This window comes from Schistocerca serialis, chromosome 7 (genome assembly GCF_023864345.2).
Source record: "Schistocerca serialis cubense isolate TAMUIC-IGC-003099 chromosome 7, iqSchSeri2.2, whole genome shotgun sequence".
Classification (NCBI taxonomy): Eukaryota; Metazoa; Arthropoda; class Insecta; order Orthoptera; family Acrididae; genus Schistocerca; species Schistocerca serialis.
Genome location: NC_064644.1, coordinates 20,230,566 through 20,302,654, shown reverse-complemented (window position 1 = coordinate 20,302,654; position 72,089 = coordinate 20,230,566).

Below are 72,089 nucleotides of genomic sequence, written 5' to 3'. Positions count from 1 at the left end.
GATATTGGGAGAGTAGAAACCATCATGAATACATTCCAAAAAGCGTCAGGCGCCCAAACCAACCCCAAAAAAACAGTGCTACTGCCGATAGGGAATCAACGACTCAAACCAGACAGCCAATGGTATAAAATAGCAGAAAGCCATAAAGTTCTTGGAATATATATACAGTCTTGTCCACTTAGAATGGCCGCATACAACTGGAGGGACGTGCTACACACCATAAGAGGTCTCTCCAGACAGCACGCGAACCGGAAGCTAACAATCCACCAGAAAACAGAACTGATAAACACGACGATCCTGTCGAAAGCTTGGTACCTGGCGCAAATCTTAAGCATCCCGACAGAAATTGCGCGAGCACTAACGAGCGCAGTGTACTACCTGTTGTGGCGTCGAAATATATTCAAAGTGGCGCAAGCAACGTGCTCGCTGCCAACAAAAGAAGGGGGACTAGGTCTAGTTGATATAAAGACTAAATGTGCAGCCCTTCTACTGAAACGAACGCTCGCCATCCAGGACAAAAACCCTGACAGCGTCACAGCCAAGATAATTGGAAGATACAAGCCCGCATCACAAGAAGCGCCGGTCGACACGAGACACATTCCCTGCAAAATGCGACACGTCAGGCTGCACTACGCCAACAAAAGTTACGTTCTGGACACCGTGGCGAATCCCAGCCACAGAACAGCCAAGAGAATATACTGGGCCCTCAGGGGGAAGCCGGAAAAAAACAAAATTGAACAAAAACTCCCGCAATACAATTGGAAACAAATATGGGGGAACGTCTCAGAAAACGTGTTACCTAAACATGCGAAGGAGACGTGGTACAAAATAATTAACAGAACGGTACCAACCAACCAAAGACTGGCGGAGATAAAACTCGTCGCAAGTGACAAGTGTGACGTATGTGGCATGACCGACACCCTCGAGCACCGATTCACGTGCGGGAATGCCATCAACATCTGGGAAGCGTGCCAGCAGATGGTGGCCCACATCAACAGAACGGCGCCGGGAAGCATCACAGTGGAAGCAATCACCGCCCCAGACTGCAACCCATTTCCACGACCCAAGCGACTGGCGACTCTCTGGATCCTCGCCATGACGGCACACGCCATCGTAGCGCGGAGGCAGACCGACCGGCTGGCCTTCCTGATGGACCTCTGGGAGGAGAACAAGACGGCCCAGCAGCACAGGCGATACCACGAGAACTTCAAAAACTTCCTGCAGATTCCACTGCAGACAGCAATCGCCAGAGTCCTCCCCAGCCTGTGACCCCCAGCACCGCCACCAGCCACCTCACCGCACTCACCACAAGAATAACGTGTGCAGTGATAGTGAACAAGTGCAACACAAAAGATAAAGAGCTTTCTCTTCTCGCATCAAATAGTGAAGTATAGTAGTATAAAGTGTTCCTTCCTAGTGGAATCAGTGACACAAAGTGCTCCCTAGTGGAAAGTGCCAACTACTCATTATTATTAGATATTTGATTTCCTTTACTTTGTGCCTACAAAATTCTATTGATTACTCACACTATCCTTTCTGCTTCTCTTATGTAATATGACAAAATTTTCTCCCTTCTTCAGTTAGGTATATTCTGTAGTATATGTAAAAAAAAAAAAAAAAAGTTTCTTCCACTTCTGCTCCATCTATCATGGTGACGCTCCTTCATACTGTCCCACTAAACAGTGTAACTAGAGGAAGAGATCAAACCAGAATACACATTGTGCCTATGTCATCACAAGTGCATCACATACAGAAACATAAACTCAAATCAATGCAACGATGCCAAATATAAACTGTTATGCCTGTCCTGCAATGTCTACCCCCCTTAAAAAAAAAAGACGACAAATGGCCATGTAAAAGGGTTTAAGGAACAAACAATAAGAGAAAAACGAAAAAGGAAAATATAAAAACGAAAACATATAAAATGACAATAATATTAACCATCACTAGGATAATAGATTAATAGAAAAATGTCTTTTTTTTTTTAAATGTATCGTTGTTAAAATATTTAAATAAATATATATGGTTACAAAAAAAAAAAACATACAAACCGAATTTTTTTAAAATTAGAATATTGTTTCAACCAATGTTGTGTATCCAATCGATTATTTGTTTGTCTGCGAAAACAATTTGTAATAAAAATAAGAAACAGTGATGAGTAATTTCGCCACAGCGTGCAGATTCAAATGGGTGTACGATTCGTGCATATTTCTGCATACGTCAGGAATGGAATTATCCTTAGTTCGCTTAAAACACACAACGGCAATTTACAATAAATTCAATATGACACACGTCAAAAACAAAGACTCCTTACACTTCATCTGACTTATTGACAAAGAAAAAAAAATCCGTCTATCTTCCACAGAACATTCGTTTCTAATCTAGTAGGCTTTCATGCTATTTCAGCAGTACAGTGCATAGTTAGCGCATGGATAGTACTCATCCTTCTTTTAACTGCATAAACGAAAGCAACTGGAGAACTTCCAATGAGGATGTGGTGCTACGATCGTTAGATTCCAGGACGTGTGTTCGATTCTATTTCGTTCTGGAGAACGGAATACTGTACCTAGCTTCTTAAAGTTCACTTTTTTACCCATCTTTACTTCATACGCTTACACAGAATGTGACAGAAAGTTGTTAATAGGAGTATTTATGCGAACTACGCCCCGCTATCTTTTCTCGAGAATCCACAGTTCAAAAACACAGTTTCAAGCATTTCAAAAAGAATTTGTGATAAACATCGTCACTGTTTACGTATTAATGTGTTTCCCAAACAAATTACTTTTTTCCGAAGGACGTATTTCGACATTGGGATTCTCTTTTTAACATCCATTAGATTTGTATTGTCGTCGGTTACTATCCTAAACATTTATTTTCTATTTAAACATGTATTCCCTATCTCAATGTCTGGTCTCTCCGCCTGTCCAATTTATCTGTCAGCATTGTTGTAGATTTATTTGTGTACAACTTTATTGCAAAGTTCCGCCAGGCATCAGTCTAATTTCCCATTATATACGCCATGTAGTTTCCTGAATCTGTGAACATTACCATCAGCAAACACAATGCCTTGGAAACAGAGAAAATATTCACTAATGGGGCCGCAAACAATGCAAGTAAAACGAAAACCCTGCTCCAACCAACACACGTGGCGGACAGGCGCGCTTTAATGCATTACTCTCCCGGTGACAAGGACAGAGAGAGCTCTCGAACGTAAACACCATTACTGAAATGTTTCCCGAGAGGGCTATCATTTCCCCAAGTCGAAATGGCGTTGCATTTGACGTACATTTACACGGCTGGCAGTATTCGTTAAATAAAAAGTGACTTTCTGTAATTTGCACAGACCACATGCTTGTAGTTTATGTCGAAACTCCCTGAAATTCACTCTGGGATTCGTAGCGGGGATAAGTATTGAACTGGTCGCTGACCAAGGCAGTAAAATGAAATTTCTCATAATTGGAGCTAAGAAGGAGCGATCTGTAATTGCTATGGAAAATATTAATACCTAAGATTGCACTCAGTTCCGGATGCGATCTTGGCTATTAAACTTTATCCATGGTAATAAAAGCGCGCCAACATTGTGGCGCTGGACTACAGAGGTATTATCTTCGCCTCTGGACATTCTGTCTGCACGATTTAGGTGGGATCGGGAGAAAAACTGGTGACTGACAGACCAAGCACCAATATCTACGTTAAAGGCTGCTGAACACTGGACGAAACAGATGATCATTTGAAATAGCAACATGCACACAGGCCGCCAACGGAAAAAAACGGAACGCAACTGTACGGAATGTCAACGTCTAGGTCAACGTTGGTCATGAAGGAAGGTACAGTGTCGACGTGTGTCATCGGCTGCTAAATCGGAAACCAAACTAACGTCGCAGCGCTCGCTCTACTTACAAGGGAACCTCCCCATCGCACCCCCCTCAGAATTAGTTATAAGTTGGTACAGTGGGTAGGCCTTGAAAAACTGAACACAGATCAATCGATAAAACAGGAAGAAGTTGTGTGGAACTGTGAAAAAATAAGCAAAATATACAAACTGATGAGTAGTCCATGTGGAAGATAGGCAACATCGAGGTAGGTGTAAATCCTTGAGCGCCGTGGTCCTGTGGTTAGCGTGTACAGCTGCGGAACGAACATATGTTGTGACAGAGCACAGACAAAACTGTGCGACTGTGAAACTGTTGCATTCATTTGTTGCAGTTTATGTGACAAAGTCTTTATGTTTTCACACTTTTTTGGGAGTGATTATCACTTCCACAAGAAAACCTAAATTGGGCAAGGTAGAAGAATCTTTTTACCCATTCACCAAGTGTACAAGTTAGGTGGGTCGACAACATATTCCTGTCATGTGACGCACATGCCGCCACCAGTGTCGTATAGAATATGTCAGACGTGTTTTCCTGTGGAGGAATCGGTTGACCTATGATCTTGCAATCAAATGTTTTCGGTTTCCATTGGACAGGCACGTCCTTTCGGCTACTAATCGCACGGTTTTGCGGTGCGGTCGCAAAACACAGACACTAAACTTATGACGCTGAACAGAGACGTCAATGAACGAACGGACAGATCATAACTTTGCAAAAACAAAAAAAGTAAACTTTTCACTCTAGGGAAGACTTGAACCAAGAACCTCTCGTTCCGCAGTTGCTCACGCTAACCACGGCACCACGGCGCTCCTAAACTCGGACTCTCCTAGATGTTGCCTATCTTGCACATGGACTACACAGTTTGTATATTTTGCTTAGTTTTCTCGTAGTTCCACACACTTCTTCCTGTTTTCTCGATTCATCTGTGTTCAGTTTTTCAATGCCTATCCACTGTGCCAACTTATAACTAAATCTGAGGGGGGTGCGATGGGGAGGTTCCCTTGTTAGAACAGCGGATTTCTTGCTTTCGCGTCTGCTACGTTTTCGTGACATCTTGTGAAGATTCCACGAGGACCTGGCTATGTTTCCAAGGAGAATTCTTCCACAAGGGAGACCAAATATCTGAAAGCGAAAACTGATTTACGTTTTAGAATACCTGAAGAATCGAAAAGCCTTTACTGGGCACAAATAAAAACAAACAGATGAAACAATTTTCATTACAAAATCTTTATTAGCAGTAAGAAAGTTAGGTCTGTTGCAGGAGAAAAATACAGTGGTTATCAGGTAAGTAGAAAGAAATGAAACACAATGGACTAAGTAGAACAACACTAGGTATTACTTTCTAAATATTGATTGATGGGTTTTATAGGCACTTATTTTATAGAGGAAATAGACACTGATGTTTTGAAATGTTTGGGCGACACTTCCTATTCTTTCACTTTCAGCAGTGTCGAAAATTTACGATACAGTCTTTCTCAATAACATCTGTTATGCTTTTTGCTTTGGGCATAAATGAACTCTGTTGTTGTTGCCTCCTTGATTCCAATCTCATTTTTAATCAAGGATATTACTTCGTAGCCTCACATTCACCGTTCCGTACTGGGCTAAGTGAAATTACATGGTGATAAAAGTTCCGTCTAGTGGGAGCTCACCTTCATTTAATGGTGATATTACCCTTAGTCCCGTTCCGTTCCGTTGACATTCATCGTGAATTGGCTTTTATAGAATGGCCGTCCGGGTAGAAACCTCGACTGCCATGTAAGCAAGGTACGTGAACGGGAGTATCGGGCCAGTAGTCTCCACAATGAACGACTCTCGCAGCAGGTCAGGTCAGTGTGTCTACACAGTTGCGACCGCAGGAAAGCCACACCGCTTCTCGCCCACGTACAGTACATGTTCAACACGAGCGTAGCAGACGATAACACTGCTGTAATATGTTTTCTAAGGGCAAAAAGGTAGAAGCTGATTACACTCCTAGCGTAATTTCTGGTCTATATGGACCCAACGTAAGTGGTGAAGGTGTGCGTCAGTGGTGTAGCACAGCGGACGACGGATTTCCACGACGTTGGCAGTAAGCTGTCGTCCGTCTGAAGCGAGCAACTATCTTGTACAGAAAATTTACGAAAAAATTCGTGAAAAATGGCGTTTGCAGTATTTCAACTGTGTAGTGAGTGAACAAATAAGGCACGATAAATTCTGTGCTTGTTGGGTTCCAAAAGTCGCAGGTGGCCTAGTTTTGTACAGAGGGAATTTGCGAATTCGTCAAGAGATGTGATAAATAATTAAATTTAAATGATCATGATACAGAGAAGAAATACAGAGACTTAGTAACAAATCTGCTTTAACTACTGCATTGTTTTATGTGTGAGTTAACGGAGGTTACTTTGCGCATAGCCCTCGTATTCCAAACGTCTGCGTACCGTCTTGTCGTGGGACTGGGCGAAACATTGCTCATGATCAGCATTCCAAACGCATGCGTGCATTACCTGAGTAAGCATAACGCGAAAAGTGACAGTTTGTGCCGCATCCGAATCAGAATCTGAATTTGCCGCTTTTCGCGAGCACTCGTCTGAATCAGTACGCTGCATGTGCACGCCTATCTGAGCTGACTCATGCTCTCAGAAGGGCTCCGCGCCTATTTGTCATCAATACCGATGTCGTCCAAGTTCGTGGTACGTGAAGGACTTGGCCAGAAACGAAAGTGACGGAAGTCGGAGCTCCAGATGGTCAAAAGTTTAGAAAAAACGCGGGTCGGCCGAAGCATGACGCGCCCACTTTAGCGTAGTTGCCAGGCAGCGGTTGGCGCAGCGGGAGAAGCACGAAACAGTAACCCAAGGTCTTGGGATCGAGTCCCTATGAGGAAGTTTTATTTTTTTTCCAATTCTTACGCTGCAAATAAACCGGGATAATGTTCACCACATTGTACGTGATGTGATGAAACCGCATGAGCAGGAGAAAAAAGTTGTTCTAATTACAGGACAAACAAATCCACGACGAGATTTTTTCCATGACGAGTAAGGATTGCCAACGTGCAGTATTTAAGTGATTCTCCCAAATGTATTCGACTAGTCCAACCACACGACATCTATTTTTATCGTCACCAAAAGAACTCGATTAAAAAGCTTCAAATCTACTCATAACTTGTCGGAACAGAAAAAAAATCACATCCCTAGTAGACTGCATCGAAATACATTCCATTGGCGGAATGGTGTGTAACGCGTGGTTTGCTGCCAAACTGAGCAATGCCAGAGAACATTTTATGAATGTTAACCATGTTTTTTTTTATGTAGGGACTTAAAACAACCGTGTAATTGTAAAAATGCAGTGTTTAATCCGTTTGCAAGATTCCGGGGAAATTTATGCTCTCTCCATTTTGACGATGAATATTAACGCAAGACGGGTAAATCAATAACTGTAAAATAATGAAAGTATATAATTTTATATTCGAAGTTCTCGTGTAGGCTTTACACTCCCTTCCTGTGTATTTACTTGCAATCCCCTTCGCCTTCCCTTGTCATGCCATTAATGAGAAGATTAAGCAATACAATATACCGAGAATTATTTCGGTTTATTTGCAGCATAAATCACGTAAAAAGTGAAAATAAAGCAAACCGTTCCCATGTAGATGCTCGATCCCACGACCCTTGGAGTACCCTTCTGTAGTCTTTTCAGTGTGCCAGCTGGTGCCTGGGGACTACGCTAAGTTCAGTCGTTCATTCCTTGCCCGACCAGCTCCAAAAATGCTATTTTTTCTAAACGCTTGGCCATCTGGAGGCCCCGGGTCTATCACTTTCATTTCTCACCAATCCCTGCGTACACTATAAACTTGGACGAAATCGGTCATGGCGAGCAGGCGTGGTGCCCTTGTAAATCAACTATGTTTCCTGCTAAGATTTCTGCACACTACGACTGCGAGGGGTTCTGCCATGGAGCAAGTGCTTCCAGCACCAATGGAGAAATGTATTTGGTGGATGAACGTGGGTTTTTTTTTTTTTTTTTTTTTTTTTTGCCGCATAAGCGTATATGAATCGATCTAAATTCATTTAAATGAATACAGTCAAACTGCATGAAATCAATGACACAGAATGGTATTATTGAAAACCGTTCAGAAATGATGATCTTGTGTTGTAATGGATACTTCAGGATATATTAAATATGCGCAGGGAAGTGAATCTTATCGCCCGCTTATCGAAAGCACTCACCTTGCCTGCAGGCCAAGCTCATGGTTTCGAGGTCACAGTGCTCTGAAGTAACACAACGTAAATATCCGCGTGAATGATAGTTTGAATCAGCCCTGGAAGCGTGCCCGGATAGCTTAATGGGTAAGGCGACTAATCGCCGAGAGGGAGAGAGCTGGGATCGATTCCAGGTCATGGCACAAATTTTCATTTGATACGATATTTCTGGCACGCTGCGACTTCAGCACACCTGAAAGATCACACTCAATTTTTATTGTCATCTCCTCCTCAGCTGCGTATATGATTAATTTCAAGTCATGACATCCTCCCTGATTTCACAGTCCTGCTGTTGAAAGACATTTCGTGAAGCCGTGTGTGTGTGTGTGTGTGTGTGTGTGTGTGTGTGTGTGTGTGTGTGTGTGTGTGTGAGAGAGAGAGAGAGAGAGAGAATTGCTAAGGGACCAAACTGCTGAGGTCATCGGTCCCTAGACTTACACACTACTTAAACTAACTTACGCTAAGGACAACATATACACACACCCATGCCCGAGGGAGGACTCGAACCTCCAGCGGGAGGGGCCGCGCAATTCGTGACATGGTGCGTGTGACGGTACATTGAATCAGCATTTTTATCGGTTGTTAACCGTAATAAAGTATTTTATGAATAAATTAGTGTAAAAGATATAGTTAATGTTATTGAAACAACAGATATACAGCGATAATTAAAGTGTAGCATCTTTATTTAATGTCTATGAAAATAAAAAAGGATCAAAACAGACGCGATTGTACGGCCGATGAGGAAGGACGTATTTTGTGGTACACACACTGTTTTGTTTCGCTATACGGAAGGCAGCCATTGAGAGGCTACACACATTTTATGTAAGTTATTCGTATTTATTGTTAAAATAAACTTGTTATTATTATTACAAAATGAATTTCTTTGTAATAGTTTTCACCTCAAATGTTCGCAGTGGCTAATTATTTGTAATAAGCATTTTTTCAGTAATTTGCGCTGCGAGGAGCTCATCTTCCGATGCAGCCTCTGGTCGGCCATTACGCGCCGAAGTATTAATTTATTTTTCAGTATTAACAGTAATTGTAAATGCGAGCGATTTCGTTATAAGAACATTTTTAAATTGCAACAGATAATTAATTTACGTTAAAGTTCATGTTTTTAAACTATACAGATTCCATGAGTTCGGTAAGTTTTATCTTGGCCGCTCCACGGCAACAATCGAAACTCTCTCAAGCCTTGCTTTGCAATCAATAAATAGAAATTAACAAAATTGCACTCAATTCAGTTAATGGCAACTATACTTTAGTCATCAAGTTCAAAATCTAAAGTTGGTACATGAATAACTGAGGCCCCTTAAGAACTCGTTTCATATTTACTTATGCACGTAGGTAAAAGTGATAAGAAAAGACAATATCCCTGAGACAAAGAAGCATGCTGATAAATTAAAAATAAAAATATATAAAATATATATGTAATTTTTTGTATATCACGTAACGAATGCCACCGACGTCACAGGCGGCTACTTCGCGCGGCGCCTTGTCTGTTAGTGTAACTTACAGTTCAGGAGCATTTTTGTCACTACTACACCGTCATTAGTCGTCCTATTTTATTCTTAAATCTTAGTCGATCGCGCTTCGGAGCTACAATTCCGCTCAGAAGGATTAAAAACGACATTTTATGGTTTCAGATCTGCAACAATTCATAACGTACAGTAGCAGTAAATGAACGACATAACTCACCAACTACCTAATTACTAACAACCTACTAGACGAATACCAGTCAGGCTTCCGTAAACATCGCAGCACAAAATCCGCTCTGATAAAGGTGACAGATGACCTGAAACTTGCCATGGACAGACAAGAAGCGACTATCATTTGCTTCTTAGATTTCAGCAAAGCATTTGATACTGTCGACTTTGACATCTTACTAGCGAAACTTAGCGATCTAAATTTCTCACCAAGTGCAGTACAATGGTTTCGCTCATACATGACGTCCCGTCAGCAACGCGTCCTGTCTGGGAATACAAAATCACAATGGCGGCAGGTAGTGTCAGGCGTTCCCCAAGGCTCGGTATTAGGTCCTATACTCTTCTCTCTATACGTCAATGATGTGTCATCGGTTCTGACCTATTGCAAATATCATATGTATGCTGATGACCTTCAGTTGTATCTAAGTGCGAAACCAAGCAATCTCAAGAAAGCTACTGAAAATTTCAATACTGACCTCGATGCACTGTCGAAATGGGCACAGGACATAGGTTTAAAACAAAACCCATCCAAAACCCAAGCGGTACTTGTTGGTCACCCTACGCTCATTAGCCCAAAACATCGGGAATCCGTACCACCTCTTATTCCTAAATGGAACAAATATTAACTTCTCTCCCTCAGCAAAGAGTTTGGGAGTAATAACAGACGAAAATCTAAATTGGACAGAGCACGTAACTGCAGTGTGCAAAAAAGCATCAGCATCCCTTCATGTCCTACAAAAATATAAAAAACTCTTCCCTTTCGATCTGAAAAAGAAGTTAGTACAAACGCTTATACTTCCAATCATTGACTACAGCGATATTATCCTACAAGGCCTCTCTCAGGAAAATTCCCGACGTCTAGAACTGGTCATGAATGCCTGCAACCGATATATCTGTGAAGTTCGACTTTTTGATCACATTTCACCAGCATATGCAAAATTGCCCTGGCTGCGTGCAGACAAACGCAGAGATTTCCATACACTCTGTCTCATCTACTGCCTCATAAATGTACACTGTCCCTCATATCTCTCCTCGTCCTTAACGCTCGTGTCGGAACAACATGACAGAAACACACGTTCCCATTATAATAAAATACTCTCCGGTCCACTGCATCGCTCAGTCACTTTCTCCAAGTCCTTTACAGTAGCGGGAACCCGACTCTGGAATAACCTCCCTCGTTATGTTAGAGAACTTAAAAACATGTCCGGCTTCAAAAAACAGTTAATGATGTACCTACTTAAGTAACAGTAATGCCTTCCTCTGTACATGAATGCGCTTCACCTCATTACTTCCCTCTTTCCACCTCCTTAAATCTCCCTTCCCCAAAACTCGCTATACTAGTAAACATCTACTTTATACACCAAGATATTAATGTGCATCTGCACAAACCCTCATTACTATTGCCAATCTTTCTCATGTTTTGTCATTATTATTTGATTTTTTTTACTGTTATTATTATTGCTTTCATCATAATCCGTAAATATAGCACCTGTTGTAAAAATACTGCCAGCATTTACTTTACTAGGTCTTAGTCACTACTCTTTATTCATACTGGCACTAGAGTAAGCTAATTTTCTCATTTAAACTATGGTCATGATATAACTCTGATGTGTGAAAGGCTGCATGTGTGGAACACTGGTCCGGTGCAAGAGAGGGCCTGATGGTCCTAATCTGATCAGGTTAAATAAATAAATAAATAAACAAAAATAAATAAATAACTGTAATCTGGGACAATGTAAACGAAATCAGTAATTATTAATGATTACCTTCGTTCGGGCACGAAACGTTCATCTTCTCCACCGCAGGAAAACCTGCACATCTGTACTTACAGTGCAAATAAGGTGACATATTTACTGCTGTGCTACGTTATTCAAACCACGCACATTAATTTGTGGAGTTAGAATATATTACGAAGGTCGTATAACTATTGTGTACATGAAAAACAGAATTATTCAGGGTAGTCGCAGTTAAAAGAATATTTTTACATTCTTGATGTAAACTATCTGACACCACTACGTAATGCAGAACTGACCACTAAATGTCAGGAGTATAAAAGGATGCGGGTAGTATTGTGACGTCAGTTGAAAGGAACTAATGCGGTATTGGTCGGTCAGGGGAGCTGAGAGGCAGCCAAGATGGACTGGTCAGTGGACGTCAGACGGGGCACTTCAACCCTCTGAAAGCTGCCAAAGTCGAGTGTTCGTGGAGTGAAGTGGAAACGCGAAGGAGCAACCAAGCGGCTAAAGCGAGACCGTGCAGGCCTCTTGTACTGATGGACAGGAGCCGTAGAGCAACGCGCAGAGTGGCCGTAAAGAAATCTCACGATGTCATCGGGAGGCCTCATTCGTGAATTCCAAAGTTCTAGCGGCAGCCCAGCTGCCACAAAAAAATGGTTCTGAGCACTATGGGACTTATCATCTGTGGTCATCAGTCCCCTAGAACTTAGAACTACTTAAACCTAACTAACCTGAGGACATCACACACATCCATGCCCGAGGTAGGATTCGAACCTGCCACCGTAGCAGTCGCGCGGTTCCGGACTGCGCGCCTAGAACCGCTAGACCACCGCGGCCGGCCAGCTGCCACAGTGGAAGTGAGTAGCGGGTTAAAAGGAATGGGCTACAATGGCCGAGTAGCCCCTCGTAAGCGAACACATTTCTGTAGTAAAGTGTTTGAGGTGCTGGAAAGACAGACGCCACTGGACAGTGGATGACTGGAAACGAGTGACGTCTACATCTACATACATACTCCGCGGAGGGTACCCTGTACCACAACTAGTCGCTTCCTTTCCTGTTCCACTCGGAGTTAGAGCGAAGGAAAAACGACTCTCTATATGCCTCCGTATGAGCCCTAATTTCTCGTGTCATATCTTCGTGGTACCTATGCGAAATGTATTTTGGCGGCAGTAGGATCGTTCTGCAGTCATCTTCAAATGCCGGTTCTCTAAAATTTCTCAGTAGTTTTCTTCGAAATTAATGTCCGCTTCCCTCCAGAGATACGAACTTGAGCTCCCGAAGCATATCTGTAACACTTGGATGCTGATCGAACCTATCGGTAACAAATCTAGGAGCTCGCCTCTAAATTGCTTAGATGTCTCCTTTTAATCCGACCTAGTGCGGATCCCGAACGCTTGAGCAGTACTCAAGAACAAGTCGAACTAGCGTCCAATATGCGGTCTCCCTTACTGGTGAACTACACGTTCCTAAAATTCCCCCCATAAACTGAAGTCGACCATTCACCTTCCCTACCACAGTCGTCACACGCTCCACTTCATATCGCTTCTCAACGTTACACCCAGACATTCAAGCGACGTGACTGCGTCAAGGAGGACACTACTAATGCTGTATCCGAACATTACGGGTTTCTTTGTTTACCTCATTAACTTACATATTGCTGCGTTAAGAGCCAGCAGCCATTCATCACACCAACTAGAAATTTTGTCTAGGTCATCTTGTATCAACCTACAGTCACTTGAAACTTCCTGGCAGATTAAAACTGTGTGTCGGACCGAGACACGAACTCGGGACCTTTGCCTTTCGCGGGCAAGTGCTCTACCAACTGAGCTATACAAGCACGACTCTCGCCCCGTACTGACAGCTTTAATTCCGCCAGTACCTCGTCTCGTACCTTCCAAACATCACAGAAGCTCTCCTGCGAACCTTGCAGAACTAGCACTCCTCGAAGAAAGGATATTGCGGAGACATGGCTTAGCCACAACCGGGGGGATGTTTCTAGAATGAAATATTCACTCTACAGCGGTCCGGCACACAGTTTTAATCTGCCAGGAAGTTTCATATCAGCGCAGACTCCGCTGTAGAGTGAATATTTCATTCTAGACTACAGTCACTTATGTTCGACACCTTACTGTACACCACAGCATCACCAGCGAACAACCGCAGATTACTGCCCACCCTGTCTCCCCAGATCATTTATGTACACAGAAAATAGAGACGGTCCTATCACACTTCCCTGGGGCACTCCTGATGTTACCCGTGTCTCCGATGAACACTCGCTGTCGAGGACAAATATTGAGTTCTATTACTTACGATGTCTTCGAGCCATCGCATATCTGGGATCGTATTCGATATGCTCGTACCTTCGTTAACAGCGATGAATCAAGCTGTACCCTGTGGCAAACCGATGGAAGGGCTTGCGTTTGGCGAATGCCAACAGTGGTGAAGGTGTTTTCCGTGATCAGTGTGTGGTCTACATACTGCGCTTAAGGAGACACTAGATGCAGCAGGATATGAACACGTATGGCAGCACTGTGTACTGCGAACAGTAGAGGAACGCTTCGGAGACGATGACTGTAACTACATGGCAATGCAACCTGTCACAAAGCAACATCTTTGAGGAATGCACTGTGAACAACAAAATTCCTGAATGGGACTGGCCTGCACAGAGACCCAATGTGAAGAGAATCCAACACCTTTGGTGTGAGTTAGAAAGTCGACTTCGTTCCAGAGCCCAGTGTCCAAACACTACTACCTTCTCTGCAAGTGTGTGTGTGTGTGTGTGTGTGTGTGTGTGTGTGTGTGTGTGTGTGTGTGTGTGTGTGTGTGTGAATTCCTAAAGGACCAAACGGCTGAGGTCATCGGTCCCTAGACTTACACACTACTTAAACTAACTTATGCTCAGAACAACACACACACACACACCCATGCCTGAGGGAGGACTCGAACCTCCGGCGGGAAGGGCAGCGTGATTCGTGCCATGGCGCCTCTAACAGCGCCGCTACCTTCTCTGGTTTCGACTCCAGAGGAAGAATACGCTGTCATTCCTCCACAGACATTCAGACATTCCTGAAAGTGTCGCGAGCGGAGTTGAAGCCATCACAAAGACAATGGGTGGAATACACAACCCGTATCAATGTCGGCTGCCAACTGTCAGCCTACTATGCAGCAGACAACAGTGACTCAGTATCTTATTCTGCAATATTGTTCATGGAAACCAAAAGAAGGGAGATGAAATTGCGTACTGTGGGCAAGTTACAGTGAGTGTGGGTATGAGGAGGGGGAATAGTGGTTAGACAGCTTACACATAGTAGATCAGGGTGTGCGTCAGTGTGTGTGAATGGGACAGAGCTGATGGAGAGGGCCGAACAGCTGGACACGGGAGTGTTTGAGGATGAATATCTAAGAAAGATGGGAAACGGGCTCATTCATTGTTGTCATGCTGTGTTACTGAGTCGCAGTTAGGTAGATGTACATTTCTGAATATGTAAACTTCCTGATGACTGCATTTCATTTTAATGAAAGTACGAGGGTTGGCCAGAAAGTAATACACCGCATTTTTTTCTTCAACAATTCTTTATTGAACGTAACGAGAATTACACGCATGAAAGAATGATGTTTTATTGCCATCCCGTTCTGTGACCTTCCTGCAGAGCGAAACAAGGGCGTGTGTGGCCTGTCGGTACCAATCCTTGTCCTGGTGCCGGAGCCAGTGCTTTACTGTGCGAATCACCTCCTCATCGTCCACAAAATGTATTCCACGAATGTCATCCTTTAATGGCCCAAAACAGTGTTTGAAGTTCGAGGGGGCTAGGTCACGGTTGTATGGTGGATGTGGTGACACTCTTCAACCCTGTTTTGCGATGTGTTCAGCATTCCTCAGGGCTGTGTGGGGCCGAGCCGTATCGTGTTGCAGCAAAACATCTCCTGGGTTGCTGTGGCGCGGAGTCGAAATAGACGACAGAGGGATAAAGAAACAATTAAAATCGCTCAAAAGAGGAAAGGCCTCTGGACCTGATGGGATACCAGTTCAATTTTACACAGAGTACGCGAAGGAACTTGCCCCCCTTCTTGCAGCGGTGTACCGTAGGTCTCTAGAAGAGCGTAGCGTTCCAAAGGATTGGAAAAGGGCACAGGTCATCCCCGTTTTCAAGAAGGGACGTCGAGCAGATGTGCAGAACTATAGACCTATATCTCTAACGTCGATCAGTTGTAGAATTTTGGAATACGTATTCTGTTCGAGTATAATGACTTTTCTGGAGACTAGAAATCTACTCTGTAGGAATCAGCATGGGTTTCGAAAAAGACGATCGTGTGAAACCCAGATCGCGCTATTCGTCCACGAGACTCAGAGGGCCATAGACACGGGTTCACAGGTAGATGCCGTGTTTCCTGACTTCCGAAAGGCGTTCGATACAGTTCCCCACAGTCGTTTAATGAACAAAGTAAGAGCATATGGACTATCACACCAATTGTGTGATTCGATTGACGAGTTCCTAGATAACAGGACGCAGCATGTCATTATCAATGGAGAGAAGTCTTCCGAAGTAAGAGTGATTTCAGTTGTGCCGCAGGGGAGTGTTGTAGGACCGTTGCTATTCACAATATACATAAATGACCTTGTGGATAACATCGGAAGTTCACTGAGGCTTTTTGCAGATGATGCTGTGGTGTATCGAGAAGTTTTAACAATGGAAAATTGTACTGAAATGCAGGAGGATCTGCAGCGAATTGACGCATGGTGCAGGGAATGGCAATTGAATCTCAATGTAGACAAGTGTAATGTGCTGCGAATACACAGAAAGATAGATCCTTTATCACTTAGCTACAAAATAGCAGGTCAGCAACTGGAAGCAGTTAATTCCATAAATTATCTGGGAGTACGCATTAGGAGTGATTTAAAATGGAATGATCATATAAAGTTGATCGTCGGTAAAGCAGATGCCAGACTGAGATTCATTGGAAGAATCCTAAGGAAATGCAATCCGAAAACAAAGGAAGTAGGTTACAGTACGCTTGTTCGCCCACTGCTTGAATATTGCTCAGCAGTGTGGGATCCGTAACAGATAGGGTTGATAGAAGAGATAGAGAAGATCCAAAGGAGAGCAGCGCGGTTCGTTACAGGATCATTTAGTAATCGCGAAAGCGTTACGGAGATGATAGATAAACTCCAGTGGAAGACTCTGCAGGAGAGACGCTCAGTAGCTCGGTACGGGCTTTTGTCAAAGTTTCGAGAACATACCTTCACCGAAGAGTCAAGCAGTATATTGCTCCCTCCTACGTATATCTCGCGAAGAGACCATGAGGATAAAATCAGAGAGATTAGAGCCCACACAGAGGCATACCGACAATCCTTCTTTCCACGAACAATACGAGACTGGAATAGAAGGGAGAACCGATAGAGGTACTCAAGGTACCCTCCGCCACACACCGTCAGGTGGCTTGCGGAGTATGGATGTAGATGTAGATGTAGAAGCGCGTCTCGAGTGTTGTCAATGTGTTGACATATGCTTCTGAATTAATGGTACCGCCTCTTGGCATCACATCAGTGAGGATCACACCTTCACAGTCCCAGAACACGGTGATCACGACCTTACCGGCGGAAGCAGTTGGTTTGAAATTTTTCTTCCGTGGGGAATGGGAAAGGCGCCATCGACCGTCGTTTTGTTTCGGGCTCAAAATGGTGAACCCAGGTTTCATCACCTGTCGCAATCCGGGACAGGAAAATCTCCCTCTCAGCTCCACAACGTTGCAACAAATCAAGACAAATGTTTTCTCTGTGCGATTTGTGATCCACCGTTAGACAGCGTGGGACCCATCGTGCGCACACTTTTGAAGTGACGGAAACTTGGCGCGCTCGCTTGGAGAGTTCAAAGAATACATATGTCGGCTGAGAACGGTGCATTACTTTCTCGCCAAACCTCGTAATTCAGCTGGTGAGGTTACTACCCGCTGGCCACTTAACCTACTACGGAGCAGAAGAAACGCCAGCTGATTTCCGCCTAAGTGTTTCACGGCGACCACACACCGTTCTTCTTCAGTTAAACACCACCCGGAAAGATGTGCGGACGTGGAGCGCGCAGTCTCAGACGTGATTCGCGCAGTGTAAACAGCGGGAGAAGCAGTTTTCCTTAAGGACAGACCCCCAAGTCGTCAGCAAACACAACGCACGCCGTCGAGCGCGCCTTTTCGTTCCGAGAAGCCTGCCGCTGTTTGTGACGTGATTTCCGGAATATGGAGCGCAAACACAGACAGGAGCACACGCTTGCTTCCAGGCGCAGAGATGGGAGCTCCTCAAAACGACACACAGGCACTGCACAGCGTCTCTCCATATAATCTGATGCTGCAGAAGTACCCAAATGCATCTCGCGATCTTCACTTCTCAGAATGACAAGATGCTAATCTTGTGTTCAGTACCTTGGTTACTTGGAATTTTTTGCGACAGGCTGTGGTACGCTCCGTAACTTCACTTTGTAAGCGTACCATATGTACCTGCACAAGTTCTTAGTTAGCTAGGAAGACATTCCTAGTTTTGGCGAAGCGTTTTCCTTTTCCCGCTCTAACGTACGCGACCTTTTAGCTTCAGCCAGTCTGTGAGAGTCGGTTGAAGTTTGAATTTTGGATTCGCCATGAATTACAGGTTATAGTCTAGCAGTGGAGTTAAATGACAGTCTGCGTGGAACAGCAGTTATTCTGCGATGTGAAAATAACATGGGCAGTGAGAGATCCAGGCAGACGTCATGAAAGGACGAGGACAGGAAATTAATTATTAACACGTTCAGCGAGATTAAGTTGGGAAGCTATCAAGACGAAGCCTTACTCAAATAATTAAGGTTAACAAACTGCCTGTTGGTTTCTGTCACGGGTTCTTCGGCCGACGTTTGTTTGACGATTTTTCTGATGTTTCGCCAGCGCGAGTGGCTGGCATTGTCGGAGCTTCACCCTCCACTGCTGGTGGTTAAGTAAATATTAAAATGTCATTTGAGATATAAATGCAGTGGGTTTAATGGTACGTACTGAGGTAAAGCCGAACAGGCAAAAAGTTTCTACACAATCAATTGGAAATAATCGAGAACTACACTACCTGTCGTGTAAGTTGTGTTAGTATAATAGTGATGAGATTCTGTGTAGACTAGAACTGTTAGCGTTCAGACTTGATGCTTGTCAAGTAAACAGTAACGTTATTACATAGTTTACTTGTTATGAATTACAGACTATAGACCATTCTGCTAGAATTGATAGTTTGAGTTAATGTGAGTGATGAAACTTTTCCGTTTTATCTGTCCGATCCATTTCCAACCACACTTCTCAGATTTGCCGTTGGCTAACGTTGCGCAAGTGCTACAATATTTTATCGAAGCAACAATTCGACGTACGACTGACGAACAAACTGTCGTTAATTAAAACAGCAGCATGGACGGGGTGCTAGGCACACAACAGTTTTTAACCTTCCCGTGTTCACATGTCTGCTAGCTCTACCCTCCATGTACATAAATTTCGGTTGAGCTTACTATAGCTGTAACCTATGACAACTTTGAAATCGTGGACGGGTTGGAGGGTGGGTACAAACTTAGAGCTTCCAAGAAGTTCGGACGAGAATGGCCTCTTTGATTGGTTACCCGATTAAGTTTCAACTCATTATTTACGAAGGTAGAGATGCGATTGTTCCGGCTCAGTGGTATCAACTGCCATCATCGTGGACCTACGGAAGGAACACTTTTCTGCGATTATTTCTTATGTTGAAAAGTTGAACTAAGCGAACAGGTTAACATCGAGTGTCTAAAACGGGTTTCCGAGACATTTCCTCTTTCCATACCGACAGTTTTTCTTTGGTTTGTGATATTTCGCAATGGCAGAGTTTAACTGGAAGGCGATAACAGGGGCAGAGGACACGGTAGTCCACGGACAGAATGGCGCATTAAAAAATATTGGTGTGACACAACAAACAGCTTCGCCACCTGAGTCCTGCACGATTCGGAAAGGGGGCTGTCCTATTTGCCGTGTAGATTTTCACGAAGTTTCGGCCATAAATGTGAATGAAGCTGCAAATTTGATAAACGTACTTATACTCTGTAATATCGATACTACTGTATTCTTTGTAAGATTGTGTTTGAGGCCAGAGATGTTGGTCAGAGAGGTTAAATCTGTTTTTGTCAGAGTAAGGAAGACGGTAGCAGTAGCGGATTGTGTTGGACAGTCTGGCAATGTACTTGGTTTAAAAAAGAATGGAAGCTGTTCTGCCATGTAGTGGAGGCAGCATTATTTAAAATGGATTTTATAATAATATGTTCTGAGGAAAGATATTGAGCAAATGAGATTATATTAATGGAAGAATGATAAAATGCAACTTTTAAGGTAATCCAGTTTTTTATATTTGTTTGCTGTAGAATTTTGTAATGGAGCATACGGTCTTGTCTTACAGTTGCAACAACTGTCAAGGGAGGCATTTGTACACCGGAGAGTTATTAAGAGGCATTTTTCTAACTTCTCTAGGAAAGAGAACTTTATGAGAAAGGTGTCTTGTCGTTATGGTTTGATGGAGCACAGTTCAATTTGGAACCTTTCTTATCGTTTATCTCTCCTTTAGATTAATTCCCCATTTTCATTTACTTTCATGACTCTGTTCGCACACTCGCATTGGACATCGCGAGTTGTGTACTGAGAAGCATTTATGAAAACTGGTAAGACGTCGTCTTACATTGCACACCACAAACACGGCAAATGAATTTTGATTTTTGACAGCCACTTTGTCATTCCTACTAGCAACAAGTTGCAGAGCAGACAAGCCTTCCGTCCGCACGCGTAGGCCAATGAATTTGTTTACCACCGACGTTTATGTCCACTGTAAAGCACAGTGACTGGCGGAATGTATTTGTGAGAATAGTATCAGTATCAAACTTCCTGGCAAATTAAAACTGTGTGCTGGACCGAGACTCGAACGCGGCACCTTTGTCTTTCGCGGGGGAGTGCTCTACCGTCTGAGTTACTCAAGCACGCCTCACGACCCGTCCTCACAGCTTTACTTCCGGCGAAGAGCTGTAAAAGATTTCAGTAAAGTGTTGTTTTGCGAACTTTCATGTAGTTTTATCAAAGTCGGCTGTGTCAATTTTTACGTTCATTTGCTGTGTAATTACAGTAACAGTTCTGATACTATGATTGTTTGCAAGACCAAAGATAAAGCTTAGCAATATTCAGGGCCAACATTTTGAGCTGAATGATTTTGTTTTGCAGTCAGATGGTGTACGTAAATGTCACTGAGAACGGATTGCTTTTACGCAGAAGAATTGTTTGTCGTAACGGCCCTTTCCATTCAAAGATAAATTTTCACATAGTTCTGCTACCAGCACTGAGATTTACATATTTCGATATCAAAAATAAGTTTTATACATTTCTCAGATATCAACTTGACACTTACGAACACGAGTTTAAATATACAAGAAACTATCCGAGTGTCTCTCTCTCTTCGAAAGATGAGAAAAAAGGGTATCCGGATTGAATGATTCTAATAAATGTTTAGTATTATCCATCACCAACAGTGAAGCGATCCAGAAAAAAGTCTGTATGACAACGCACAGCGTGTACTAGGGTGTCAGACACTGCATACGGTGTGTCCAGTTCACGTCTGGAAACGACCATTGTGTGCTTAAATCCATGCTCCGATACTGCGCAGTGGTTTGCGAGCACATATGAAGATGTAGAGACTGGATACATTGTGAAGTGTTCTTTTGACTGTAACAATAACAGAGTAAAACTATAAATGTTGAGCACGGAGCACGAAGTCAAGTCTAGACGCGTTCCTGACATTTTTACTGATACCAGACGGATTTCTCATTTGATCTAGAAACTATATGCCAGGCGGAGATTTGGACTTTTCCTTATGTAAAACCAGCAACGAGCACGACACGACTCAGAAATGTTTTCTTTTCGACCCGTGGTCGTGCTGTAGCTGGTGAAAGAAATACCTGTCACAGCTGGGTGACCACAATGTCACTCCCACCACTCGATTTCGAGGAACTTTAAAAACAGCGGTCGCGGTCAGCATTGCCACTGATTATACTCCACCGTGACAAAGTGTCCGTGTACGCTGCATGTGGAGCAAGATACGTAAGCACCGAGGAAACTTTTCACGCCAACTAAAGCGAGCTTATAGAACCTGTAGAAAATTAATGAAATACTGTCACCGTTTCATAAGAATACAGAAGTACACAGGTTTCTTTGGCAAGTACATCGAAAAAAATATGACGGTCAAATTGTTTGCCACGTTTACCTTTCAAATACCCCGAAACTATGATGAACATCCACATAATTATGCTATAAGGTAAATTTAGACGCGATAGAATTATCTTCAATTTAGTGCACCACACAGTATTCGTTCGATCTGAAGTATGAAGTTTTTAAGTCGACTCATGTAAAAGGGCTAGCTGAAAGGCAATGACTCCAAATTTTTTATTCTGTTCTCAAAATCAGATGAGGTATTACGATATTACTCGGTCAGCGTTCCTGCTTTGCTAACGCAAATTGCAACCGTCTGCCGCTAGAGCGTTCCGAATCGTAGCTCGTAACATGGCGATCAGTAACGTAACTAAGTCGGTTTACTGGAAGACCCTCGGGAAACTAAAGACACGAATTCGAGGACTTCATTCACACACGGTGCACGCCCTCCTTTAGCATGACAATGCCACACCACACGCGAACGCGGCGGTGTCTCCAACAATCCGACGCCTAGGGTTCCCTGTCGTCGATCATCCTTAATACAGTCCCGACTTGACCTCACCCAATTTTCATCTGGTTCCAAAACTTACTTCACACCTTTGAGAACTTCATTCTGATAGTGATGAAGCGGTGCAAGCAGAGGTAAAGGTGTGGCTCCGTCAACGAAGTCAAACATTCCACAGTGACCTTATCAACGAACTGGTCTCTCCTTGGGAGGAATGTGTTCGTCACCAGGGTGACAACGTCGAGAAATAAATAACATGTAGACATGAAGAATAAGACGTAGAATGTTAATTAAGTTTGTTTCCTTTAAAAAGCTTTAAGAGTTTTCACATAAAAAATTTGGGAACCTTTACCTTTCAGGAAGCCCTCGTTTCAGGGCTGCGACATTTTTTCTCTTATAGCGGTTGGTAATAATTAAAATATTATCACGGATTTCCGATGTAAACACCACATACGTATTGTCTTGATTTTCAAAGTATACACACTAACAAAACACGGCAATTTTACGTACGTATATACACAATGTGATCAAAAGTATCCGGACACCTTGATGAAAATGACCTATAGCTTCGTGGAGCCCTCCATCGGTAATGCTGGAATTCAATATGGTGGTTGGCCCACCATTAGCCTTGATGACAGCTTCCACTTTCGCAGGCATACGTTAAGTCAGGTGCTGGAAGGTTTCTTTTGGAATGGCAGCCTATTATTCACGTAGTGCTGCACTGAGGAGAGGTATCGATGTCGTTCGGTGAGGCCTGGCACGAAGTCGGCGTTCCAAAACATCCCAGAGGTGTTCTATAGGGTTCAGGTCAGGACTCTGTGCAGGCCAGTCCACTGCAGGGATGTTATTGTCGTGTAACCACTCCGCCACAGGCCGTGCATTACGAACAGGTGCCCGACCGTGTTGAAAGACGCAGTCGCCGTCCCCGAACTGCTCTTCAACAGTGGGAAGGAATAAGGTGCTTAAAACATCAATATAGCCCTGTGCAGTGACAGTGCCACGGAGAACAACAAGGGGCGCAAGCCCCCTCCATGAAAAAGACGACCACACCATAACACCACCGCCTCCGAATTTTACTGTTGGCACTACACACGCTGGCAAACGACGTTCACCGTGCATTCGCCATACCCACACTCTGCCATCGGATCGCCATATTGTGTACCGTGATTCGTCACTACACACAACATTTTTCCACTGTTCAATCGTCCCATGTTTACGCTCCTTACACCAAGCGAGGCGTCGTTGGGCATTTACCGTCGTAATGTGTGGCTTATGAGCAGCCGCTTGATCATGAAATCCAAGTTTTCTCACCATCCGCCAAACTGACATAGTACTTGCAGTGGATCCTGATGCAGTTTGGAATTCCTGTGTGATGGTCTGGATAGATGTCTGCCTGTTACACATTACGACCCTCTTCAACTGCCGGCGGTCTCTGTCAGTCAACAGACGAGGTCGGCCTGTACGCTTTTGTGCTATACGTGTCCCTTCACGTTTCCAATTCACTATCACATCGGAAACAGTGGACCTACCGATGTTTACGAGTATGGAAATCTCGCGTGCAGACGTATGACACAAGTGACACCAAATCACCTGATCACGTTTGAAGTCCGTGAGTTCCGCGGAGCGCCCCATTCCGCTCTCTCGCGGTGTGTAATGGCTACTGGGGTCGCTGATGTGGACTACCTGACCGTAGGTGTCAGCACAATACACCTAATTGGAATACGTATGTTTTTGGGGGTGTCCGGATACTTTTGATCACATAGTGCATCTCTCTATCTAATATCAGATTTTCCCTAAATTATCAGCATCCAATGTCAAAATAGGTGTCTGTTCGCGCATCTCTCAAAAAATGAGTCCGAGAAAAATTTTACCTTGCTGTGACAGTCGCACGATACTTTTTAATGATTCACATTGTTTTACAATAAGTAAAAAAAATAACGGAGTTTACTACTTATACTGTTTCTGCCCAGTTCAATACGAACAGTACTGCTACCACCAGCATTTATCCACAGTATGAACTTGGTGGGCGTTGGTAAGTCGCACATTACAGGCTGCCTGCCTGCAGATCATAAAAGGTTATTCATTTGAATCTGTCGACGTAAGATTGATGAGATTAATCCCGTGAGATTAATATCAATTTTTCATATCGTAACTGGAGACGAGCTTCGTGAAAAAGAAAGATTGATTGATCTGAACGATCCGGCGAGGATGAGCTTTGTAGTGAGGGAGCACATACTGGTCTGCGACAATGTTGACGTAGTGTGCTTTTCACACGACCCTTCCTAGCACATAAAAGAATCCACAGGAAACTACGTTTCGATGGCCGAACGTGGATGCTAGTGCCGATGCACTGGCGTAGGTGGAACGTAACGGCAATTGAAGACTCAAAAACAATCATACTCACAATATTACGTACATTTAGATTAAACGAGTGTCTATATGGAATCTGGATATATCTTAACCCATTTTCTGGCGTAGGATGTTATACTGAATATTATTTAACGGATGCCGTCAATTTATCAACAGACTACTTCAAATCTCAACGACTCCAAAATTCTACCGAATTCAGGCAATGTCTTCACTTCACTGACACCGTTTTAGGTCTAGTTTATTTATAGTGTCCTAGTAACTGATGAAAAGTACGTGTTTATACTTTTCAGTTGTCCAGATCACTTCTTACCTGACAATGATGAACATGCTACTAATAAGAAGAGATGTCCTCAACTCGAAGGTTGGTTTTAGCACTGCAGTGCTTTCTTGGGCATGATGCTATTTGGGGACAGTGTATCTTTCCTCTGTCTAACCTCTGAGTTACCTTCCCCGACCCACAGAGTAGCGTGGACTCCGAACCGTGATACAACTTGGCATATTTCACATTAACAAATTATTCCCAAAGGAGAAATAATCGGTAAATGACAAAACTATTTTTAATACCCGCTGGGGGTCGAACCCCAGACAATAGTAATTTTATCTGGCCTTACCCACTGAGCCACCGTGTCGCTCTATCCCACGGATATCCAAAGATTAATTTTGGAAATAGGAGCTGCTTCGTTCCAGGTACGTTGAGTGCCAATACGACAGACCGACCTAAGATGGAATAGTGAGGTGCCTGCCTTACATTCGTAACATTGTCTAAAGTTACTGATCTACTTTCAGGATGATGGTGCCCTCAATGACGAGTGTATAGTTCTGCCGACAGCGTTCTGCATACTGAATCTGCAACGCAGGTGTATTTTTGTCAATAGGTTGAGACGCATACTTGTAACGGCATCTCACTCTCGTATCAAACAAAAAGATGACAAAGGCCTAAGACACCAGGGAGAGAACAGAGCTTAATGAAGAGTTCTCGACAGCACGCCTCGCGCTTGTGTGCAGAGAACGTGCAGCTCAGACCCACCTGCTTCAGCTTCCAGCGAACAAATGAGAGACGCTGCTGTATGTCGGTACCAAAGACAATACGCTGCCAGACAATGCGGCGCCGCAGCAGGGCACAATGCAGTAATCTGCTGTCCAGAATGTGTTGCTGGACAACCGTTATCAGCACAAGAATGGCGCTCCCGTGACGTCTGAGTAGCCGCTTTCATTTACTGCTGCTCTCACTAAAATGAGACGTCACTGGCGGGAGACGTTAATGGGATACCCAGGTAGGTTGCCCATAGTTTTCACATTCCGTAGACCACGACAGGAAAGGATAATTTTAGTAAATATCAGAATTTGGATGAACAGGGACGTCGAAGAAAAGCTGTGAATGTCGCCCACATCCAAACCAGAATTCAATGTGTGTTGTTCCGAGGTCGAAATAGAGAAAAACAAATTGTGCATGAAGGGATAGTGTGGATTCGGAGTTCGATTCTAGATGCCAACATATGGGAAAAAAATACGGACTATTTGGCTTCAACGGTAGATCAGCGAGATCGTCAAAGAGGCGATGTGCAACTCGGCTACGACCCTTACAAAGGTTATGGGTCGTTCGAATAGTGAGGTTGGTGTCTCGCAATCACAAGTGAGGATAGTCGCCTCCAGCAACGATGGCGTGGAAACGCCCGGGACAGTTTCGATTTGCCACCGCTGCCGCTGTCTTACTTACGCCCAGGCTAAGTCCGCGATCTCAGACGAAGACGACAGCATCGTCCTTCTACAGGCCTAACAGTGCAAACATCGAATTATTCAGAACCCTATATAAAAGGTATTGTCATACAGGGTGTTTCAAAAATGACCGGTATATTTGAAACGGTAATAAAAACTAAACGAGCAGCGATAGAAATACACCGTTTGTTGCAATATGCTGGGGACAACAGTACATTTTTAGGCAGAAAAACTTTCGAAATTACAGTAGTTACAATTGTCAACAACAGATGGCGCTGCGGTCTGGGAAACTCTATAGCACGATATTTTCCACATATCCACCATGCGTAGCAATAATATGGCGTAGTCTCTGAATGAAATTACCCGAAACCTTTGACAACGTGTCTGGCGGAATGGCTTCACATGCAGATGAGATGTACTGCTTCAGCTGTTCAATTGCTTCTGGATTCTGGCGGTACACCTGGTCTTTCAAGTGTCCCCACAGAAAGAAGTCACAGGGGTTCATGTCTGGCGAATAGGGAGACCAATCCACGCCGCCTCCTGTATGTTTCGGATAGCCCAAAGCAATCACACAATCATCGAAATATTCATTCAGGAAATTAAAGACGTCGGCCGTGCGATGTGGCCGGGCACCATCTTGCATAAACCACGAGGTGTTCGCAGTGTCGTCTAAGGCAGTTTGTACCGCCACAAATTTACGAAGAATGTCCAGATAGCGTGATGCAGTAATCGTTTCGGATCTGAAAAATGGGCCAATGATTCCTTTGGAAGAAATGGCGGCCCAGACCAGTACTTTTTGAGGATGCAGGGACGATGGGACTGCAACATGGGGCTTTTCGGTTCCCCATATGCGCCAGTTCTGTTTCTTGACGAAGCCGTCCAGGTAAAAATAAGCTTCGTCAGTAAACCAAATGCTGCCCACATGCATATCGCCGTCATCAATCCTGTGCACTATATCGTCAGCGAATGTCTCTCGTGCAGCAATGGTAGCGGCGCTGAGGGGCTGCTGCGTTTGAATTTTGTATGGATAGAGGTGTAAACTCTGGCGCATGAGACGATACGTGGACGTTGGCGTCATTTGGACCGCTGTTGGATCACCTGCTGCACTAGCTGCGCGTTGCCCTCTGTGGTTGCCGTACGCGGTCGCCCTACCTTTCCAGCACGTTCATCCGTCACGTTCCCAGTCCGTTGAAATTTTTCAAACAGATCCTTTATTGTATCGCTTTTCGGTCCTTTGGTTACATTAAACCTCCGTTGAAAACTTCGTCTTGTTGCAACAACACTGTGTTCTAGGCGGTGGAATTCCAACACCAGAAAAATCCTCTGTTCTAAGGAATAAACCATGTTGTCTACAGCACACTTGCACGTTGTGAACAGCACACGCTTACAGCAGAAAGACGACGTACAGAATGGCGCACCCACAGACTGCGTTGTCTTCTGTATCTTTCACATCACTTGCAGCGTCATCTGTTGTTGAAAATTGTAACTACTGTAATTTCGAAAGTTTGTCCGCCTGAAAATGTACTGTTGTCCCAAGCATATTGCAACAAACGGTGTATTTCTATCGCTGCTCGTTTAGTTTCTATTGCCGTTTCAAATATACCGGTCATTTTTGAAACACCCTGTATGTGTAGTGAAGAGACATGTATCTTGCCAGTATAAAGTGGTATGTTAATGTTCTTTGACAGTTATAAATGCTCATGACATTCCTGTTGGAATGGATAGTTCGAAAGTTAAGAAATTCATCTTGTCTCTGTTATAATAAAGCGCTCTAATATTTTGTGTGTTGTTGTATCCACTCGACCTTCCCGGAGTAACGTAAAAAACCAGCCACTGTACCAACTAGTGTATCGTCGTTCGTAACAACAAATGAACCGCCCCAGTATTCGTCTGCATGGATTTAGGGAAAAAACAGACGACAAATCTGGATGCCCGTACGAAGATGTGAATTGCTGTCGTTCTAATTGCAAGTTTGGGGTCTTACTACACAGATAACTGGCGCCCATGCAGCAGTTACAGGGGATAGGCAAAATAATGTGAACACCTGTACTTACTCGGGAATGGTTTATTAATAAGGGGCTGGACCCTTAATACAGCTGCAATTCTTCTTGGAATACTGGTATATGAGTCTGCAGTGGAATGTTATGTAACTCTTCGACCAGAACCTCTTCTACCTCCTGTATTGACGAGGGAGGCGGAAATCTCCTCCGGAGTCATGATGGTCAAGTCCGGGGAACTGTGCTGGCCAGGGAAGACGCTGCAGTTCTGTTGTTGGAGAACAAGATTTGAATCATGGAGTTGCACCTGAGCACCTGAAATGTTCAATAATCGTTGGCTGTAACGATGAGACCATCAGAATACCATGACATGGCTGCCCACACCATCACACTTCCACCTCCACGCTTAAACCGTAGGATTCAAGCAATCAGAATTGTAGGCTTCTTTTGTCGTTCTCCAGACGTAAACCCGGCCCGACGTTGGAAATAACGAAAACGTTGACTTGTCGGACCACATGGCATGTTTCCACTGATCATCCGTCCAGGATTTATGCTCCTGACATCGTGTTTTACGCTTCTTTGTGTTGGTTGTCGTCACTAATGGCTTCGGTATAGCAGCTCGTCCACGAATATTCGCTTTATGGACTTCTCGGCGGACAGTGTCGATAGATACGGGATCTCGAAGATGGGTGTTGAGCTCTGCGGTCACTTTACCGCCGTAGTTTTGTGTTGTTTTGACAAAATTCGTGTTAGTGTACGACAATCTCTTTCATTTAGTTTTGATTTGCGCCCACTATTACGTTTGCACGATGATGTCTTTCCATGTTTTGTGTAGGCTGCCATGACTGTTCAAAAACTTTGCTCTTGAAACATTCAATAAGTAGGCTGTCCTGGTTACTGATGCTCCAGCTACTTGGGCCCCCACAATCTGCCCTCTTTGGAACTCTGTAAGGTCTTTGATTGCACGTCGACCTCGGGCTCTGAACGCAAATACGAAGCTGAACTGACGCCTAGCCCGTACCGAGCACCCACAGTCCAGCGCGACACGTACCTTACCTGCGTTGTTGACCGTCAAACACAACCATCCCATTGCTACCACTGTTCACATTATTTTGCCTATCCGCTGTGCGTGCAGTTAAGGGGCATTTACGTCGGGTGTAAGTGATCAAGAACATGGGGAATTCTTAACCACTAATTGTGTTACAAGAATTCGCGCAACACTGAGGCATAATGGATCCGAAATATGCATCAGAGGTAACTGTCTTACAGTGTTCAAGTTTATGTCTAAATAGAAAACAAAGCTTATGACCAGGATGGTCCGGCTTTACACAGAAGGAACCGCTAAGTGCTTGTTGATGGTCTGTGAAAGCCGTTCTTCGAAACGCAAGCGACAGACAATGCGGACGTCCCGACAACGGCACTGTTTCCCACTGGAGAGAGTTTACTGTGAAAAGGTTTATCGTACAGTGAAGGAGCCGCCAGCCCGCTTTCTGCGCTACGGGAACACATTCTTTCGCTAAACACGCAGGCGTGCGACCACTCTGGAGTCATCTGAAGATTCCTCCAGGGAATGAGCTGCCACGAGCCAGCATCTTACCAGGCAAGACCCGAGGACGCTTGATGGACGCTTGTACGACCGCAGTAACTGGCCGGAAATGAAATATTTTAGGGATTTTTGACAGTTTTCAGCAGAAGGTTGGTACCCTGCAACAAAGAATCAGGAAGAGGAGGAATGACCAGCATAAATCGTTTCTAGCTGGCTCTGATAAGTTATATCGTCAGTCAATAGCAAGTGTGGCGACAAAATTTCAGCATTCTGGAAGTGCAAGAGTGAAAAGACCCGAATCAAAACCAGACAGTGGAGGTGCCTTTTGGTAGGAGGCTGACACTCGGTGATTACATTCGACGGATTTGTTCAGTGGAATCACCCAGTGCCGAGTGAGATTTTATGATGATTCTTACGAGAGACTTCACCTCGAGACCTGGGAGGCAGTCTGCACTTGGCCTAGACGCTGATTCGATCCCATAACGTCTACTCCACGTTGTTCTAATTCCCATTCCAGTCTATGCTGGATTTCATTCCTCTCCGATGGTTATTTTCACTAACATTCGACTTACCTCTCACTTGAAGCTGCTTTTGCAGTCTGCTTTCAATACTGGTCTGAGTGTTTGCTCTACTGCCAACGAATCCGTCTCGCCATCCGGTTCAAAGCCGATTCCTGGGGTGCCGCCTCTGTAAAGCGCCCACACACCTTACTTCACCCTCATCGGAGACCCGACAACCTAACGGGCTGGTCGAATAGCCTTCACCAGTGGACCACGGCGTACGTGCTCTAGGCCTACACCAACGGAACGAGCCACCCTATCGCAGACAGATGCCTATCACCAGCCACGCAGTGCCTGCTCTGAGACCTGGAGGACAAGACAACAGCCCGAGGCACACGCAACAGCAGGTCGTCATCCAGGACTGCCAACGCTGCACTGGCCAACTGACAAGCTAGCTCCACGGAGGACCCATTTGTGGGCGTGTCTGGCCAGTCCAAACACCCTGAGGCTCTGTATTTAGCGCTGTTTCCTGTTTCTCTTTTGTTGTTTTAGTTAAATGTTTTGCTGTTACTGCCTGTGTTCACCTCTCCGTCATCCAGATGTTTTGCACATGCCCACTGAAAACGACACTTTTTGATTAGACAGGGATCAATTAATGTTTCCCTACAGCCCAGCTAAAGTTTCCCATTTACCACTTTCAGGGTCGTCTGACGTGGTGGTTCGATATCACGCGAATTGCCCCATTTTTAGTGTCCAGCGTGGGGCTCGACATTACGCGAATTACCACAGTATGTTCAATGTTGTATCGCAATTGCTCTAAAAATATATACCTCTACGTGGAAGAAGTTTACTGACTGTCGTTATCGACGCCCTTGCATTTTATCAGCTATTTTTACCATTGAAAGTAAGAATAATGCAACACTTAAAACGTATCTAGTGACTTTAAAACAGCTGTATTCATTCTCTGAAATGAGCACTCTGAAATTTTTATGTGACCCGCAACACAACAACTCTGAACCATTCTGTTTCATTTCTGCAACATACAGTTTAATTTCCCGAGGGACGGTTCTCTTGAGTATCAATGCACGCAGTACGCAGACTTGCAATTTTTCAACTGCCTAATGCAATCCAAGTATTCGTTTGTTTTGCGCATGTCTCTCCTCATAGCTTTTCATCTCAATGGCAACAGGATGAAGTCTATAATGTAAAAAGAATAATTAACATCTAGAAATATTGTTTGTACACCATATACAGACAAGTCGTCGTTTAACGTTGTTACCAAAAATCTAGAAACGTACTTGACCTATTTACTTCCAATTTTTACATGATGCTCTAATGAACATTCGAACGAAATACGTTATTTATTTTTAAATATATATTTAATATATAAAGGGGAAACGTTATCAAAAATCTCTGCAAATAGTTTACCGATTTACTTCAAATTTGATCACTATTCTTTATAGAACATTCGGATAGGCATTGGCTATATGTAATAGGGAAACAATGTTAGCAAAAATTTTGAAATGTTCTTGACCGATTTCCATGATAGGCCCTACTATAATGTGTCTTTTTCTAAACGACAATGTACAGGTTCTCAAGCTAAAACATAATGCAAGAAAGAAAATGGTATACTGTACTCTGCTGCGAAAATATTCGGGTTTGTTTTCTTTCTCGCACTCAGTTTTAATTACGACAGTAGGGCATTTAAACAATTAGGCAAACTGTCTCTCTGACGTTTGTTCTTTCTCGTTACATATATTCTTGAAGAAAAGCTGCATACACGGCAATTTTCTGTTTTGTTTTCTTCTCGCATACAGGTTTCAGAGAGAACAGGAAAGTTGTATTTATGATTAGAATACTACTACGGCTGAAGGTCACAGAGAGGGTGTAAGAGGGGGGGGGGAGGGGCAGGTGCTGAGGGAGGCGGGAAGGAGGAAAGGAACAGAGGGGGGGGGGGGTGAAGGAGGAGGAAATAAAGAGAGGGGGAGGAGGAGAGGAACAGGCAGGCGTAGGAGGAGACTGTCACGCATATCCAATTACCGTACGTATTTAGCTCATCTGCCGAGTTCGCCAGTTTTTATAGTAATCACGTGAGTATCCTTGGTGGTTTTCGTTATGTGGGCATTGGGCAGTGGTCTGATGAATGTGTGGCTAATGAATCGTCCCGCAATGCTGAAGATATTATTTGAGTGTGAATAACCTCTCATGTACGCTGCAGTAGCAGACGAAACATGCCGATGTAACGACATCCGCCTAGAACGTAAATAAAGCCGTGAAGACCTGGACTATATGATCATGTGACTGCTTGCCACGGTGGCAAGTCCAGCTTTTTGATCCATCTGACTGCTTCAAGAGGGAGTTCAAGAAATCAGCATTGTTTCTTATATGTGACGAGATTTTGCTGTGTGGTGTTATTTTCGTTTGACACACAGTTAAAATTGCCACATTCACGTTCGGACGAAGGCTGTATGCCCTACTTCTGTGGCATACCCGGATATCTTCCGTGTCCTGTGCGGATCATGGAGTCGCGTCGACGACGTCATCTGAGACGGAGAACAAGCGGAGATGTGGGAAGAGTGGGGTAGGAAACCAACAGTACCCTGTGCAGAGGAATCACCTCGGATATTTCCTCCGACATTGGGTAGTCCAATTACTATATACTTATTTAATGGTCTTTAAAGTCCCTGCAGCGAAGTCTGTCAAATATGCGCCACAATATACAGGGTGTTACAAAAAAGGTACGGCCAAACTTTCAGGAAAAATTCCTCACACACAAAGAAAGAAAATATGTTATGTGGACATGTGTCCGGAAACGCTTACTTTCCATGTTAGAGCTCATTTTATTACTTATCTTCAAATCACATTAATCATGGAATGGAAACACACAGCAACAGAACGTACCAGCGTGACTTCAAACACTTTGTTATAGGAAATGTTCAAAATGTCCTCCGTTATCGAGGATACATGCATCCACTCTCCGTCGCATGGAATCCCTGATGCGCTGATGCAGCCCTGGAGAATGGCGTATTGTTTCACAGCAGTCCGCAATACGAGCACGAAGAGTCTCTACATTTGGTACCGGCGTTGCGTAGACAAGAGCTTTCAAATGCCCCCATAAATGAAAGTCAAGAGGGTTGAGGTCAGGAGAGCGTGGGGGCCATGGAATTGGTCCGCCTCTACCAATCCATCGGTCACCGAATCTGTTGTTGAGAAGCGTACGAACACTTCGACTGAAATGTGCAGGAGCTCCATCGTGCATGAACCACATGTTGTGTCGTACTTGTAAAGGCGCATGTTCTAGCAGCAAAGGTAGAGTATACCGTATGAAATCATGATAACGTGCTCCATTGAGCGTAGGTGGAAGAACAAACTAAAATGAGCTCTAACATGGAAATTAAGCGTTTCCAGACACATGTCCACATAACATATTTTCTTTCTTTGTGTGTGAGGAATGTTTGCTGAAAGTTTGGCCGTACCTTCTTGTAACACCCTGTATAATTTTTTGTTTGGAAGCTTTGAGAGACAGTGTGTCGCGTCGTTTGCATATACTTTTAATTCTAACTGGACAGTAGCATACAAGGTGTAGCAAATTTATATTCGATCCAGCAGCTGTTTGGCGTTTCATAGGGGGCCTCAGTCTACGATTGATTATAACAGGGATAAGGAATGCGATAGAAGACGTATGGGTAGCTTTGAGAAACGAAGGAGTGAAGGGTGCAGAAGACCAAAGAGGCAGAAATACAAGGCCTAGTGATTTTGGGGAAATCACGGAAAAGCTAAATCAGGATAGCCGGACGCGGGTATGAACCGTCGTGTGCTGCATTGCGCCACCTCGCTCTGTGGCGAAATGCTCTCAGACTTTTTGAGAATTCTGACTGGAATACAGTTTTTGTAATTCTGAAGGTAGCAGGGGTACAATACAGGGAGCGAAAAGGTATTTACAATTTGTTCAGAAACGAGGTGGCAGTTACAAGAGTCGAGGGACATGAAAGGGAAGCAGTGGTTGGGAATGGTGTCAGACAGGGTTGTAACCTATCCCCGACGTTATTCAACGTGAACATTGAACAAGCACTAAGGAAACCAAGGACAAATGTGGAAAGGGAATTTAAGTTCAGGGAGAAGAAATAAACATTACAGGTTTGCCAATGAGATTGTAATTCTTTCAGCGGCAGCAAATATCTTCGAAGAGCACGTAACAGAATGGATAGTGTCTTGAAAAATAGCTATAAGATGAACATCAACAAAAGCAAAACAATGATAATGGAATGTGGTCGAATTAAATCTGGTGATGCTGAGGAAATTAGACTAGGAAACGAGAAATGAAAGTAGTAGTTGAGTTTTGCTATTTGGGCAGTAACATGAATGAATGATGGTGGAAGTAGAGGAGGTATAAAGTGCAGAATGGCAATAGCAAGAAAAATGTTTCTGAAGAAGAGAAATTTGTTAACAGCCAATACACAGGGTGACAATTATTGAACTATATGAAAAAAACATAAACTAGATACAAACTACGGCGTGCACACACTTTAATAAACACGTAAACGTCACTACAGATACTCGGATTTAGGTTATGACATGTTCGATATGCCTGCCATCATTGGCGATGACGTGGCGCAGACGAATAGCGAAATTCTGCGTAATCTGCTGAGGTGTCGAATCATCGATGCTGTCAATGACCCGAATGGCTGTTTTCAGTTCAGCAATGGTTTTGGGCTTATGCCTGTACACCTAGCCTTTAATAAACCCCACAAAAAGACGTCACATGTGTTCAGATCCAGAGAATATGGCGGCCAGTCGAGTCCCATGCCAGCGACCTCTGGGTACCTTACACCGAGAATGCGGCCCCCAAACTGCTCCTCCGGGACATCGAACACTTTCCTGCTTCGATGGTGTCGAGCTCCGTCTTGCCTGAACCGCATCTTGTCGAAGTCAGGGTAGCTTTGAACAATGGGGAATCATCTACCAAAACCTTCATGTACCGTTCGGTAGTTACCGTGCCATCAAGGAATATCGCACCGATTATTCAGCGACTGGACATTTGCAAACTATAGAGTCACCCACTGAGGTTGAAGCGACTTCTCGATCGCGAGATGCGGATTCTCAGTCCCCCAAATGCGCCAGTTTTGCTTACTGACGAACCCATCCAAATGAAAGTGGGCTTCGTCGCTTAACAAAACCATACAGCGCACAGTAATTCCCATTATGCCCCGCGGCCAACCGTTTAGTTCGAAGGTCCTAACGCAAACCGTTCAGAAGTTATGACGACTTAACTTCATATCGTTCAATAATTGTAACCCTGTAGTTTTAAGTTTTAGAAAGTCTCTTCTGAAGGTATTTGTATGGAGCGTAGCGATGTAGGGAAGTGAAACATGGGCGATAAACAGTTCAGGGAAGGAGAGCTGTTGCAATATGGTGCTAAATAAGAATACTGAAGATTAAATGGGTAGATCGAGCAACTAATGACGTACCACTGAATCGTATTGGGGGTGGCGGGGAGGGATAAATTTATTGCACAACTTGACTTAGAGAATTGACCGGTTAAAGGACACATCCTAAGGCGTAAAGGAATCGTCAATTTGGTAATGTGCGGAATTTTGAAGAAACATTGCAGAGGACATCAAGGTTTGCCTGCAGTGGGCTAAACAGTTTATAATTATGTAGTTCACCACACTTAACGGGAGCTCCAGGACAGACCAGCGTGGCAACGCTGCATCAAACCACTCTCGAGACATACGACCAAAACAAATCCACTTCGAAAGGAGTTCGTATTTTGGTATCAGCTGTTCATTACGGGCCACTTCTGGCTCAGTTGTACTCTTGCAGAGACTTGGCGACTACCCGAGTAGCACCTGACCGAGAGACACAGCAGTATGCCCCGCTAGGGGGCCGCCACAGCCTCCCCGCCGCCAACAACGCCGGCCTGCACGCTGCCCCTTCGTCGGCACAGCGGCGCACTCACCGCTGGACCCGGAGCGGATGCGTGCGGGACGCAGCGACCGGCGCCGCGCCGCGCCTCGCCATATCGATCGCGGCAGCTTCCTTCCCTTTCCTCCCCACCCCGCTCCGCCCTCCGCGATACCCACCACCCCCCATCCACTGGCCGGTGCGGTGGGTCTCCCCGGAGGCAGAAATCAGGACGCGCAGGCCAGGGCAGAGGAGAGACAGAGTCTGCCAATAACACGGCGACTGGCCGGACCGGCCTCCCGAGAGCCCGTCTAATGTGCCACTCCAGCACAGCCCGGCCGGCCGGGACCCCTCCTCCCCCTATCCCCTACCTATCAACCGCCACGCCGTGGTAACTCGCCTGGCACGTGCTCCGCCCGCAGAGTTCGTTACGCGGGCTGCCTCCGTGATTCTACACTGTTTAAACTACGAACCAACCAGTCATTACGAAAGTTGCTTTAGCCGTGTTGGACCTTGTGAACTCCACGTCCGTTAATGATAGTTAGTGAATGTCGCAACCAGCTACAAATACTTTTTATCTAGTTACGTATGTACAAGGAAACACTTCAGTAAGCCCCGTATGTATGTAACGAAAATCAACCCGCAGGTTGGTTTGAACACCACAGTGGTTTACTAGGCACTGTCCTATTCAGCGGCTGCTCGTGCAAAACTATACCAAAAGCTACAATTTGATGCCTTATGGGCTTTTTTGTCAGAGACAGCAAGGGACTTGGAAGAGCAGTTGAACGCAATGGACAGTGTCTTGAAAGGAGGGTATAATATGAACATCAACAAAAGCAAAACGAGGATAATGGAATGTAGTCGAATCAAGTCGGGTGATGCTGAGGGAATTAGATTAGGAAATGAGACACTTAAAGTAGTAAAGGAGTTTTGCTATTTGGGGAGCAAAATAACTGATGATGGTCGAAGTAGAGAGGATATAAAATGTAGACTGGCAATGGCAAGGAAAGCGTGTCTGAAGAAGAGAAATTTGTTAACATCGAGTATAGATTTAAATGTCAGGAAGTCGTTTCTGAAAGTATTTGTATGGAGTGTAGCCATGTATGGAAGTGAAACATGGACGATAAATAGTTTGGACAAGAAGAGACTAGAAGCTTTTGAAATGTGGTGCTACAGAAGAATACTGAAGATTAGATGGGTAGATCACATAACTAATGAGGAAGTATTGAATAGGATTGGGGAGAAGAGAAGTTTGTGGCACAACTTGACTAGAAGAAGGGATCGGTTGGTAGGACATGTTAGTAATGGAGGGCAGCGTGGAGGGTAAAAATCGTAGAGGGAGACCAAGAGATGAATACACTAAGCAGATTCAGAAGGATGTAGGCTGCAGTAGGTACTGGGAGATGAAGAAGCTTGCACAGGATAGAGTAGCATGGAGAGCTGCATCAAACCAGTCTCAGGACTGAAGACCACAACAATAACTACATGGGCTTTTGACTTTTTTTTTAGTCCTTGGTCTTTTTAACTGGTTTGACGCGGCGCACTAGGAATTCCTCTCTCGTGTCAACCTTTTCATCTCAGAGTAGCACTTGCAAATTACGTCCTACGCCCTCAATTATTTGCTGGATGTATTCCATCCAGTCTCTGTTCTTCCCTTACATTTTTCACTCTGTACAGTTCCCTCTAGTGCCGTGGAAGTTATTCCCTCACGCCGAACGAGGCATCGTATCATCCTGTACCTTCTTCTTCTTCTTTTTTCTTCTTCTATTTCCCCTCAGTGTTTCCCACATATTGCTTTCCTCTCCGATTCTACGCAGCACCTCTTCATTTCTTACCTTACAACTCCACCTTAATTTTCAACATTCATCTTCAGCAACACATCTCAGATGCTTAGATTCTCGTCTGTTTCGGTTTTACAACAGTCCATGTTACACTACCATACAATGCTGTGCTCCAAACGTACATTCTCAGACATTTCTTCCTCAAATTAAAAGCCTATGTTTGATACTCTAAGACGTCCTCTGGCCAGAATGCCCTTTCTGCCAGTGCTAGTCTGCTTTTGATGTCCTCCTTGCTGCGACCGTCATGGGTTATTTTGCTGCCTAGATGGCACGATTCCTCAACTTCATCTAGTTCGTGATCATCAACTTTGATGTTAAGTTTCTCGGTGTTCTCCTTCCTGGTATTACTTTCGACTTCCTTTTCTAATTCCTCATAGTATTCATCTTTCTCATCCTCTGTTGAATCTTCAGCAGGTGCATGAATTTATGAATGTTACATCGTATTCCACTCGTGGTTCATTGTGATGTAAGACATTCTTTTGTCAATGGGATGCAATTCTTTAACCATCTTAACAACCTTGGTCTTGCCAGCAAAGCCAGTACCAAACACATGCTGTTTTCATCTCCACCATAAAAAATGATACAACCATCCTCCACTCCATGTGTATCCCTTCTCCAAGCCACCTAATATCCTGTAGTGCTACAACGCTTGTCTTGTATGTTTTTAATTCACATATCTTAGGAAAGAGGAAATGTTCACTTCCACAATAAGAAGACATAGCAGGCACTCCATCACAAACGAAAATGGATTAACAATGATCAGCTTTGCACTGACAAAGAATGTGGGAATTTGCTCCACGATGTTCCATTACAAAGGAATTCACAAATGTACATGAAGTTCCCGAGATGGCAAAACTGTAAATCAGACGTATCATGTTATGGCAGAGCAAACATGCAGCTGATTGTGAATCAGATCACTTCCTAGAGGGAGGAAAGATGAAAAATCAAAAGAAACCTACGTGAATGAAATTAATAACCGGTTTACAGCATTGCGGGGTTGGGGGGGGGGGGGGGGTGGAAGTGTCGGGAAGTCTTGGGAAAGAATAAAGACAGTAGTAACAGATGCAGCACAGAAAACATTGGGGAAGAAAAAGACAATGAAGAATCGTAAATGGTTCAACGAAAAGTGTCAGAGAGCAGTGGAAAAGAGGAAAGAAGCCACGCTGCCATGGCTGCATAATATGGAGAGTGAGGATAGAACAGATATCTTCAACACAGTAGAAGACAGACAGCAAAAGAATTGTACGAACAGAGAAAAGGAAATACCTAACTGGAGCCTTGGAAGCTATAGAAGTGGAAAGCAGAAAGTGGTAAGTCGCTTGTGTGGAAAAATGTTCTCGAACCGTCCCCGATTGGGTGTCTTATACACGCCAAAGAGCCAGTGGTAGGTTACACTGCTTAACTATTATCTCTAAAGCTGCTGCGTAAAACTGCTGACCAAATTATTCATACAGTGCAGTCTATTAGCGTTCGAATAGAAGTTTAAAGGCGACACATAACGTGAAACACTTAAAACTGGGCAGTCGGATGTACGCATAACGAAGGTTACAAATTACTGAGGTTTCTTGGTACTTGGGGCAGTAATAAGTGAAAATAATGCATTTTGTCCCACTACCAACTCTTTCCAGTACGCCAGTCTTTCGGCTAATCAGGCCATTGCCAGATGACATGTGTATATCTTCCAAAAAGACACAATCCGTGGAAGATCCTAATCTTGAAAACGGAATATACCACCAACTGCACAGAAAGATTCGTCATAAGATTATACATGAAATGTCAAACGAGTCCTTATCACTAGGGCAGTGTGTTGGATACGTTACATTCAGCTGAAGGTTTTTACTTCCTGTATTGTTACGGGAAAAATAAATTAACAGTGAAAAAACAGCATAAGATGCTGGATAATAGTAAGCTACTGTGTGTCATGTAGTTCGATATTTCCACACGCATTCACCAATATCAGTTTTTTACTTTCCCATTTCTTGGAGTCGCGTAAACTGGGACTCCAAACGGAATTTCCCGCAGTCTACGTGATTCTGCCAAGTCCGTCACTATTAAAATGATTTAGTTTCTTGGAAGATGTTGATGGTAAGGTAATGATAGCATAAGGAACAAGACTAGTAAATTATAGTTTACAAAATGACTGCACGAAATGAATTCACAGAGTTTTAGATTACCAAATGTGTTCAAGTGTGTGTGAAATCTTATGGGACTTTACAGCTAAGGTCATCAGTCCCTAAGCTTACACACTACTTAACCTAAATTATCCTAAGAACAGCCGCACAGCCTATGACTGCAGCGCCCTAGACCGCTCGGCTAATCCCGCGCGGCTTTAGAATACCAGGTTGTTTGCCTGCAGCGTAGCGAAACCTATACAAGAGGCACAAGCATATATCAGTTGCAATATAAACATTAATCATTACTTAATTATTGTAGTTCTCAAAAGAAGTGTGAGGATACAGTGTAGTAAACAGAGTTTGGGAATTGCGAAAGACCGAAACAGTACAATAGAGACAAAATTTTAACATGAAGGAATGCATGGACATCAACACAAGGCTTAAATGACCGTTTCATTTTTTGTACACGAGAATGATAGCCAACGCCCTCAATCATGAGGAGGAGGTGGTGGTGGTGGTGGTACTACTACCAGTAGTAGCAGTGGTAGTAGGTCGTAGAAGAAGAAGAAGAAGAAGAAGAAGAAGAAGATGATGATGTTGCTGATGATGAAGATGACGATGATTATGTATTCAACACTACTTCAATTCGCCGAAAAAAAGAGGCATCTGCTCTTACATTCACTAGCATTAAAGACAAATACTTACGGCATTGCTAGATGATAGGGATCTTGAGGATGTTCAATAGCCGCAATGGACGCGACAGGCCACAAGTGACGAAAAAATTGGAACGTAAAAAAAAACTCTCCTGTATTTCTGAATTCGCGAGAATATACACTGAGAAGACAAAAGTGAAGCCGGCCGAAGTGGCCGTGCGGTTAAAGGCGCTGCAGTCTGGAACCGCAAGACCGCTACGGTCGCAGGTTCGAATCCTGCCTCGGGCATGGATGTTTGTGATGTCCTTAGGTTAGTTAGGTTTAACTAGTTCTAAGTTCTAGGGGACTAATGACCTCAGCAGTTGAGTCCCATAGCGCTCAGAGCCTTTGAACCTTTGACAAAAGTGATGGCGCGTCTCCAGAAGGCGTGTCGGACCTCCTTTCGCCCGGCGTAGTACAGCAACTCGACGTGGCGTGGACTCAACAAGTCGCTGGAAGTGCCCTGCAGAAATATTGGGCCACGGTGCCTCTATAGACGTCCATAATTGCGAAAGTGTTGCCGGTTCAGAAATTTGAGCGCGAATTGACCTCTCGACTTTGTCCCACGAATGTTCGTTGGGATTCATATTAGGGATCTGGATGGGTAGATCATTCGCTCAAATTGTCCAGACGTTCTTCAAACCAATCGCGGACAACTGTGCCCCAGTGACATGGCGTATTGTCATGGGAACATGAAGTTCATGAATGACAGCAAATGGTCTTCAAGTAGTCAATTAATCGTCCAGCTGGACCAGAGGACCCAGTTAATTCCATGTACACACAGCTCACGCCATCATGGAGCCCTGACCAGCTTGAACAGTGCCTTGTTGACAACTTGGGTCCATGGCTTCGTGAGGCCTACGCCATACACCAAGTCTAGCATCAGCTCTTACCAACTGAAATCGCGACTCATCTGACCAGGCCACGGTTTTTCCAGTCGTCTAGGGTCCAACCGACATGATCACGAGCTCAGGAGAGGGACTGCAGGCGATGTTCTGTTGTTAGCAAAGTCACTCGCCAATCTCCCCGCACTGTCATAATGCATAAGTTCGTCGTACGTCCCAAATTGATTTCCGCGGTTATTTCACGCAGTGTTGCTTGTCTGTTAGCACTGGCAACTCTACGCAAACGCCGCTACTCTAGGTCGAGAAGTGAAGGCCGTCTCCGCGTTCAAAGCCTGTTAATTCGCGTCGTGGGCCCGTAATCACGTCGGAAACCTTTTGGGCCTGAACGTAAATGACGTCTCCACCAATGCACTGCCCTTTTAGACCTTTTCTTTGTTATGGTTTTAGGGCGCAAAATTGCTACGGTCTGTGACTTAGGAAAAGCTAAAAAACAAAACTGGAAACCAGCAGGATTGGGAGCAAAACTAAAAAAAGTGGGGAAACCAAAAACAGAAGTAAAGCTTAAAAAACCACTATAGAAGTGGGGTTTTTTGCCCCCAAAAAGAGCTTCAAATTATTGACGTCATCTCACTGGCACTAATGAACTCGAGAACGCGATCAGCTGATCGCGTGTCACCTGCTAAAATGGAAGATACATCAGGCGACAGCTGTAGACGGGCGCTTAACGGAGTAAAATAGGGGCACTCAATTAAAAGGTGTCTTACCGTCCACAGCTGAGAGCAGTGGGGACAGAGTGGGGGAGGATCGCCACTTAAAAGATGTCGATGGCTAAAAAGACAGTGCCCTATCCGGAGTCTAGTTAAAATTACCTCCTCCCTACGACGAGTTCGCGAAGAAGAGGTTCAAGCACAGGGAAGAGCTTTCACATCCCGCAATTTATTATTGGGAAGTGTCGACCAATGTGCGTGCCATAAAAGAGCAACACGACGACATAAAGCACTCCGTAGATCGGCGAAGGGAATCATGCGAATAATTGGTCGAAGAAGAGAGACTGTAGCCTTGGCCGCTATATCGGCCGCCTCATTTCCACAGATACCAACGTATCCTGGGATCCAGAGAAACGCCACAGAGACGCCCCCCAAGTGGAGCAAGTGGAGGCAGTCCTGAATCCGGTGGACCAGAGGGTGGACATTGTAGAGAGCTTGGAGACTGAGGAGAGAGCTGAGAGAGTCTGAGCAGATAACATACTGTATCCGCTGATGGCGACGGATGTATTGTACAGCCTGGAGAACAGCGTAAAGCTCCGCAGTATAAACCGAACACTGGTCAGGAAGCCGAAATCGATTTGGGGTGTCGCCAACAATATAGGCACTCCCAACAGCAAACGATTTTTTTGAGCCATCAGTGTAAATAAATGTGACATCCTTCATTTGTGCGCATAGAGCAGCAAATGCCCGACGATAAACAAGAGAAGGGGTACCATCCTTGGGAAACCGACAAAGGTCACGGAGCAGGCAGGTCCGGGGCCGCAACCAAGGCGGTGCTGTACCCCAAGTTGTCAAGAAAGTTTTAGGAAAGTGGAAGGAAAGAGAATGGAGCAGTTGACGGAAGCGGACTCCCGGTGGTAGTAGGGAGGAAGGGCGGCCAGCATACCCTAAATCCAAGGAGGCGTCGAAAAAAATGCCATGGGCCGGATTTGCAGGCATGGAAGACAGATGGCAGGCATAACGACTCAGAAGGACAGCTCGCCGATTGGACAGCGGAGGTTCAGCATACCTTGTGTACGTGATACCAACCCCATCCGCTTATGTGCACATCGCTATCCCACGACTTTTGTCACCTCAGTGTACGGAACTACAAGAGAAAGTGAAGTTTTATTCCAAGAAATTAAATCACTTTAGTCGTGACGAACTGTATCTGGATCGCGCAGGCTGCGGAGAAATTCTGTTTGCAGTCTTTAATTTACACGACTGTCTAGCGGTGAGGCATGTATACCGGAGCTGTCCTAGCTTATCGAGTGAAGAAAATGTCGACACTTTTTCTTTTAGTAAAATCTCGGTGTGTAGCGCCCAGCGGCCGCGACGTGGCACTTGCGGGGTATTTTTAGACATCCGGACAAGGCGACGCAGCGCGCTTCTACGTTTCAGTCTCATCTCCCACCCCCACCCGGGCAGCGCCAGACCACTCGCCTTTTCCAACAGTCAATTAGGACTTTATTCCTGCAGCTGGAGGGGGCAGGCGGGGGGGGGGGGGGGGGGGGGGGGGGAAGAGACGTCACGTCTGCGACGCTGAGCCCCCGTTCATTAGACGAATGCGGCTGGCTGAATGTGCACTCGACGGAGGACGGAAAGGTCAGATGTCGCCGAGGTGCAACTGCAGACTGCTCCGGTGACGCGTTACAGAAGTCAGTTACCATGGCGACGCGAAAAAAGAGTCACCGTCCAATAGCCGATGCGGAATACCCAAACTATCGGCGCTGCACAAGGCGGCTTCTGGCCATTAATGGAAAACGGTCGCCTTTTTTTCTGTATGGCGTGGCTCCCCTGAGGTGGGAATACAGACAGCTACGTAAAAAGCGACCGACCGCCGTGTCTGGCTCAACTGCGGTATCTGAAAGGTTTGTCGGCACGTTAATCTGTATTTGGCAATATTAGTGGTAGAGCATTGTCCGTGTGAAAGTGTGCGAACGTTTTCTAAATATAAACACATAAAACTGCAACCAGTCACTTTTTTGAATAGTTATTTATCATTCCATGAACGCGTTTTCGAGCCTTTTCAGCTTCCTCCTCAGATGGTTTTCCGGAAGTTACATATCTATTTCTAGCATAATGATGGGTGCTGCCTTGCGACAATATGGGCGGCTTTCTTCTTTTAGTGTCCATCTGCCTTCTTGCATTGCGATGGCCATTTGGTACATCACTTCACACATTTTTACACAATATCTATGCATTTAGACTGTGATAGCGAAATTTTGCCAGCATCCAGCATGCACTATACAACTGTTGTATAGCAATTTTCCCAGCATCCAGCATGTGCTACACAACTGTTGCATAGCACCTGCTGGATGCTGGCAAAGTTTCGCTATCACAGTCTAAATGCACAGATATTGTGTAAAAATGTGTGAAGTGATGTACCAAATGGTCATCAAAACGGAAGCAGAAAGATGGACACCGACAGAAAAAAGCAGCTCATACTGTCGCAAATCAGCACCCAGCATTATGCTAGAAAGAGATATGTAACTTCCGGAAAACCATCTGAAGGTGAAACTGAAAAGGCACGAAAACAGGTTCGTGGAATAACAAATAACTATTCATAAAAGTGACTGGTTGCAGTTTTATGTATTTACATTCAACTAATTCACGGGTTCAAAAATATCCGTAATGGATAAGCTTAATCGATTCTCTAAATGGTTGTGACTCTAGCAGTTGAGGCGAAACCAGCCCGATATTCTCTAAATGGTTGTGACTCTAGCAGTTGAGGCGAAACCAGCCCGATATTCATCTAGTTATATGTGGGAAATCGCATAAAAAACGCATCCAGGCTGGCCAGCACACCGGCCCTCATCGTTAATCCGCCGAGCGGATTCGGTCCGAGACAGGCGCGTCTCCCCGGCTCCCGTAAAGTGGCGTGCTAACGCGCGCAGGTATCCAGGCAGGTCAAGCTAGAAAACAACCGTAATGTATGTTTAAATCTACAGCTGCAATGTGGCGTACTACTTGTGTTCTTAAGCAGATTATTCGCTTGCCATATGGCTACTTACTTCATTACAAGTTCAGTCGCCTTCACGGCAGTATTCTTGTGGAATGCAACGCATACTAAATAGTTGCAGTCTCTCATGATTGCTTGTCAACCCTTGTTTCTGCTACGGCAGCCCACTGTACCTCGAGACAGGTAAGGGTTTAAACAGCTAGCCGTGACCGGGATGCAGAATGCAGTTCATAAGCATTATGACTATGGAGCTTGTTTAAGGTTCGGAACAGTGTTCTACCAAGAAGAAGACAGAAAATTTTACAGTTGCTTCATTCTGATAAGCAAAAAATATTCCGACATGTAGGCGCGCGCGCCTGTGTGTCTGTCTGTGTGTGTGTGTGTGTGTGTGTGTGTGTGTGTGTGTGTGTGTGTGTTTTTTGGGGACCCTTATTGCTTGCAAAAATCTTTTAAGAGTACAACCAAATGTATGTGACTTGAAGTCCAGAGTTTACTCACCTCTGTCTCCGAACTGCATTTAGAACTTACAGGAAAACTAAGAACTTCGTAGTGCACCTACTGTCTGGTGAAATTTTTAATCGTTTCGCTTCTAAAGTGAACATGACATCCACGAGCAAGTAGAATTATCTTCATTCTCATCCACTGAATGTATTGTAACAAAATAAATAATGAAGTCAATATTCATCAAACTAGCAAATAATCAACACATTGATATAAAATGTACGCCATACTGTCGTAAGATGTTAAATGCCGAATATTTATTGTTTTCTCCTTTGCCACGGCAGCAATCGTGGAACGTATAAGTAGATGCTATTGCCCTGCGATTGCGTGACAAGTCAGACACATAAAGGTAAATTCCTAGCACGACGCCTTGTAAGAGTATTAATCACATATTACATCAGTCCGATATACAAATCGCAAATTGTAAAATGTGGTACTGAGTCAGAAGACATGTTCGATGCACCTCTTCATACTAGTATTTTCTACGCAAGCCTCTTCATCGGTGCATAATTTTTGGAATCTACATCCATTTCGTCATGCTTACTGTAATCAACCCTAGGTATCCCTCAACAATGCTAAAAACCACACACACTTCCCCCCACTACTAAGTAGACAAGTCCTAGATACCTGACGCTTTGTCCTAACAACCAAACCTCCATTTAGTGATGTTCTGTAAATTCCTTCTCTCCCCAATTCGATAAAGCACCTCCTCATTAGCTACACGATTCACCCATCCAATCTTCAGCGTTCTTCTGTTGAACAACATTTCAAAAGCTTCTATTGTCTTCTTGTTTGAACTGTAAATCGGCACAACATGACTCTCCAGACAAACACCTTTGGGAAAGACTTCCTGAGACTTTAATTTATACTAGATGTTTGAAAATTTCTCTTTTTTTCAGAGATTCTTTTCTTATTGTTGCCAGACAGGATTTTATATCTTTTCTTCTTCTTTCTACGTTAGATATTTTGCTGTCCAAGTAGCAAAATTCATCTGCTACTCCTAGTGTCTCCCTTATTAATTCACTTCCTTCATCATCGCGTGATTTAATTCGACTATATTCCATTACTTTTGTTTTTGTTGATGTCCGTCTTGGAGCTCTTTTATTTATGACACTACTGTGCCCATGGGACATCGAGTCTCGCTAGTACACCTCTGAACTGTTCTGTTACTAGCCATTACGTTGAGCACCATGGAAGCTACTGCGAAATAACAGTGTACTGTGGACAACGCGATCATCGTAGATGTGACGCCAGCTCAAAAAACCAGCCACGGCCTTTTGAAGAAACCATCCCGGTAGTTACGTATTTACAGAAACTGCGATAAATGAAAACCAGGGTCACGTGTCGAGTACGTGAAGTGAACTACTCCAAATGTGACACGCCTACACGTTAATCAGTGAAGGTGAAAGAATAGAGATACGGCGCTAACAGTCTACCCACGCACGTCGATTTCTCAAGAGACGAATGACTCAAACCGGAAAAAAAATCTAAGAAAACCAAGTGAGTCGCGAACACAACCGATCGAATCTGCAAACCACCAAGCCGAGTCAGTCTGCTTCATTACGTGATTTGGAGGACGCTCGCTCCTTCATAACAAGTGGTTAGCCCTATGACGAAAAGGCGAACATTTCTTGGCCTGGCACAGAGACGGCATAGAAATCAATCGCATTTTGTTCTTTCTTTCTAAGTACATGTTGTTCAACGGCTCAAGTTACTCGGCAACGTGCACTCTAGTTTTCTTTGAACTGTCCAGTAACTCTGTCACCTGAGTCAGGAGAGGGGGGAATCGGTAAAAGAAACCAATTACACTACTGGCTATTAAAACTGCTACACAAGAAGAAATGCAGATGATAAACGGGTATTCATTCGACAAATATATTATACTAGAACTGACATGTGATTACATTTTCACGCAATTTGGGTGCATAGATCCCGAGAAATCAGTACCCAGAACAACCACCTCTGGCCGTAATAACGGCCTCGATACGCCTGGGATTTGAGTCTAACAGAGCTTCGATGGCGTGTACAGGTACAACTGCCCATGCAGCTTCAACACGATACCACAGTTCATCAAGAGTAGTGACTGGCGCATTGTGACGAGCTACTTGCTCGGCCACCATTGACCAGACGTTTTCAGTTGGTGAGACATCTGGATAATGTGCTGGCCAGGACAGCAGTCGAACATTTCCTGTATCCAGAAAGGCCCGTACAGGACCTGCAACATGCGGTTCGGCATTATCCTGCTGAAATGTAGGGTTTCGCAGGGATCGAATGAAGGGTAGAGCCATGGGTCGTAACACATCTGAAATGTAACGTCTACTGTTCAAAGTGCCGTCAATGCGAACAAGAGGTGACCGAGACGTGTAACCAATGGCACCCCATACCATCACGCCGGGTGATACGCCAGTATGGCGATGACGAATACACGCTTCCAATGTGCGTTCACCGCGATGTCGCCAAACACGGGTGCGACCATCATGATGCTGTAAACAGAACTAGGATTCATCCGAAAAAATGACGTTATGCCATTCGTGAACCCAGGTTCGTCGTTGAGTACATCGCAGGCACTCTTGTGTATGATGGAGCGTCAAGGGTAACCGCAGCCACGGTCTCCGAGCCGATAGTCCATGCTGCTGCAAATGTCGTCGAACTGTTCGTGCAGATGGTTATTGTCTTGCAAACGTCCCCATCTGTTGACTCAGGGATCGAGACGTGGCTGCACGATCCGTTACAGCCATGCGGATAAGATCCCTGTCATCTCGACTGCTAGTGACACGAGGCCGTTGGGATCCAGCACGGCGTTCCGTGTTACCCTCCTGAAGCCACCGATTCCATATTCTGCTAACAGTCATTGGATCTCGACCAACGCGAGCAGCAATGTCGCGATACGATAAACCGCAATCGCGATAGACTACAGTCCAACCTTTATCAAAGTCGGAAACGTGATGGTACGCATTTCTCCTCCTTACACGAGGCATCACAACAACGTTTCACCAGGCAACGCCGGTCAACTGCTGTTTGTGTATGAGAAATTGGTTGGAAACTTTCCTCATGTCAGCACGTTGTAGGTGTCGCCACCGGCAACAACCTTGTGTGACTGCTCTGAAAAGCTAATGATTTGCATATCGCAGCATCTTCTTCTTCTTCATCTTCATCTTGAATTTCGCGTCTGTAGCACGTCATCTTCGTGTTGTAGCAATTTTAAAGGCCAGTAGTGTATTAATTTATTCAGGTTGTTAAGTTTAACCTCTACCCATACTAAGTCACAGGAACAATCTACGTCAGTTGCACTACAAGGAAAACTAGTTCTGACAGCAATGAACACTCCACCGCCAAATGTACTTAATGTATCCTTTCCGAACACAGTTAGGTCCTTTGTAAAAATTTCTGATACGTATTTACAGCTTAAACCCTTTTTGCGCGTCTATAGAGAATTGAGATTTAGTGCTTTCTGTTAGCGATTTGAGCTTTGGTTCTTTTCCGACAAAGCTACGACAGTTTACAACTACAATACTGATTGTACCTACGTCTACCCTCTTCCTGCGTTCGTCCTGCATTATTTGAAACTGTAGCCCCTTCTGCACATTCCCGGGATCCTCTAACCTAATAAAAGCGCACGGTGTATTTAAAGAACAGAACTGTATCATCAGATTTCGCGTTTAATTTCAAATGAAAATCACATATTTTTCATGCGTTCAATCAGGGCTACCCCTTTAAGAATGCAGCGAAAGCGTGTTGCAAAGTAGATTAGCGTGAATTTGTATCGAGCAATACTGCTGTTTGGTTCAATATCGATCGTATGTTGCGCATACACAAAGAATAGTGGTACGGTACATGGCACCCGTTACAGAGATATAAAGTTTAGTAACTGAACCGGGGGACACTTCAGGCAGCAGTGTAGTGGCAAAAGAAAACACTTCATCGAAGACAGATTGCCATTTCCGCATTTCTGTTGGCTGGCAGGTTAAGAGCGAGCTACGATGACACCCCATCTCTGTATGACACCTACTGGGCAATACTGGGCTTCGAATCAACAGTCGAATACTGGTGACGGCCGAAAACAGATTCATTAGTGTCGGTACATGTTAAAGAATAATTGTGGCCTCACATCTAAGGACTGTTTGTACCTGCGCCCTGTAGCGTATGTGTCTGCCTGCATCGTGTAGTGTGTGTGTGTGTGTGTGTGTGTGTGTGTGTGTGTGTGTGTGTGTGAGAGAGAGAGAGAGAGAGAGAGAGAGAGGACGCTGTGCCGAATATAAAGTGCAGGGCAGGGAAGCGGCTGTGGCTGTGGTTTATTTTAATCCAATAAATGCGAGCAAAGAATGGCGTCCAGCGGGGCGGAAAACAGAACACGCCTGTCTCTGGCCCCGCTTCGCTTAAACAGCCACCAGATCCGCCACGTCGGCAGCAGGCGCCGCCCTAAAAGGAGACGAGGCAAAATAAAACAGAAAAATGGAAATAACATAATTCTCATCGCGAGCGCAGCCAAACGGGTTCGGCGGAAAAATGCAATTTTCGTGAGAAATACAGGAATGCCGTAAACAAACGTTCTGTTCTCTTCACTGCCGAACAGGCACCTATCCATGTCAGTAGGCGTTCTCTCTCTATATACACACACACATTATATATATAGGCGTTCTCTCTCTCTACACACACATACACACACACACATTATTTATATATATATATAATCCTATTACACTCCCCGCGCTTTTCGTAAGTCCGACACAGATTGTGGCTGATCGATATATTCCATATCCACTGCTTAATATGAAAACTGCTTTGTCGTCACAACCTAAATTCTAAGTACTACATGCAGATGAATATTTAACACCACATACAACTACAGGCTTTCGACCAGCACACAGAATTTTAGAAATTATCTTCAGCTTAGCTTTAGGTGTACTTGACCTGTACTGGAAGCCAGAATCACTTCCAATTCGCAGTGATATAATAGTTTCTGCAGGGGTTAGTTTCCATCAGCTGGTCTGCAAAGGCTGAAACGAAAACTACTCATCTTAATTTTGACACTTATTTAGGAAACACTTTTGAAGCCACTAATGCATTTCAATAGAACCAGAACGTCTACCTCGATTATGATGCCCAGTTTCATTTAAAGGACTATGTTTTAATTGCTATTTATTAATCAAAACATCGATTCAAGATACACCATTAACTGTAGTTATACTTCGCGCAGACAAAACCCAATTTCAGCTGAGGAACCTTCTCATGAAACAGAATGTTATTGTGTTGTACACTCTTAAGACAAGAAAAGCGACGCACCGAGAACGTTCTATCCGAAGGGGCGGAAATCGGTAGACGTGATGTACATGACTGGTCTGGAATCTCACTCACTGGACCAGGGTTATCTTAAGTGATGAGCCCCACTCCGAACTGACCCGATGACCAGTGAAGTCGTGTCTGGAGGCGCCACGGAAAACTGCCGCCCGTGATACAGCCCGGCAACCTGGAGTGGTGGTCTGAGATGCCATTTATCTTCACAGCAGGACCCCTTTGTCATCTGCGGGACTCCTACAGCACAGCCGTACGTCGACGATATTCTAAGCCCCGTTTTGATGCCCTTTATGGGAGGCCACCCTGGGCTTACATTTCAACAAGATAATGCAGTCCCGCACACGGCCAGAGTTTCTACTGCTTGTCTTCATGCTTGCCAACCCCTACCTTGGCCAGGAAGGTCCGCGAACCACTCCCCGAACGCGAGCGTTTGGAACCTCATGGGCAGGGCCCTCCAGACAGCTTGCCGTTTGGACGACACAATGCGCAAGTTGGACAGAATCCCTCGGAGAACATCCAGCAGCTGTATCAATCAATGACAAGCCCAGCAGCTGCTTGCATAAAAGCCGGATGTCGACCAGCGCGTTATTGACTTCCTCAATCGGTGAAGTTCTTGCTCTGAAACTGCAACAGTAGAAGGGAACTTGCGGTGCTGGAGTTGGACAGAGAGGACCAGGAGGACCAGTGTTCAAGTGCCAGAAGGGGTACTGCCAATTTTAATTTCCCGTCAATTACCAGGTGGGGGTGGGGGGGGGGGGATGTCAGCACAGCCCTGGGCACAAAGAAATTCCCACCAAAATTCCAAATTCCCGCCAAAACTCAAAATATCTTCCAACAGGGTGGGTTGGGGGCAGGGGAGAGGGGCCCGGGGAAGGGGGAGTGAGGGGGCTGGGGCACAGATGCAGCTGGGATAGCACGTGACGTCATCTGCGGGCGGGGGTGGGCGTGGTCGGCGGCTCGGGTGATTAATTGATCAATTTAATTAATTTGCATATAAATTTGGTGTCAAAATTGCACCGGCGCCCTACCACTTATAATAATTTGTATCTTTTTTTAAAATGAACACACGATGATTTGACTGTACTGTTGTGCATTTAATTACGATCCAGGGTTCGGCCTTTTATGCCATTTTCAAGTGAAACGACAATACAGTCAAATTGCGATGTGTTCATTTACCAATTATTGTATGAGTGTTGCTCAGCAACATCAAAACTGTGTAATAATTTTTTGGCTGTACATGAACATCACGTCCATTGATTTTCGTCCTAGTCGGATAATTCATTCCTTGTGCGTCTTCTTTTCCTTAGAGTCCGCCCCCGGTAGCTGCGTAGTCAGTGCGACAGATTGTCAATCCGCAGGGCCCGGGTTCGATTCCCGGCTGGGTCGGAGATTTTCTCCGCTCAGGGACTGGGTGTTGTGTTGTCCTAATCACCATCATTTCATCCCCATCGACGCGCAGGTCGCCGAAGTGGCGTCAAATCGAAAGACTTGCACCAGGCGAGCGGTCTACCCGACGGGAAGCCCGAGTCACACGACATTATCAATATTATTGTTTTTCCTTAGAGTGCACATCGCAACAGCATTTTGTTTGATGTTTATCTTGGTATTTTCCTAGTGACTATTCTGTTTCTATGTTTTTAGCTCTCCCAACCTGGTTCAACCAGTACATTATAAACATGATTCGCATGCTGTGAGATCTGGTAATGTGTGAGTCCCATTGTCACTTACGCGCACTGAACTATCTCTGTAATTAGCCATGAACTTAACTCAGATTTACACCATACTTAGAGTCATTAAGGACGTCACAGTTCTGACGAAAGTCTTGTGACGTAATGGGAGTCACGTGACTAGCCACTATAAGAAAGGCACAGCCTCAGCTTTAAAGGGGACCAATCTTTGGCGGCGGCACTCATCTGGCCAGTATCCATACCACAGAAAATTTTTGTATTACCCTTTCACTTCGAAATTCTTGGCACTGAAAACTAAAACTGGCTCTGAGGCATGTGTGTATATTCATTTGCAATGTGTCCAAGTCACCAAATAAATAATAAAAAAGAAACACACATTTATCTAAAGACGGAATCGTCTGTTTCTCATGGGGAGTTTCTCACAGAACTCCTGGCGAGGAGCGATGACACACAGTGATACGTCCCCTTGATGGGATACAGGCTTCAGTCTGTCGCGGCATACCGTCACTCTACTCTTCAATGGCGATCCTGCTTTAGTTGCGCAGAAAACGTCGTCGTGGTCGTTGTCGACGTCTAAAAACAGCACGTTTCCATCGTTCCCACACATCTTCGAGTGGGTCACTCCAGCCTTGTGAAACTAGCATGAAGGGACGCCTTCACGAGAACAGCGGGATCAGCATGCGAGTTCATAACCCATCAAGATGAAATTGCCACATAAACGTTGGCGATACAAAACTTCCTGGCAGATTAAAACTGTGTGCCCGACCGAGACTCGAACTCGGGACCTTTGCCTTTCGCGGGCAAGTGCTCTACCAACTGAGCTACCGAAGCACGACTCACGCCCGGTACTCACAGCTTTACTTCTGCCAGTACCTCGTCTCTTACCTTCCAAACTTTACAGGAGAGCTTCTGTAAAGTTTGGAAGGTAGGAGACGAGGTACTGGCAGAAGTAAAGCTGTGAGTACCGGGCGTGAGTCGTGCTTCGGTAGCTCAGTTGGTAGAGCACTTGCCCGCGAAAGGCAAAGGTCCCGAGTTCGAGTCTCGGTCGGGCACACAGTTTTAATCTGCCAGGAAGTTTCATATCAGCGCACACTCCGCTGCAGAGTGAAAATCTCATTCTGGTTGGCGATACAGTTCCACTACTGGTTGCAGAATCTCGCCCCTGTACCGTAGAGCAGTGAGTTTGCCCTGAAGAACTCCGACACTGTACGGTGGCTCCGTGCAGTCCCACCCCAGAACATCACTCCATCACCACCACCTTGGGGCACAATGTTGGAGGCGTTCGGTATTAAGGGGTTGTCTCCAGACATGTTGTCTGCGATTCTCGGCGTACCGACAGATCCGAGTTTCGTTAGCAAACAACGCCCGACGACAATCCTCGAGCGTTCATTCCGCATTAGTTATGGTTTACGAGGCGGTGTACGCCATTGTCATCGGCATTGATGATTCGCATGATTCAGTCATCCATCGCCTAATCGCTTATTGCGCTACATGACGTCCTCATCATAAAATGGTTCAAATGGCTCTGAGCGCTATGGGGCTTAACTGCTGAGGTCATCAGTCTCCCAGAACTTAGAACTACTTAAACCTAACTAACCTAAGGACATCACACACATCCATGCCCGAGGCAGGATTCGAACCTGCGACCGTAGCGTCACCAGTTTCACTACGGTGTACACGTCGAGCAACGTCCCCAGTTGACAAGCCTTCTGCGCTTAGCGTAATGATGCGGACGCTCGCGATTGTCTGTCCTGGTTGGTTGGTTGATTTGGGACAGGGCATCAAACAGCGAGGTCATCGGTCCCATCGGATTAGGGAAGGATGGGTTAGAAAATCGGCCGCGCCCTTTCAAAGGGACCATCCCGCTAGTTGCCTGAAGCGATTCAGGGAAACCACGGAAAACCTAAATCAGGATGGGCGGACGCTGGATTGAACCGTCGTCCTCCCGAATGCGAGTCCAGTGTGCTGACCATTGTGCCACTTCGCTCGGTGTCTGTCCTCGCAAGACGGATATTCACTCTACTCCTGCTCATACGTCTATAATGTGTCCCTACTGGCACCTAACTTTCAACTGAAATGCTGCAAACCAGTAGCGCTCATAGTAGTTGTGTGTATGTTTACGTACAGCGTCAAGGGTGACATTCCGATCGGTGGAGAAACAGTCGCAATAGCAATACACCTCCACTACATATCGGGGAGATGCTAAATTTTTGTTGGTATTTGTAGTTGTGATGAGAGTCTTGAAAGATTCGTAAGCACAAGTGCGTACGTTTCCAAGATCGCGCTGTATTGATTTTACCTAAGGTGCGAAAGCACTGTATCGATCTCGTATTATTGTTTAGGTAGAGAACAATTACAAACGAACATTATTCGAAGTTTTTGTTCGTCATTTACGAAGTTAAAACATCATCTCCGACATACATATAAAGCCGGAGTGTACAATTCTGAACAACAAACGACTACAAGGTAAGCATATCCGCGGGAAACTACACTGTAAGAGGAGGATCGAATTGATGGCACTTAAAATAAAATACCAACGCGCTCGCTTACGACGCCCGCTGTTTAGTAAAACACAAAAAAACAAGTGTGAGTAGTTTTGCTGCGGTAACGGTTGAAATCAATACCCGACTCCTTAAACTTCCGCCTACCGGTAATGTTAATACTATAGAGCAAGGAACAACCCCATGCGCTAAGTTCGAGCGATCATCTTTCTCCTCATTAGCGACAGCGACATCTTAGATACGCAGTTAGAGTGGGTATGGAACTTTAAGTTACATTAAAACTGGGTGCCAGGACAGAACTCGAAAACGGATTAGTGCGTGTCGAGGACAATGTTCTTACCGACTGAGCTATCCGATCACGACCCACCCTTAAGGTTTCAGTTCTGGTAGTAATTGTTTCCTGCCCTGCAAAGTTCACAGAAGCTCTGCTGCATACACTGCTGTATTCGCTGTCTTGAAAGAAACAAACAAAGAAAGAAATATGCGGAGAAATGGCTTATCCATCACCTGGCGGTTGTTTCCAGAACGAATGAATAACTCTGCAGCAGGGGTCGCGCTAATCTGAAACTGCGTGGCAGATTAAAGCCAGCCCACACACAGTTTAATCTGTCTGAAAGATTCAAAATGCATGCAGTCAACTGCAGAGTGAAAAATAAATTCTGAGTTTATTTTAAATCAAAGTGAAAGCTTGCGTGAACGATCCGTTAGCATTAATCCGTCTACTATTGAACATAACTGGAAACAAGTGGCCGACAAATATGTGATACTTCAAAGCTGAGCGGGACATTGCTCACGTACACGCAGCAAGATGGATGTTGAAAAGCAAGCACTACATCGACCAAGTATCTCTTCCTCTCTCTGTAACTGATTTACGCATACACGGGTCAGTCACCTTTAACAAATGTACGCATACTGTATGTATTACCCAGTCTATAGCTCTGGTCAGGGGTACTGGCGGGTGGCTGTTAATGCGCTGTTGCCAGACCGTGAGTCAGAAGCACTTGATAGTCACAAGTATCTCAGTTATTCGTTGCAACAGTTTGTACTTTGGTCAGAATCAATATAATAACGTTCTTGCAGTGAAATATTGATTTAAGCTATGTCAGTCATATCGTCTTGTGAGCAATGTACGGGTACATTACTTGAATTTAAAAATGTTTTAAAAGCCTTGCTGTTCAGGTACATTACGCTGCAAATAACATTAGATATTATATTATATATGAAGTGCAAATGTACGTAAATCAGTGAGAAAAATGCATATCACGGTAAAACATATAACTCCTGGAGTTCTGATCAAATTAGCACACTAACGAAAATGAATAATTGGTGAAACAGCTGTGTACATTCCCTGACGATAATCTCCTGACTTGTTCGTTTAGCTACATGTGTAAAGTAATTTACTTTCTTTACAAAAAAAAAAAAAAAAAAAAAAAAAAAAAAAAAAAAAAAAAAAAAAAAAAAAAACAGTCGTCGCTGAACACACGTGCGCAACGGTCAGGCCGGCCGGGGTGGCCGAGCGGTTCTAGGCGCTACAGTCTGGAACCGCGCGACCGCTACGGTCGCAGGTTCGAATCCTGCCTCGGGCTTGGATGTGTGTGATGTCCTTAGGTTAGTTAGGTTTAAGTAGTTCTAAGTTCTAGGGGACTGATGACCTCAGAAGTTAAGTCCCACAGTGCTCAGAGCCATTTTGAGCAACGGTAAGCCTGGTCCCCATCCCGATAGGTACCGTAAGGCCCCCACTTTGGCTCGAATTCTGCCACATATCATTTAGTGAATGGTTTCGAGTAACCCAAGTTTCATCCACACGGAATTTAGGTCGAGTATCACTTGAAGTACACAACGAATTCATCGCCGCAAAAAAAAACTTCATTCTGGAGGCCAAAATGTCATCATTTTCAATTAAAAATCGTTTACCGTCGTTCTGACGCTTGTTTTTAAATCCTATATCCTTTACTACGCGTGTCTCAGACCTAACAGATCCATTAACATCCAGTTTTTCAGTTAACTTTTTCCTCGAATATCTGACGTTGGGTAATTGCACTGTCGTAAAATTCACGGTCTCTCCGCCTAGCAATGTCGTTATCAAAGTCATTAAGTCTGGTTAAGAGCTGTGCTCTTTAATATTTTTCCTTGGAGAATGGAACGTTAGGGCTTTCCCTCAAGACACGCGCGCTGGATAGTTCTGAAACCAACGCCAGAAACTGCTGCACAAACAGCCTGTACGTTAGCAAGGTCTTTTTCTTTTCTTACAACGCTCGGTTTTTCGGTAATGTATCACTGCACTTCTTGATATCGTCGCTATTGATCAAGTCTGTCTGCCGCAGATCTTCCCTAAGGAGTGTGTTTGTACATGCTAATACGTCGTCATTGTCTGCAAGATGTTTTAAATATTTGTAGACACTGTGGATTATGGATGTGCTTTGGCGCCGGAACTCAGTTGCCTTTTTCTGTCACATTCCTCCTGCTGTCAAAGTGCGATTTCTGGCGTTGTTTATACACATTTGTCACATCACATGTTTCACTTCCACTTCCATTTGGTGATCAACTATGTGCGTTTTCGGTGCGTAGTGTTGCCACTGTTGTTGCGTGTCGGTCTGTCTTTTGTTTCTTTTGTGCTTGATGTTTCTCATTTGTTTTGTTTTGTGTGTGTGTGTGTGTGTGTGTGTGTGTGTGTGTGTGAGTCCGCGCGAGAGTGTGCATGTGTATTCCGCTGTATCTTTTAAAATAAATATGAGTTTAGGTGAGTGTGTGTAATTTGCTGAGTACAAATGTATTTTTTATAATAAATTTGAGTTTGTGTGTGTGGAGGGCAGGTGTATTTTGCTGTGTGCAAATGGTTTTTTATTTTTTTATTTTTTTAATAAATATGAGTTCATGTGTCTGTGTGGGACGGGGGGAAAGAGAGAGAGAGACAGACAGACAGAGATAGAGAGAGAGAGAGAGAAAGAGAGAGAGAGAGAGAGAGAGAGAGAGAGAGGAGGGGAAGGCGATTCATTAGTTATTTATCGGTCGTTGCAACTACAAAACTGATTCTTTTTCACCAGACGTGTTTCGCTTTATTGAGATAAAGCAATATTGAAGTTGCAGCGACATAACAAAAATACCCTCAAGAAAATGCAGCAATCGTCGCAATGGAAGAGTCCTTCGTCTCGGCGAAGAAAGTTCGACAAGTCAAGTGTAACAGAGTCCTTTTTGAAGGATTTCTCTTTTTTTTTATGAAAGTGAGGCATTAGTTATGAACAGTTCGTCCCGGTCTGATCGAGAAATTGTAAACAAGAGAAAGACATATCTCGAGGAAAATCTTGGGCCCAATCAAAGAAAAGACGACACAACCATTAATCCTACATACATGTAGGAAGGTGCACACAGTTCGCAGCCCACTTTGTCCGAGTGAGTCTGTAACGCGGGAAATGCATATCCTCAAAAATTGCTCTGAGCACTATGGGACTTAACATCTATGGTCATCAGTCCCCTAGAACTTAGAACTACTTAAACCTAACTAACCTAAGGACAGCACACAACACCCAGCCATCACGAGGCAGAGAAAATCCCTGACCCCGCCGGGAATCGAACCCGGGCGTGGGAAGCGAGAACGCTACCGCACGACCACGAGATGCGGGCTGCATATCCTCCTATTTCCATCTATTGTAAATAATTTTTTTCCTTTATTTGTTACCTGAAGATATGACATTTCTATGTCTTTATATACTGTAATTGTTTTACCATTTATGCATTTATGTCGATGTATAATTGGTTGTTTTGTAAATATTATTTGTAATTTCACGCTGGGTCTTGCCTAGGGAAAACTATGCTATCGAACGAATACATCGATAGGTCGTGTGGAGAACCAAAGTGTTCAGGATCTCTGGTAGTGTTAACTCTGCCGCGTGGAGCGCGAGCAGAGCGGGGTCTGGCTGGAGTAGTGCAGTGGAGCAGGTGTGTTGTGTGACGCTCCCGCGAGTTGCCGCGCTTTCGGGATTTGACAGCATGTAATGGCGCTCGACTTGCTATGATAGTTTCTGACACGGTGTCGCGGACGGGAAGCATTAGCTGGCGCACATCAAGAGCCCGTTTCGCCTAGTGACCGTGTCGAGAAGAAGGCGCGCCAACATCCAGCTTCTGCAACAGCGACGGCCGACAATGAGTGACTGTCGCCACCTCCTCCATCGACGACTTCAAACCTTCAATCAACCAACAAGGAAGACTGGAAGCACGTAAAGTTTTAGAACTGTATGGCAGACCTCAGCTTTTAAAATTGTTCCATTTGCCTCTTTAAATTACAGCAACGTAGCATGAACCTTTGTTGCTCATTGTCGCAATTGCATTACCAAGCAGGGTCCCTTCCTTTTCCGAAATAAACCCGAGTGTCGTTGAAATTCAAACGCCAGCATTAAAGTAATATCATTCCATTTCACTGCTTTAATTTCAAAGTTCAGTTAAAGTATTCATAGCTGGCTACAATATTTAGATTGCACAAGCAGAAATTAAAGAGTGCGAGTTTTGTTACCACATTTTAGCTTACCTGTGACTGCAGCTCATCTTGGTACGTACTAAATTTTACTGTTGTTAATTGTCCAATATCATTTAATTCAAGTTCAAAGTTAAATCTCTTATTTTTAAATTGCGTAGATTCAAGTAGCTTTTGAGATGATTGTTAAGGCAGCCCAAGACTAACCTTATTTTATTGAATTTCATAGTGCTTCAGAAACAAAGTTCACTATTAACTTCAAACACTAAATTAACTTTCAATTTTCCGGTTTCATTAATTCTTTTGCTAAATTAAGTCAGAGTGTAGCGAAATTTATTACTTCTGACAAACATTCAATTTCACACAACACGTGTCAACCTTCAGTTGCCACGCTCTTAGCGCTAATTATATGTGAATTAATCTTTCATTTTCAGTTATTATAGTAGTTGTCCATAGGACTGGCGACCGTAATTTTTCCCAAATCTCAAATATCTAATTAACGCCAATTAATTGTTAACGTAACGACCGCACATTTACTTTCTTTATTCATTTTACCCTTTTCTCAAAATTAATTTCCACCAATTTCATTTGCATTTTTCCTTTCATTTAGATGTAACCCTTTCCTCCCTCTTTACCGACAAATTAACTTCGGTGACGATTGCTTTTCCCAAATTTCTATTAGGTGCACGCGGTTTAATTTTTCACTGTCATTAAGGTCGATAAGTGAGGGGGAGGTTACAAATCCCACAAGGTTGAGCAGTCGCATCTTCCTGCACTTTCTCAACAGGAAGACGAAGGAGGCGTGGTTCGTCGAGGTAGAGAAAGAGGAGATAACGCAGGACAATATCCATAAATGCATTCCGCTTAAGAATAAACCGCTTGGCATGCAAGAAAAGCTAAAACTGAAACCTTAAAAAACTTGAACTGAAGAGAAGAATGAACAGTACAGGAAACGCACATGGGAAAAGACGCAAGAAAAAGGAAAAGTGCAGTTGAAACAGCGCTGTCGAGAGACGGACAGTACGAAAAAGAAGAAACCCGCCGCATAGCCAAGCGCGTTAACAGGACGCTTCAGGGAAATGAGGCTGCGAGCCTGACCCGCATCGAATCCGGTTCGTGGATTAACGGCGGTGCGACATCCGCACCCGGGCGGGACTGCAAGAGCACAGACACCTGCGTTCCGCGGGTGACCCTGTGTTCAGGTGTCGTCTGCAACCAGCAAAGGCACCTGTCAGCCGCCAACAACAACGACGACGACGACGACGACGACGACGCAGCTTTTTATAGCCGGAAACTCAGGACGGCACCACTGCAGGCGCTACGCTCACGGGCGGTGTCCTTATCAACGACAGGACGTGAGGCCAGCGCGGTATGTTTACCTCCGCAAATCAAGTGGCGAAAACATTTCGCGCTGTCTTCATCCGCCCCGGGCAGTACTTCGGCCGGCGTACGCCTCCGATTTACAGTCTACTTGACTGTTGTCATTCTTCCGGACGCCTTCACCGTTTGCACGTGCAGATACTTTAGCAGAAGGCACTGAACACTTTACCAGAGAAAGACTTCCAGGGTACATTTCAAAAGTGACAGAAACCGCGGGACAGATACGTTCGCTCCCAAAGGGACAGCAGAATAAGTTCTAGCTAAGACGTAATAATTTTAATTAATATTAGGGCTACTCGGAAAGTCAGGAAGATCGGTCGCGAAATGGAAACCGCAGTGAAAATCAGAAATATGCGACAGTTAGCTACTCCTTCCAGCTACTTCTCTACATAGTCGCCGGTCCGACTTAGACGTTTGTCGTTGCGTAGCAACAACTCTTCAATACCCTCGTCACGGAAGGCAGCCTCCTGTGCTTTTCGCCATTTCTCTACGCTGGTCCGCAGCTGTGCCAAAATGTTGTCTTCATAAACAGCGGTTCATCTGAGCAGAGACGAAAATCACAGGGAACCAAGTATAGTGGTTTATCGAACAGGCCGACAACTGACATGAAGAAGGAACTGCATCACAGTTACATTATGTGGGCTTAAACGAAATCAGGCGACATCTCTCGGTCGGCACCCGTACCTGCTGGGAGACACTATTTTCTACGTATCTTTACGTACTCACTGTGCGCTCAGAACTAAGAAGAGCAACGTTACGCTATCTACAGAGATACTAGAGACACTGCCCAATACATCTTTGCGAAGCTTCATCGGATTTTCAGTAGGGTTTCCATTTGGCGACCGATCGTTCGTTACTTCCCACACAGCCGTCGTGTAGTTTGGCGGGTTTTCGACACAGCCTCATTGTATTTGATTAAAACCATTGTCAGGAGGGACGCGTATGACGACAGGTGGGGGTGGTCCGTGTGCACTGTGCGACTGCCCAGCGTGGTGGGGGGCGGTGTGACATCGTCTGGCGCTGCCTGACCTGCTACAGACATTCGGCGGCCCACAAGATCAGCACGTGCAGATTCATTAGGCACCTGTTGCCTTCAATGGGCGGCAGCAGTTAAGCTCGAAGCCGTTTCTGGAGACTGTCTCCCAATACACACACACACACACACACACACACACACACACACACACACACACACACACACACATACATTCCATGTCCCCGCTCTACGCCCAACGGGCCCGCTGATCACTTACAAGGCCTTACTTTGCATCTTACTACAGCCCTGAAGGAGAAGGGCTTTCTTCATCTCGATGCGTGTGGTTCTTACAAAAATTCGATAGATTGTTAGCCTTATGAAAAGAATATTACGCTAGCGAAATTAAAATGTTGTGTCATTGAAGATACTCCTTTGGATGGGCGGAGTCATACCTTAGCAACAGAAAACACGAGGGTCACATTAGCAAATGACTCTACAGAACTAAGGTCAGATTTACAGTGGAAACCACTGAATATAGCGTGCTGCAAGGTTTGGTGCGTCGCCTACACCTATTCTTGGTTAATACACGTGATTTCCTTGTGGACACTGGAAGACTCCTCAAAAACTGTAACGTTTTGCTGATGAGAAGAGTATATCGATAGAAGGTCCTAACACATCCATACAAAACACGGCCACGAAACCAATGGAACACGTTTACAGTTGGTTTACAGTAGACAACCCTCAATCTAGCAAAAACTTTTATTAGGCTGTGCCAAACAAATAAAAAAAAAAAAAAAGCTTACAGGTGCCGTAAGTCGAGATCAATGGCCGTATACTAGACGAGTCTCCGCGTGTGAAATTCCTGCATATCCAGGTGGCTGACAAACTGAGGTGGCACCAGCGTATGGGTAAGGCAACTAAAAATTTTAGTTCCGCCTGTTCTGCGCTCAAAAATCTCTCTCACTGTGTTGGCGTGCAGACGAGACTTCATATAAATGGCTCTGAGCACAATGGGACTTAACGTCTATGGTCATCAGTCCCCTAGAACTTAGAACTACTGAAACCTAACTAACCTAAGGACGTCACACAACACCCAGTCATCACGAGGCACAGAAAATTTCTGACCCCGCCGGGAATCGAACCCGGGAACCCGGGCGTGGGAAGCGAGAACGCTACCGCACGACCACGAGCTGCGGACGAGACTTTATACACCTTCACTTCTGGTGCACTGCAATTACAAAGAAAAGATGTTCATACTACAGAGGCGTGAGATAACAGCACTGTCTATCGGTAACAATCAAACAGCTTGCAGAAATCACTTCAAGAATCTAGGGATTCTTACACACACACACACACACACACACATTATATAAGGGTGAACTCATCAGTTCACAACACAATACTCCTCATAGACTACGCATCCCTCTCTAGGGTTCAGATTAGAGTTTTATTTTCTGGATTCTGGAGCAAGAGAGTATAACACGTTGTCAGATGACATCAAGGCAGCAAATTGAAAATTCCCAAATATTTAAACAGAAATTATATTGCTTCATTAAGCTTCCACACTTTATTAGAATACTTGCGACTCAATAATATGAACGGCGCCTGTTACATTTATTTCTTGGTTGCATCTTCATTTTGCCAGTATACAGACAGGTGGTAGTGGTATGTGTTAAGTTACACAAATGCTTTTGTTCGAAGTACTGGATAATATCAGCGGCTGAGTAGCAGCAGCATGAGAAGCAGTGGCCTTTTTGCAAGTAGCTGTTTCACTCCAGCAGACAGAGGGCGAGGAAGAACTAGGCAGTGACGACGTGATAACGACCCAGTTGATGGAGGTGCCATCGAGGAATTTCCATCAGAAGGGCAGTCCGGTCTGGAACCACCTGCTTGTTCTCCAGAGACTCCTTTACGCCTTCCAATGAGTCCTCAACCTGGAATGCCATTTTTTTTTTTTCAAGTAGTCATACATTACCGGCAGATATCACTCCTATTTCTCAGATTCAAAAAGCAAGGAAACGACCTAGGAGAGGTTTGAAATCAACCCCTCTAACGTCAACTCTTTTCCACGCAAACAAAAGCTGCAGCAAGTAGTTCAAGAGGAGGAATATGCAGCTAATAAGAAGAAGCGAAGAGCAAATGAAAGGTCCAAGGCTAAGGACAAAAAAATCTAAACCTGCAGGGAAAAGAAGTCTAAATTTCTCTGATTCCTCTTCCAACGAGTCTGATGCAATTTCTCTTCATAACAGAGAATACACGCGCAACTGGGGTTTTTCCTCAGAGGCTGAGATTGATGATGGTAGCATGGCCGTATTGACTTGGCCCATATATACAAAAGATGATTTTCTTCTTTTCGAGGTGTTTGGGAAGACTTCTTCATACAGATTTCATGTGGCCGAAGTGACACAGGTCAATCACGCTGGTTTCTCAACGACCCTTTTTTTTTTAATAAAAATGTCCCGCAAATATTTAGGTTTATCGAGACAACGGAAGAAGCCTTTTTCATAAGGACGACAATGTGGAGAAACTTTCGCAAGCACAGCAATCTAGCTTAAGTACCTTCAGATATGCAGCTGGATTTCAAGATAACCTGAGCGGCTACAGTGCCTTTGTTGTACTGTTAATTTTGTACAGTGTTGTGTATCATTTATTAACGTTCTGCTACCAAACTTTACATTTTAGCTGATATATTATTTCATGTTTACTTATAAACGTTGGATCTAAAATGTTTATTATGTAATAATAGGTAGTATCTTTGAAAACCATATTTTACCCTCAATTTTCCGAAGTTAGATATCGTTTCAGGATTTTTTTCTCGAAGGGGCAGGCGTAGTTTCATGCGTACACTCACAACACTCGATGGGGCAAGTGTAGGCGCTGGTTTAGCCTTGGAAATTTGGGATTAGGTGAGTTACTAAAATAATGTAAAATTACTTTGAGAGGTGCATTTGCAGACCAACAGATGCCTTAACTACAGTAAAATGTTCATATCTCTAGCTTCCATTAGGTACTCCCCTCACGCCATCATGCACAACTTGCGAACTCTTAGCCCCACCTACCGTGCATGTATGAAGTAAGCTACTAGAAATTACCATAATTGTATCGGTTTAGATTGGCGTAATGAAAGCAATGGGTTAGCGATACACACACACACACACACAGATGGCGGTAGTAGCGCGAACACAAGGTATAAAAGGGGATTACATCAGCAGAGGTGTCGTTTGCACTCGGGTGGTTCAAGTGGAAGTGTCTCCGACCTGATTATGGCCGCACGAGGGGGGTTGACAGACTTTGACCGCGGAATGGCAGTTGGATGTAGACGCATGGGACGTTGCATTTCTGAAGTCGCTAGAGGATTCAGCATTCCGTGACCCACAGTATTGAGTGAGTGCCGAGAATACCAGATTTCAGGCATTAGCTCTCACCACTGACGAAGCAATGGCCGACGGCCTTCACGTAACAACCGACAGCTGCCGCTTTGCGCCGAGTTGTAAGTGCCAACAGGCAAGCAACACTGCGTGAAATAATCGCTTAAAACAATGTGGGACGTGCGGCGAAATTTGGGGTTAATGGGCTATGGCAGCAGGCGACCGACGCGAGTGCCTATGCTGACAGCACGACATCGCCTGTAGCGTCTGCCCAGGGCTCGTGATCACATCGGTTGGACCCCAGACAACTGGAAAATCATGACCTGGTTAGATCAGTCCAGATTTCATTTGGTAAGAGACGATGGTAGGGTACGGGTGTGACATAAGACTTTTTTTCACTAGCTGCTTATATTTTATGACCCACCGTCTAATTTGTTATGGTGGGTGGTATGTTGCCACTTGGCCGCTGTGACTGGGTCCGGGGTCCGGAGTAACTGAAAGTAACACCACCCCGGCTCCCGTCCCCACTCACACCGTTGCCCGTGTCCCGCCACGTGGAGGCGGGATCTATTTGTTTACATCCACTTGATATCTTTTTTTGTGCAGCATTAGAAAAACTTATAACTAATACAAAATCAAGTGAGATATTAATAAACAAAACGAAATTAAATATTTATAAAGAAGGAAGAAAATAGAGAAGAGATAGGTATAATATTGCCCGTCACCTGGTTGTGGGCGGCGGCCCGGGTCTTGGAATGACCCTCAAGACGCTGGCCGTAGCTCACCATGCCTTTAACATCTACCATCCTAAAAACTAACTCAACTAGAAGAGACAGAGGTACGTAAAAACTAAAGACTATAAGCTCCATGTCTAGCCTGATAAATTTCTTATGATGTACAATGTGGAGGTAACTGATTTTATGGTTTGGTTCAAAGTTCCTAGTGAAAGGGTGGTCCTGGCAACAGTTATAGAGCTAAATGAAGCTAACGGTTTATATTGAGCCTACAAGGCTCCTAATAAAGTACAATTCAGGTGCTAGCACCTCCCCGTCCCGCCGACAACACGACCTGAACTGTGGTTTTCCCTCATCTACTATAGGTATCCGTCGGGTTGGGCTCAAAAGAGAGGAACCACAATTAAGATCCTTCCATCCAGGCCGTGCGCCGCCTCTTACGAGGAGGCGTAGGTCCCTTGAAGAGGTGCCTAACTTTAAGCTTCAGATCAGCAATTATTTGTGAAATGGAAGTTGCGGTATTGGTTGTGTAGGTGTGTTGTACTAACAACTCATGTTGATCCAATAAGACTCCACGAAGCCAAGGACCCAAGTTGTCCGCAATGGTTAGCACAGTGGACTCGCATTCCGGAGGACGACGGTTCAACCCCGCGTCCCCCCATCCTGATTTACGTTTTCCGTGGTTTCGTTAAATAGCTTCAGGCAAATGCCGGGATGGTTCCTTCGAAAGCGCACGGCCGACTTCCCTCCCTAACCGATGGGACCGATGACGTCGCTGCTTGATCCCCTTCACCAAATCAATCAACCAACAACCCAAGTTGTCAAGAAGACATTGTGCAGAAAATCGTGCACCGGCAACACTTCCGCAACTATGAGCGGCTATAGAGGCGGCGAGGCCCAGTGTTTCTGCAGGGGACTTCCAGCAACCTGCTGAATCCGTGCTACGTCCAGTTGCTGCATTACGACGAGTAAAACGAGGTCCGACGCGATACTGGGAGACATCCCACGACTTTTGTCACCTCAGTGTATCAGCGCTAGTTGTAATCTGTCGTCACGAGTAGTGCAATCCGCAGTGGTTGCTTCCGAGTATAAGGTGACTTGCTGCACGTCCCTCGAGCCTACCCTCGATGACAAGATATACCGAAAACATTGTGTGAACCATCCAAAAACTGGGACTGTTGCTTACATCGCTCGATGCGTAGGGTACTATTGGTGCAGTAAGAGCGCAGGGCGCGCCATCTGGCGTCTGCACGCGAGGAGCTGGACTCGGGCAGCGTGTGACGCAGTGCACAGGCGTGGAGGCCGCGGCGGCGACCTTGACCCGTCCCCGGAAGCCAGCCAGCGGAACTGGATCCAGCCGGCAGCCTCCACCCGCCCCCACCCACGTGATTCAATTTCCAGGCTAAAAGCGAACCTCAGCTGGGCCGCAGAGTGCAGGTCGGCGACACGCGGCCCGAGCCGGCCCTTCGCCGGAAGCTCGCCCAGTGCGTCACTCAGCTGCCGAGCACCCTCTCACGCCCTCGCCGGCTTCCGATGTCTGCCGCGCTCCGACACCCTCACGCGTGTACTCTGCACTCGGGAGCCGAGTCTCTCAAGAGCGGGGCGCGGGATACGGGCTGCAAACGCGTATACTGTCCAACCTGTGCACAGGCGACACTTGCAGCAAACAGGAATTCTTTTTCTCGCCTAGGCAGTAGTCTACAACTACATACTTACTCCCCAAACCGTTATACGGCACACGGCGGAGGATAGCTTGCACCACTATTAGTCATTCCCTTTCCTGTTCCACTCGCAAAAGGAGCGACTGAAAAACGACTGCATATGTGTTTCCGTACGAGCACTAACTTTGCTTCCTTGCTCTCGTAATCCTTGCGAGAAATGTACCTTGGCGGCAGGAGATTCGTTGTGAAGTCAACTGCAAATGCCTCTTCTCTAAACTATGTATGTGTTAATCATACAATGAAGGCCGGTGTTGCCTTCTGTTGAAACTTCCAGGCTGAGAGGCCGTGGTCGATGTATAAAATTTCCACCTAACGTTTCGTCTCCATCTGCGCGAGACATCTTCTGAGGTCGTCCGGCTACTGTCACTGAGCCTCTTTTTTTTTCTTTATTGTAATTTTAATCACCTATACAGGCGGGCTGTCAGCAGCATATTACGCTGCTCTTCAGCCTTAAGTGGAACAATAACATGACATAGAGGTGATATAGATAATACAAAAAAACGGCGGGCAAAAAATGGAGATACAAAAAAAAAAAAAAAAACATGAAGCCGTTCACGCTGGACGATAAAAACACTAACACTTGTTGACACGGCGCACAAAACACGGAGGACGGCGACGGCACATGTGAACAGTGGAGTTGTAACTGCGAAAGAACGCGAAACACAAAACGAAGCACACACACGAGACACTGATGGCGATGATCTCCGGCGCGCCAATGTTCACTATGCGTGTGTGTGTGCGAGTCCGACTGAGGCTCCAGGTACTCTCGCATTTATAGAGCGCATAGAGGGCACCATCATTCGTCACGTGATGCCGACGGTATGCCTATCTTTGGAAGGCGTCGTCATTCTCCATTAAGAGTAATCGATTGTCATTCTGCTGGCGCAACGTCGACATCCATGTTTTGTCTAATTTTAAAACTTCCTCTTTTCTATTAAAATTGTTACGGTGTTTGTGAATCTCTATTGCTTCTCTATACATGCGCGCATGATAATGGGACGTTCGTGCTAGAACGCTTGCCTCATTAAATTTAATTTCGTGATTCCCATCTCGAAAAACAGGCTCAGCTACGGCCGATTTTTCGATGTGTCCTAAGCTACAGTTTCTTTTATGTTCGGTTAAGCGGGTGTTTACACTTGTCCAGAACTGCATGGAATTTTGTATAACCCAGGTGTTGCTAGGAGGTGTCGGGTGTCTTTTGCAGTTCTTAAATATTCCTTAGTCTTCTTGGTGGGTCTGAAGATTGTTTCGATCCCATACTTGGCCAGAACTTTCCTGATACGGTCCGTGACTTTATTACCGAACGGTAGGAAAATTTTTCTAGCAGGTGACCGTTGTTGATCAGGACTTCTGGCTCCTTTTCTTCTTTGATGGAGGGCTCGATCAATTTCCTTGCTGGTATATCCGTTTTTCGTGAAGGCTGACCGTAAGTGATTTAGTTCATCTTGTAAGTAAGCCGGATCACAGATTTTGTTGGCTCTGACCACGAAGGTTTTCATGACACCTCTTTTTTGCCTAGGGTGATGGTTAGATTCCTTGTGGAGGTATCGATCCGTGTGAGTGTTTTTTCTATATACCTTGTGGCCCAGCGTCCCAGCCACCCGTTTAATTACCGACACATCCAGGAAACTGAGTTGACCGATGCTCTCTTTCTCCATCGTAAACTGTATCTTCTGGTTAACACTGTTCATATGCCCCAAGAAGACATCCAACTCTTCTTCACCATGAGTCCACACTGCAAATGTGTCATCAACATAGAGGTGCCATTTAGCTGGCTTTTTACTGGCAGTCTGCAGCGGTCGCTGTTCGAAGATCTCCATAAATAAATTGGCAACAGCTGGGATGAGAGGGCTTCCGATCGCCACCCCAATGATCTGTTCGTAAAACTCGTTGTTATGCTGGAAATAAGTTGTCATCAGGCAGTGTTTAAATAAAGCCACTATGTCAGTTGTAAAAATATCTGCTATATATGAAATAGCTTCGTTTACAGGCACCATGGTAAACAATGACACTACATCGAAGTTCACAAGAATATCAGTAGGGCTGACGTTAATCTCCGTCAGTTTTTCAATAAAATGTGTTGAGTTTTTAATGTAAGTGTCCGTTCTGCCAATGCATGGTTGCAGCAAGCAGGCGAGATATCTGGCCACCTCTTGTGTTGGAGATCCTATGGCACTGACAATCGGTCTCAACTTGGGTGTCCACAAAGTCTGTTTTGTTATAGCTCAGGTTTTCTGAGCGTGACTGATTAATAGCGCGCTTCAATATATTCAGCCGAGTGGCAATTTTCTTCAGCACCTATGAGGTCTGTTATAAAAGTAACCGACCTTTGGCCAAGAAAAAAAGAACTGGCTTACCTGGAGCACTCGACACCTAATCACCCTCAAAGTAGTTCCCTTGGGACTCCACATTGTTGGAAGCACGCCGGAAACGCCACTTACGGAATGGAGTATAGCCCGGCTGTCGTTGCTGCCGTAATGTTCTCTCTTGTCTGAAATGGCGTTCCTATCAATGGCTTCTTCAGTTTGTGGAAGAGGCAGAAGTGGCAGGGGGCCATATCAGGAGAGTGAGGAGCCTGTTGAAGCACAGGAATCCGGTTTTTCGCCAGAAGAGTCTGAATCAAGTACGAGGAGAATTGTCGTGATGGAGGCGCAATTTCCCGTTGACCGCGAGACTGATTTCTTGCGCTGCACAGCATCACGTAGGCGACGGAGGACATCCTTGTAGCAGCACTCTCTGGTGCTTCATCTCGTGGTGTGTACTCGTGGTGTACCACACCGCGGGGGTCAAAGAAAGATGTCAGCCCGCATCTCGTGGTCGTGCGGTAGCGTTCTCGCTTCCCACGCCCGGGTTCCCGGGTTCGATTCCCGGCGGGGTCAGGGATTTTCTCTGCCTCGTGATGGCTGGGTGTTGTGTGCTGTCCTTAGGTTAGTTAGGTTTAAGTAGTTCTAAGTTCTAGGGGACTTATGACCACAGCAGTTGAGTCCCATAGTGCTCAGAGCCATTTGAACCATTTTTGAAAGATGTCAGCATCACTTTGACATTGCTGCACCTTCTTTCGTGTTGGTGACGCAGAATGCTTACACGCCGGCCGCTGTGGTCGAGCGGTTCTAGGCGTTTCAGTCTGGAACCGCGCTGCTGCTACGGTCGCAGGATCGAATCCTGCCTTGGGCATGGACGTGTGTGATGTCCTTAGGTTAAGTACTTCTAAGGTCTAGCGGACTGCTGACGTCAAATGTTAAGTCCCATAATGCTTGGAGCATTTGAATGCTTCCACTGTGACGACTGGGATTTGGTTTCCGGGTGTACCGTGGACCAGGACTCATCACAAGTGAGTATGGTGTTCGCGAAGCCGGGTCACTGTATGTGGAGTCCAGCATGTCCTGTGAGATTCAGCATGAAGTCGTCAGCAGCTTCGGCACGAATTTTGTCGACACTCTCCTCGTGCCAAATCATCGGTCACGCGACGGTCCCGCATCACCACAGCCGTGACACCCCATCACCACGGCAGTGACCTCGTCATTTCGGCATGTTGATGGCCGACCACAGCGTGGCTCGACCTCCATCGATGTGCAGCCGTCTCTAAACAGGATGTACCACTCCTTAATCTGTGCCATGCCCACCGCATCATCCCCGAAAGCCGTCTGAGTCTTCTGAGTGGCTTCCACCTGGTTGTCGCCCAGTTTCTGGCAAAATCTGATGCAGTAGATCTGCTCCAGTCGCTCCGCCGTTTTCCTTGCACTGAAAAACCGAACCGAGCACCACACACTGCCTCACTCAACTGCTGCCTGCCAGAAACTGAGGATAACGACAGGCGGGAAAAAATTCACGCATGTGCACGAAGGTTGAAGGTCGCCTCATGCAAGCGCGCTAGATTCAAATCCGACAGGTGTTCGCAAACAAACAAAACGTCAGATACTTTTCTAACAGACCTCGTATATCATTTGTAAGCTGTAAATAA